Raw genomic sequence first — 70,300 nt, forward strand, 5'->3', positions numbered from 1 at the left:
ACGACTTTGCGTCCTGCTCCGAGGGAATCCGTTGTGAACTCGGCCCGTAGGGAGCCTAGGACTAGTAAGCTAGGCTTTCTGGGCCACCTTCAGATAGAAACCCAGCCCACTCAAATGACGACCTCACGACACTTGTTATTGATCGTGGCCACGTATTTGACAAATTATAATGCCACGAAAATACGCGTTTTGAGGCCGCACAGTGGAATGGGTTCATAGTCTGAACAATTTCTAAATTCGAACATTTAATTATAATTTGAATATTAAAAAAACACCAGAAAACAATAACGATGGTATCCAGCGATCTGAGTCCCAACCGACCGGAGGTCTAGCGACCACGACCCTAATTAGGGCTGGCCTCGGTCCCTTGGCATCGCTTAAAGCGATGTATAGGAGCATCCCGACTTTCCGGTCATTGCAATAACATCCCTGAACCATGCGCTATTAATATGACACAGTCAACTGATATCATGCATGGCTACAGGCTATGTAGCTGTTTTAATAAGTAGTGGTAATACGTACAGTAGTACGCGACGTGGCTCCTCTTCATCTTAGTTATCATCTTATTTGCCACCGTCGACGTCGCATTCGTCTAGGAAGGTCTGAGAAGATCTGAGAAGTTTTAGTCTAGGAAAAATAGTATTCATATGTAATTTTCATTTCTTCATTATTTCATGTTTGTTTGTGATCAATATTATTGTAATAATCTGAAATTGTGTAAAGACAATGTATATTTGTGTGGATTATCGATCAAGTTCAAAGTTTCCCTATGATTATTCAAATTCGGATAATGTTGTATGAATCTTATATGTATTTGAATTATGAAATATGGTTTCGATTATATTATAGTTTCTTATATTCTTTTGTTATTCATAATTCAAATTTGAAATCCAAATTCAAACTCCTCCCAAAACCCTCGATTTAAAAGAGTCCATGTCGAAATTCATAGCACTCTCGTTACTCTAAACCCTAATTGCAACGAGAGAGAAACCTCGATCCCTCTGCAGTGTTATGTAATTAAGCGCGGAAAATTTCCCCGTTTTGCGATGCAATGCTCAACCCTTTGCTAAATCTACGTACCCCGTGTTTGTCCTAAGAAAGAGATCCTTGCGTAGCATATTATAGAGCTGGATACGTATGGTGTACTACATCATACGTATACGGTGCTTCGTGGTATAGTCCACATCGCGCGTTAACCATGCGCTATTAATATGACATAGTGAGCTGATATCCTGCAATAACATGCATGGCTGCGTGGTTGTATCAATAAGTAGTGGTGATACGTACAGTAGTACGCGATGTGGCTCCTCTTCATCTCAGTCGTCGTCTTATTTGCCACCGTCAGCGTCGCCTTCGCCTAGGGAAGGTCTGAGAAGATCTGAGAAGTTTTAGTTTAGGAAAAATAGTATTCATATGTAATTTTTCATTTCTTCATTATATCATGTTTGTTTGTGATCAATATTATTGTAATAATCTGAAACTGTGTAAAGACAATGTATATTTGTGTGAATTATCGATCAAGTTCAAAGTTTCCCTATGATTATCCAAATTTGGATAATGTTGTATGAATCTTATATGTATTTCAATTATGAAATATGGTTTCAATTATATTATATTTTCTTATTCATAATTCAAATTTAAAATCCAAATTCAAACTCCTCCCGAGACCCTGGATTCAAAAGAGGCCATGTCGAAATTCATAGCACTCTTGTTACTCTAAACCCTAATTGCAACGAGAGAGAAACCTCGATCCCTCTTAAGTGTTATGTAATTAAGTGTGAAAATTTCCCCGTTTTGCGATGCAATATAATGCACAATCCTTTGCTAAATCTATCCCGCGTTTATCCTAAATCCTGGATTGTTAATTACGAAAACCCTGTTTTCTACTAGTGGTGTTATATAGCAAGGAAGAGCTCCTTGTGTGGCATATTATAGAGCTGGATACGTATATGGTGTACTACACCATACGTATACGGTGCTCGTGGTATAGTCCACATCGCGCGTGAACCATGCACTATTAATATGACACAGTGAGCTGATATCCTTCAATAGCTTGCATGGCTGCGTGTCTCTGTCTTCCCCGTCTTGTACAGTAGTACGCAATGTGGCTCCTCTTCGTCTCAGCCTTCGTATTATTTGCCACCGTCGGCGTCGCCTTGTCCCGCGACGGCCTGGTAGGCAGCAGCTCGCCGGCGGCGACGGCGGTGAAGGCGGCTCACCTCCTCTTCCTGGCCACCTCCTTGGGCGCCACTATCTGGGCCATCCTCGTCGGCGGCCTCGTCATGTTCTTGTACGTACATAGCAAATAAGGTCATGGCTAAGTATTAAGCATGCATACGTTGGTAGCTTAACCTCTCCATTTTCCCCCTTCCATGAGCTTTCCTCTGTGTGTATGTGTGGTTGAATCATTTTCTTGTGAAAGGCACTTGCCGAGGCACACGATGGGACGACTGCGCGGGAAGGTGTTCCCGGTGTGCTTCGCGCTGAACGCAGCATGCACGGCGGTCTCCGCAGCGGCGTTCGCCTGGCTTCGCCACCCTTGGGAGGAGGCGACGGCCGATGAGCGCCGGCAGCTTGCGCTCCTCATCGCCACCGTCGGGTTCGACCTCGCCAACCTCCTCCTCTTCACACCGAGGACCCTCAAGGTACAATTAATTAATTAAAAGGGAACTTTGTTTTGAATTCTGATCTTGTAGTGGCCGGACAACGTTTTCTAATCCTGGATATTTGAATCATGAAATTAAAGATCGGCAGGTTTCACTTTCATTTAACCTTGTAGCGGATCTCCTTGCATTTCAACGGTGTGAGATCATCCATGAATTGATCCTCTTCCTTAGGTTGCACTTTGGAGGGACTTGCCAAGTTTTTTTTTTTTTGAAATGGAGGTTGTACCATGGCCTCTGCATATTCACAAAAGCCTACAAGATAACACGTTGATCAATCTGAAGCCACTTTCTTTGCGACAAGAGCCACTATGTGTACAAGATTGATGAAAGGATCTGTAACCACGGCGAGTAATGCTACAACTACGGGATCATTTTTACAAAATTGATGTTACGGACTGATGTGGAAAGCAACCAGCGATTTCAGCTCCTAGAATCACGGGAGGGGCAGCGATTTGCACCAACCAATTCAGTCCACGTCCATCCGTAAGGTTTTTCCGTATGAACAACTCCGTAGGTCTGGGATTACCGAACCACGGCTGTATGCCCTGACCGTACAACTAAAACAGGCGCACAGGCCCAGCAGACCCTCGGAGCACACCGCATGTGCACTCTACAGAAGTCACCATCACCATCTTTCGCTAACACATTTTCAGACAAGGATCTGCGCATTGATCTTGTTATGACTTTCATTGATGCCACCACGAACGCCAGGCAGTACCTCCATCAACATTGTTCATAGTCAATGTTGTTTCTCGTGTCAATATGAAGCTCTGTAACCATTTTGGGAAAATTATGACAAACTTTCGGATACATTTGGCTATCAACATGTTCATCTAGATAGAAATCCAAATTAACTCATACATGATAGCAGTTTTTGTCATACTTTTTTTAAAATAACATATATATTGCAAGTTAAGTATTTTAATGGAAACTAGGTCCCATAAATGACTCCATGCAAATTTTCCATTTTTGATTAGTTTTGAATTTCCGTTGGTTGCATTTAAATTTAGCTCAAGAAAAGGTTCGGCATGGGTATTCATAGTAGGGCTTCGAATTTCTGAAATTGCCTTTGGGGTACCGCATAGGAGGTTACCTTAAAACGATTTTTTCCCAAAAAAATTTGAATACCACATGATAGTCGTAGTTCAAATTTGGTGAACTTTTTGAATATCGGCTAAAACTCAAAAATAGAATCAGACTTAGCTACAAAACAAAAACAAAATGGCCATCCCTAGGAATTAGACATCCCATTAGTTCTAAGTTTCTTGAAATTTGTTGAGGTGCAATTTTGGCATGAACTTATTGTACTTCATTCACCTAATAAGACAGTTCACGCTAATAAAACGAAAAATAATATTATTGTGACAAAAAGTTGAAAATTCTAGTTGGCGATGTTGTTTGTCATGTAAATATGAAGCTCTATACCCACATTGACCAAATTATAATAAAGTATGACAAGGAAGGGTCCATTAACTCATACATCATACTCCATCCGTCTCACGAAGGTTGTGTGGAATTTGTCAAAATTTAGATGTATTCAGATGCTATTTAGTGTTTATATACATCTAAACTTTGACATCTAAATTTTGACAAATCTCAAACAACCTTCATGGGATGGAGGGAGTAGCATTGTTTGCGAAGGATTGTTTTCAAATTAGCATATTGCAAGTATAGGTATTTCCTAGGAAATAAGTTACACAAATGGACTTAATGCACAATTTTTCTATTTTGTTCTAATTTACTTTAGTTAAATTCAAAACTTCGGTGAGTGTTTTGTATGAAATACTCGGCAGAGTTTCTGACTTGCCGAGTATTTTTTGTTTTCCACTCGGTGAGGTTTTAACAAGTATAAATTTTTTGCGAGTGTTTTCAATAAAATATTTTGGAAAATCTTTGTTAGCGAGTTCTGAGAAAAATAAACTTGGCAAAAAGCTGAATACTTTGCAAAGTTGAGTTTTCCGGAAGTGGGCACTGCAGGTAATGAAGATAAAGGGCATATTAGAATTTAGAACACAATATCAAAGCTTCAAGCATGGGAAAATGGTTGATGATCACACCGTGACAAGTGGTTAACAATATTTAGAATGTTACAGAGAGCCTAGACACGATAATATCTCAAGTGACATAAATTTGAAAATAATGCTATAATTAAATTGGTTTGACTTATTATTCCATTTGTATCTCGTCGTTGCAGGTGATGCAGGAGAGGCACATAGTTGAGAGGGGCCTCGGCATAGGCAACCAGGGCTCCCTTGATGGTTGGCGGAGCAATGCCCGGGCGTCCATGAGCGACCCTTCCCTTGCGGCCGCCAACAAAAGGTTTCGGGCAGCTCACATCCCATCAGCGGTGGCCCTCCTTGCGTCGATCTCCGGGCTGGCCGCCCACTCGTGGTACCTTGCGGGCAAGCTTGCACTGTGACATTATGCATAGGTACTTACGCCAGACGTGGACTATGTATCCGTTCATGTATGCACAACAAATGAAAACATTTGTACCAAATTCAAATGGCATGCGTAAATGCTCATTGTCATATTGATTATCATTATGATATCAATAAGTTTAAAAAGGGACCGGTATGGCAACTTGAGAAGTTTGGTTTAAGCCCCTAAGCTTGTCATGTATTCATAACAAATGAAAACAGACTATCGAACTTAAATGGTATGCGTAAATGTTCACTATCATTAAGATATTATTAAGTAAAACAAATGGAACCGGTGTGTCAACTTCAGAAGTTTGGTTTAAACTCCTAAGCTTGTCATGTCATATATTTGACTGGTAACATTTTTGGGTGAAATTTTTTGCTAGCTTGTAAGTTGGCCAATGGAGAACAAACTAAAATATAATGAGGTGTCAGCTTGAAAAAGAATTGACACTCGAACAAAGATCAATTTTCTGGCCATATTAATTAAAAATTGATAGTGATGACCGGCTGGGAGAGACGTGGAGTTGTTAACAGGTCACACAGAAAAAATGTTGTGGATTTTGCTCTGGAGTCTGAAATTGACAAGCAAGTTCAAAGTGCATTTTGTAGAGGATGGCTCATAATAGTTAGCTGTCACTGTTGAGACACACCACCTTCATTTGTCTCAATGATGATGGGGTTCACTATTTTTTTGGTGTTGGTGGACAGTCTAAGAATCGTTTACATGATCTTGTGAAAGTGTGTGTCTTTAACAACAACGCTTCAACTCTATACCTAGCATTTTTTCTTTGAGTTTAGTCGCAAAGAATTTGATAAAGTGAAACACCTTTTAACTTGGACCATCTTTGACAAAATGACACACCATTGTATCACCGACATGGGTTATTCTCATACCTGACCTCCAGGGTGAAAACACAACAAGAGAACTACTTTTGCCTGAGTGGTTGTTTGGAAACTAAGAGTTTAGCAAACCAGCTTCCACGAATCCTGTTTAAAAGGTCTAACTAGCTAAAACCATGTTTGGCTTTTTGACAGAGTAACCGCATATTTCATTAACAAAAAGAAGAAGTAGATGAATGAATTAGCATAGAAAATGAAAGACAGACAAGGATGAAACGGTTGGTCTGTTAACATTATAGAGAGAACCCAAGTGATAGAAAATTACACAATGGTCCCTATAGTTTCCACACACACTCGAAGCTGCCACCGTCCTTCCAATAATACCACCAATGAGCATACTAGACGGGATTTCGAGCCTCCACCATTTCCAGATGCAAAGAAGTACCAACATGAGAGAGGATTTTTGAGCTGGTGAACTTGTCGACTGCAACCAATGACGCATGTGTCTCTGTGGCAAATCGACCGGGGAATGTCCCATGCTTCCTTGGATAAATATCTGACACACATCATCGATGATGTCGGAAGAATGACATATCTGCCACATTCGAGCTAACGTCCTCGCTCCAAACCATCCACCTCGCACCGGCTGCCAGCGCCACCACGTGAATCGACAAACGCTAGCGATACATCGAGAAACTAAACTTATGACATCACAAAAATGGCGAAAGGACCAAGCTATATGCTCCACAACACAATAAATTAGAGCAACGTCAATATGGGACGGAGCAGGTGTAGTAGATACGCAAATATATTTGCACAACAAATTTGAACTAAAACCACCACAAGTAGCTGGTAGCAACCCTGAATTTTTAGCTCTCGGAGTACAACTATCTCCGATATTGTTTGCATATGATTTGAATAAACCAGATTGAGCTATGTATCGATCTCTAGTAAGTTGTAACATCCCTGCACTTGAAGGGCTTTTTTTTTGGGGTGTACGTGCTGGTTGGGATTTCAATGAAAGCTTCTTCAATTGGACGTGCATTTACATTACTGTCTGCTTCTATGTGATTAGACTAGCTTCAATGGGAGTATCATAAGTAGTATCATACATGACATGTTGGCAAAAATCTGATGTGTCACATCAATTAATGAGGTGAGAGATGAGAGTAGTATCATAATATGATACCGTATCATGACACATAAACCTAGAAAACTTCATGACAAATACATCATGTACACACATTTGCATTGAGATTCTATAAAACATTAAATATAACATAAGTATGATACCATATTATGATACTATGCATTGTGGAGGTAGTATCATAAACTAGTATCATATACATGATACTAATGTATGATACTTCCCATTGTGACTAGTCTTATAGAGTTGTGTCAGTGTACTAAAGCCTTGCACTCTTGCTTGCTTATTGCGGACAGGTTGGTTGGTTTTGGTATTCAGGGTGTCTGTGATGAACTATGCCTATTTGTGAGCTGATTTGTGTGCAATCTGATGATAAACTATTCATGTAATAATGATAAACTATTTGTGTAATGTAATATTTTGCATTATTTGGTTCTTATTTGTGTTTTCAAATCATTTAGATATAAGTTTTATCCATATGTTTGCAAATATGAAATATACAACACCTGAATATCATAGTTTTAAATAACCAGCTATAGTCCGGCTATAGCCTTTCAGAAGACATGCCGCTGCGGCTATGTCCTTTGTAGGCTAAATGAGAAAAAACGCTAATAGCCGGCTATAACCCAATTTAGCCCCTGTTTAGCCTCTAATTTAGCCGCTAAACCTCTTGCATTTTGAATTTCTCTTCTGTTTTATTTTTTATTTCTTGTTTTTCGAATTTGCGTTCAGTATAATTAGATAAAACTTGTGAGTTGAATATCTGAATACTTGATTGTCTTGAATAGTTGAATAATTTCATCACGAATCGTATTTGAGTCATAGTTTTCCTCTTTTTTTGGTAAGATATGACAAAAATATTCTAAATTTTTGAAAAAAGGCTAAATGGAATAGCCTGCTATAACCTGGCTATATCCTTTTATAGCCTCTAAAAAAACGCGGCTAAATGAGATTTTTTTTTCGAAATGGGGTCACCCCGGCCTCTGCATCGGTTGATGCAAACAATATTTTATTAAAGCCTGAATATTCAAAGTTTACAAATCATGGATCAACGAGGGTCGATACAAAAATCAACCACCGAAAAATAAGAAGTCTGCTAAGCAATCTAGGCATCTTCTAATCTCTTAATAGGCCGCCAAGTAGCCTGGTAGAAAATATCCTGGACAATATTTGTTGGAGCACCAAGTGTTTTATTTTACAACATCTGAATTTGAGAAAAATGTCAAGTGTTATAAAAACCTGAAAAAGAAGCAAAACAGGTGTTGTAAAATATTGTAGATGTTGTATATAATTTACATATTCTAATAGAGATGCTCTTAGATGGCCTAAGTATCCGCAGTAAGGTTCGATGTATTGTACCATACAGAGCATGGAGCTCAGGCTAAATAAACATGTGAATTGTTCGCACTCAACCAATCAGAAACTATGCCCATGTTAATGAAAATTGTAGCTTTGTACAGCCGCTGCAAACCAGCTCCTATGCTCCAAAGCCGCATTCATCGCCTCGCCGAAATAAGGACGGAGCGGGGGGAACATCTCCTCCCCTGGACATCTGCTGCAGAAACTTCAAGCAGGGTGAGGACAGTTAAGTCATAAAAAGGAGAAAACGGTGTTCGTCGTGACAGCTTCATGGATGGATACTTCCACACGAGAGTTTACGTTCTAATTCTGAGACCATGGCAAGGCTACAATTACACTCAAGACACATGAACACAGCACACGGCAGGCAGGCATAGTTGGTGGGTGAGATGGCAAGCATTTCTTCAGATTTTGAGCAGCATGCATGCTCCAGAAGCTCATCTGACGAGCACCGAGTACGGCCTTGCAGGACTTCTTATCCAGCTGTGACCCCCTTTATATATACTTGCTGCTCATGTAACTGAATTTCGATTGAGAAAGCATTTTGCTACAAATTTCCGAGTGGTAAGTAGTTCTCCAACCGAAAAAATAAACACGGGTGTGTGCTTCAAATAACCAAGAGGAGCTGAGGGCATCTCCAGCGGGCTGACTCATCCGGTCCTGCACTGTCCATTTCGGTCCGCGTGGACTGGTGGACTGGCCGCGCACGCTCCAGCGGAACGATGCAAACGAACCGAACAGTGCGCGCCGACGCATCTATTCCCCAAATTTGGAAAACCGATGGGTCGAGGCGGACAATGCGCGGACAGCGCGAGTGTCCTCCCGCGCGTGCCACGGGCCCGCATGTAAGCGACCCGACGCAGAAAGGCTGACCGGCGGCAGCAGCCGCGCCATCAAAGCCACCGCTGACCACTACCGCTGCCTAAGGTTCTGCATTGATGCCGCTGGTGCCGAGCTACGCGTGCATTGATGTTGGACCGATGGCGCCGGCATCGATGCTCGTGGTCAGGGCTACTTAAGTTGGCCCTGGATCGGCAGCTGCACCACTTGTCTCGCCAGATCGCTATCCGCAGCCCGCCCGCCAGAGATGAAGCTGCCGAGCTGGATGAAGAAGGGCACCCACGACCACGAGGCGGGGTCCTCTTCCGGCAACCGCGGCTGCCACCAGGATTCTCCGCCTCGGTGGAATCCTGCGTGGCCTCGTCGTCTTCCTCCACCACCATATGTCTTTTATGTTCATAACTATGGATTTGAATATCAGGCTAAGCGGTTCCGATGAGTAGAAGGCCAAGCACTATTGCTATAAGGTTGCAATTCCTATACGTGAAACACTGGTTTGATCTTTTTGTTAGCACCATTGTCCGCACTAGGTCCATCTAGTACAGATAAAAATCGAGTCACTAGAGCACCACACGATTCATCACTCTTACGAATTGGTAGGAGCAACAAATAATACATGCTTGAAATGAAAATGCAGCTAGACATAATGAAAATACGATCTCTTACCATATTATGAGTTGGTATACATTTTTTTGTGTGGGAGATGAGTTGGTATACCTTTTCAACTGACGAGTGACAACATAAACAAGGTACGTAGGCGGCTGGAAAAACCTATCTAGAATTCCGTCCCCTCGCCGGCGATGCCGTTGGTCCACTCCATCTCCGGTGGCTTTGAAGTGTTGGAGGTGTGGTAGACCACGGCCTCTCCTCAGCGGGAGGTTTTTTGTTCTTTGTTAGGTTATTTTCAGTCTCTTTTTCGGGATGGAGAGGCGACGGTTCCATCTTGATGTTAGAATAAGGTCCTCCTGTCCTATTCTCACTCTGGTGGTGTATCTAGCATCATCGGAGGGCGCGTGGAGTCATGTGCCCGGCGGGTATCGAGGGATCTGATCGGTTTTTGTGTTCGTTGGTGTGGTTTCAGGTCAGTCTCTTCCGATCTATGGTTATCATCTTTGGCGACGGTTGCTGCTCTGGTGCGCTGGTCCTTTGGGGCCTTAGCACGACGACTTCTCGTTTGTCTACTACAACAATCTCTACTACGACAAGCTTTGCTCGGTTCTGGTGATGGAGGGGTCAGGACGGCGACGCGCCTTCGGCTCGCGTCAGTGTTTGTAGTCGTCGCAAGGTGTTTGAAAGACCTACTTGTAATTTTTATTACTTTTGAATCTGTTTTTACTGCTATTGATGATTATTAATAGATCAGCGCAATTTTCGTCAAAAAAATGACAACATGAGCAAGGTGCTTTTCGTTAAAATATCCAAGAGGAGCAAGTGGCCAAATATAACACAAAGCAATTTTAACCAAGCACCCTTAGAATTCAACCTTAATATGGAAATTTTAGAGCTACAGGTAGATTGCTTTTTGGAGATCAACACCGAGTAATAAAACAATTTATAATGGGTCATTGTGATTAAACTTTGTCTTTGGCCATCTTTGAAGTACAGATGCCTTTTTTGGATGCTCCGTGGCTTGGCAGGAGGAAGCCTAAGGATTTTTCTCCTCTCATCTATACTTCCTCTAAAAAGAAAAGGTGAAAAGTGCACCAAGCTAAACGATTTTGTCGGGAAGATAGCTATGGATGAAAACTTCACAATGGCCCACCTTCACCAATTCATCGATCTTTGGGTCAAGGTTCACGAAGTTCACCTCTCCGAGGACACGGATGATGACATCTCTGCAAACCTTACGACTAATGGTCAATACTCCGCGAGGTCGGCCTACAAGGTGCAATTTATTAGCCCCACCTCCTCCTTTTTGCATAAGACGGTTTGGAAGGTTTGGACTCCTCTCAAAGCAAAATTCTTCTCTTGGCTCCTCACTCAAAATCTCATTTGGACCGCCGACCGACTCCAAAACGGGGTTGGCCAAATTGTGGCGTTTGTCCCCCTTTGCAAGCAAACCACGGAATCGGTCTCCCACCGTTTCATCTAGTGTTGGTACTCTCTTCGTCTTTGCGGCCTCATTCAAAAATGATGAACAGTGGTTGCACATCCCCGATGTACAACCCAACCTTTGGGGTGGCCTCTGTATCGACCTTCGGTGGCGTCGCATGACGAATGCCAGCATGCCGAACCGCAAAGCCATCGCCTCTCTCGTCCTTCCTATCACTTGGGAAATTTGGAACGAGCGCAATGCAAGGATCTTCCAAAGCAAGCATATGCTGCTGCGAAGTGGAATATCTTTGGTGACCTGAGAAGGGCGTAGCAAAACTGAGTGCGGCAAAAAGAAGATGAGAAGTATCACTTATTCACCAGCCGGGGTCACAAAGTGTTCAATAAAAAAAATAAGAGCACTTGTTGGCAGGCAGAGTGTTTATGCAGAGAGCATTACACGCTGATGTTGTTACCAAGCAAATCAAGCTCTGTAGTTGATGCCAGACATCCAGTATCCATGCTTCTCTGTTCTGATACCAAGGCAGCCCTGCATTAACTCGATAGAACATATCAGCATTCACAGTCCAAATGGGCACACACCTATCACAACATAAACTCTGCTTTTCTTTACTTGCCAGTTGCCACAGCTTTGCTTGCATTAATTCAGCCATACATATGCAATTGGCAGAATTAGCCACAGCATGGGTGGGTGGGATCGATGACAGCATTTTCTTCAGATAGTGTCCACCATCCCTTCACAGTTGATGGTGAACACGTAGTAAGTTATTGGAGATCAACACAAAGTAATAGGAAGAATATCCTAATGGGTCATTGCCATTAAACTGGTTATTCAATCATCTCATTCGGAAGTACAGATACCATTAATTATTGCTCTTATGGTGTTCAAGCCATGTAATAAGAATATAAAACTGATAAATCAATATCAGCCTTTTCCATCGACAGAATGTGTTACCAAAAGGTTTACTTTTGGTGCCACCTAAATGTACCAGAGCAAACAACATTTGAACTCTAATCCTATTTTATGAGAGTAATAAACTAAATAATGTTAAGTGAAAGGAATGGCCGTTGTAGACTAAACCCTGCATTCTTGGCCAGACTAGCAAAAACCAAAAGATATTGCACCTGTCTCTTGGCAAATTGAAATAGTGATCTCAGTGACTGGCTGACAAAATAATAATAAATTGCATGCAGAGAAATAAACTTTATACTACTACAGGATTTCAGATAACTAACGCAAGGCTCCTTTTCTCATTACAGCAGGTGATAGGTACACAAATATATTAGCTGCCTTCAGGTAGCTTACAATAAGATAGCAAACCAAGAGAGAAACAAACCAGTACCAACTAAGCATAACACATAAAGACTAGTAACATTCATCTGTCTTTTAAGTTCATAACTCTGGGTTTCAATCTCAGGCTTAGGCACCATATGTCCGCAATCATGGCTTCCTCCACAGTGGGTGGTAACAAAGCACTCCATTGCTGAATGAAGCAGATCATTTTACAGAGAATCACAAAGGCTATGTAACACACTTGGAGCATCCATACAAGGATCTATTCAAAAGGATCAGCCATTGACTCATGGGTATACTCATGGTTCACGGGAATGGCATATCTATCACTTATTAGTTCAATTTGTGCATCTCGAGAAGCTCTATTCTCCACCTGAAGCTGCTTACGCTGATCACACATCCATTTGTCGCTTTCCTTGTTAAGATACCCTATTTCTATTTGCTTCAACACTTTCGCATTCAAAACGAAGAACTTGGCATAGTCAACACATGGCCTCCTGTCGCCATCGTAATTCTTAATCACCACTTTTTGTAGATGGAATTCCAAGCATTCAATCGGATGAAGTGGGTCATACTTTAACAATTTTGATTCCCTATTTTGAAAATCGCATATTAATTTCCTTCATAATTAACTTTGTATCGCGTGCATGACTTACCAGAACTATGAAAGTAAGATAAGATAAGCAAGACTAAAAAGGATTCATCAGAAAGCAGAATACAAAATTATGAAATGAAAACAAATGAATAAAGGGGAGCCTAAATCTCACCTCCTTCTGTTATTCATACCTTTTCTTGGCTGCAACTGGAGATAGAAAAAAGTGATATAAAAGTGGTGTTACAATACTTGTTCACCGAATAATAAGTATGACACAATGCTGATTTTGACATTTACAGCAACAAATATGAATACTCACAACGACATAGAGCTTCTCTAAGCAAGGGAAGCACTTGAGGAAGTCAATAACGGCATCCAGATTAGCGCCAGTTGAGTTGAGAGCCAAAATCTTCATTGTGAGCATTTTGGTTGTCAAGCTGACTGCAACCATTTTCTGGAGAAAAACAAAGCAAGTGAAAATGAGAACAATAGCCTGCATATCAGAATGTCGAATGCTCAATTGTTGTTGATGCTACCTGAAAAACGGTGGTGCCAAGGTGGAGTGTGGATATGCCTTCAGACAAAAAACCCAATATTCTCAATTTAGGAGCCTGTATCACCCGGATGGTCGCCGGACCATCATTTGGACAATTTGGTAGCAACCTCTCCAGGCAAGGGGCATCCTCAATGACCAGCTCAGCTCCTTTTGCGCGACATGCATAGAGTTTGATGCTCCTAAGAGTCCGGGAACTGATGCAAAGGCGACCAAATCTGTTGCGCAGCCAAAGGCTTTCCAAAGCAGTGCATCCGGATATCATGCATTGGAGAGAATCCTCCGAGATGATGACATCAAACAGGATGAGCTGCTTGAGATACGAAAAACTTGGCAGCGCGACCAGGTCACGGAATTTGCAGTGGTCGAGCATGAGCACGCGGAGCGTAGGCACGAAGCGGTTCAGAACATGTGGCGGCACCTGGTAGCGGTCGATCCTTTGGCTGGTGACACTGAGCTCCTCGAGGCCATTGAGCGCCTCGGAGCGGAACCAGCGGGCGACCTTCGCCGGAAATCTGTGGACAGAGATGATGCGGAGGGAGAAGTGGCGGGTCGGGCCTGGATGGTCGGAGAGGATCTTGGAGACCACCGCGACGCGCGCGTTGTCCCCGGAGAGGCTACTATCCGCCACAAGGTTGAGCGGAGCACTAGTGGAGCGCCAGAGTGGGCGCCAACGGCGAGAAAGGGCCTGCGTGCGGGCACCTTCCTTGGTGGGGAGGAGGGAGACGACGGTGCCGAGCAGATCGTCGGGGAGACGGCTTATGAGGTCCAGGTCGTCAAGGCTTTCCAGATCCATGCCGCTGCTAGCCCCCAGTGGCACTTGCTTGCCGTCGACTCGAACAGATCTACGCCTCTTTGGAGCGCGCATCGCCGCCTTCTCCTCCTCCTCCTCCTCCTCCTCCTCCTCCTCCTCCTCCTCCTCTAGACCGGCGACCTGCGTACCGGTGGAATTTGGTCTGGCGAGGATGTGGTGAGGGGATTGGATATTGGGGAAGGGGGAAGGGGAACCAGGGTTTTCAAGGTCCCGATTGTGATTTTGCAATGGACAAGTGGTATGGGCGGGGTTGTATCTTGCATTTATTGTGCATAGATCTTTAAGGTAATTACATTATGGTAAATGCCCCGTCTCCAAAGTGAGTTTGGAGTATTTGAATTCTGAACAACAACATAAAAGCCTTTTTCCCAAGCAAGTTGGGGTAGGCAGTATTCGAATTCTGAAGGCAAAAGAAAAAAAAACTTGTTCCGCGATGGCAACAGCAAGTTAAGCGGTTGACACAAATAGAAGGTCTAGCACATATTTCCAGGACATCCTGAATTGTAAACAACACTAACATATTATTTCCGAGACTTCATGGATTTAGTAACATAATCATGCAGCTCATGATTTTTCCTTTTAGGCAGGTCATGATGATTTTTCCTTCCACGACCATAGCATACCTTGTAATGAGGAGGAAGAGTCCGCAACTCCGCATGACCTTCACACCTAAGCAAAGGCCAATGATAGTAGCCATACTGCAATGCTCCACTGTTGGGGTGAAAGTAACCCTGAAACCAAAGCAACAGGGAGCCCTCGCGATTTGACTTCATTCAGGATCCCGAATAGTACATTGGAAGTTCGATTGTAGATATTCAACTTACCTGACATGACTAAGCTCATCACTGATTTCGACTGAGTCTTCAATTGCCACATTAAAGCTCTTCGATGTGTATGGGTGCTCAGGGTCCTTTATATCTCTAATATGTTGTGAGAATATTAAGGAATAAAAAATAATTATGATAGGAGGACCCAGATTAAAAAAAGGCATAGGAGGAAAGCGAGCTACACTACATACACACAGGAAAAACAACAAAGGGGATATCAAATATTTCTAGCTAGTCTATGCGCTCGACTGCATTTTCATCTGTGCTTTCAGGTGCATGTCTGGTGCGCCACTCTTTTTTCTCATGTACCAAAGGGTTAGCATTTATCAACCCCCTGACCATTTTCCCTCAGCAATGCACTAATTTGGCTTAGACAAACAAATTCCTGCAAGTTGAAAGCATGAAAATCATGTCAACAGTATTAAGCCATTCTATTCTCGGAGTTTTGACCATCTAACGGAGCGCCCTCCCTTTCAATCGAAATCTAACACTGGGTACTATTTCTGTAAAATGTTTGCATAATACAAGCAAGATTCAAGTTGGATGGACATCCAGTGACCCTTCCATGACATTTTTAAAAGTATACTTATTTTGAAACTTCAACCAATCTGACACTCCGACAGACATGTGTCAGATGGTTAATGTTGAGACACACGGTTGTTCGCTCCCCTGGACATCTGCTACAGAAACTTCCAGCAGGGTAAAGACAGTTAAACCATACAAGGAAGAACCAGGGTTCGCCATGACAGCTTCAGAGATTCATGGATGGATGGATGGATGGATACTCCCACAAGAGAGTGGACGTTCTAATTCTGAGACCAAGGCAAAGGCTGCAATTACATTCAAGTCACTAGAACATGCCAAGCATGCTTGGTGGGTAGGATGGTAAGCATTTCTTCAGATGGTAATTATGTCAATCCGTAAACACAAGGAGTAACAAAAACATGCCATTAATAACCAAGGGTAAATGTGTCAATCCGTAACACGAGGAGTAACGAAAACATGCCATTTCTAACCGAGGGTAAGAGTAACCAGACATCTTTTCAGTTATGCCAAGGATCAGCACATCATCTCTCGATGTACAATCGGAACATACAAAATCATAGCACTCAGTTTCTGCAAGAAAAATGAAAACAGAAAGAGCTGAGGCGGCAGCAATATGCTTACTGAGAGGTGCAGAGCACCAAAATTGATGCACACGCCCTGCGACACCCAAGGGTATCTTGGATAAAATTAATCTGCAGTAGTCTGGAACAGGCTTCCGATGTAATTCAGGTCTCAACCAAGCATTGGTGACAAGCACTCCTCGAGTGTGTCCAGCAGGTTTGAATTTTCCAACGCAGCTGCGACACGTTCTTTGTCGTTCAGTTGCTTGTTCACTGGAAAAGAAGGGATGAGAGCATACTGAGATGTTGTTCCAGGCAAGGGAATGTGGTCACTGTAAGGTATAAAGCAGTAGTAGCTCATAGAACACATACATGCAGCTTCAGCTGCATGTGATCCAGGCGCCGCCTTATTATGTCCACCTACAAAAATCTGAAATTAATATGCTGTCATTTTTTCTATTAGAAGAACTATGAGCAGTAAGCAGCAGGTAGATATAATTATTTGAATTCTGAAGGCAGAAGGAAGAACTTTTTCCATGACAGCAGCAGCAAGTTGCGTGGTCAACGCAACCAGAACATCTAGCACAGATTTCCAGGACTTCCTAAATTGAGTGTGATGCTCAGTAACATCCAGAAGTATATGATGCTAACATACTATTAAAAATCTCATGGATTCAGTAACATATTCAGGCGGCATATGTTTTTTCTTCTTTTTCCCTTTTAGGCAGTTCATGATTGTGTGTGAACCTAGAATAGCAGGAAATGCTTGCACTCCACACCAACAGAACACCTTGTAATGAGGAGCAAGACTCCGCCTGAGCTTCACACGCAAGCAAAGGCCAATATTAGTTGCAATACTGCAATGCTCCAATGTTGCTAATAAGTTGCCTGCCAAGCATAACACACATATATATATACTAGTAATACCATTCAGGCGCCTTGTACATTCGCGGCTCTACATTTTAATCTTGGCTTTAGGCACCACTCCTGAATCCTTGTTTGCTCCAGAGCGGGTAACAAAAAATTGCCGAATGAAATAGATCATTTTTGGTTGCGTAACATCCCTGAGTTTTTAGCTCTCGTGGTACAACAAACTCTGCTATTGTTTGCATATGATTTGAACAAACTAGATTGAGCTATGTAACATCTCTGCATTTCAGGGGTCATTGTGTATACGTTGTTTGTTGGGAGTTCAATCAAAGTTGTTTGGTTTGGACGTGCATCTAGGTTACTGTCAGGTCTCTGTGATTGTGGAGTAGTGTCAGTGTACTAGGACCTGCTTGCTTGCTGCAAACAGAGTGCTTATGCAAGACATATTGGACAAAGTGTTAATTGGCAGCTCGCGAGAGCAAACAAATTCTCTATCAGTCAGAGCGAAACAGAACACAAGCAAACAGATACACCTACCATATTACCCAAAGTAGCAGCACACCGCTCTTACCAATTGGTAGGAGCAACAAATAATGCATCCTTGAAATGAAAATACAGGTAGACTGACAATGAAAAAAAAACTATTTCTTAGCATATTATGAGTTGGTATACTTTATTTTCGTGCGAAATCAGTTGGTATACTCCTTCAACTGACAAGTGATGACATGAACAAGGTGCTAGTGTTTAAAATACACAAAGCAATTTTAACCAAGCATCCTTATAATCCAACATTAGTATGGGGATTTCGGAGCTACAAATAGATTATTTTGGAGATCAACACAGTAATATATTTTTTTATAATGGGTCATTGCAATTAAACTGGTTCTTTAGACATCTTTGAAGTACGGATATAGTAATTGATCTTTTGATATTCAAGCCATGAATAACAAACTGATAAATCAAGTGTAGCCTTCTCCTTCTTCATAACTTATGACATAATGAGATCATGAAATTATTAAAAACAGTGCTGAAAAGGTAAGTTTTGATCCACCTAAATGAATGAGAAAAATCACCATTTAAACTCTACATACTATTTCATGACAGTAAACTAAGTAATGACAAATGTAAGTCAACAAATTCTAAATGTGCAAAATGAATGGCCGTTGTAAACCAGGCACCGCATTATTGGCCAAATTAGAAAAAACTAAACATTATGCTTCTTCGTTGGAAAATTGAAATTCTAATTTTATTAACTTGCTGACACAGATGTAATGAACTAAATGCGGAGAACTAAACTTTATATTGTATGGTTTTAGATTAAAAAAACACAAGCATGTGTCTTCTCATTAGAGCAGGTGGTAGATACCCAAACATATTAGTTGCCTTCAGGTACTACCAGCTTACAATACGACACCAAGCAGGAGAGAACAATCGGTACCAACTAAGCAGAACACATAACAACTAGTAACATTCACCTGTCTTCTACATTCGCAAGTTTAATTCCAAGGTTGAGTGTGGATATGCCCTCAGACAAGAAAAACCTAATATGTGCAGCTTAGGAGCCCGGATCACTCTGATGGTCGCGAGACCGTCATTTGGAAAATCTGGTAGCAACCTCTCTAGACAAGGGGCGTCCTCAATGAGCAGCTCCAATCCTTTTGAGCGGAGTGCATGGAGGTCAATGCTCCTAAGGGTCTGGGAACTGATGCAAAGGCGGCCAAACCTCACGCTCCGCAGCGAAAGGCTTTCCAGAACCGCGCAGCTGGAGATCATGCGTTGAAGAGAGTCGTCCGAGATGCCGACGTCGTTGAGGATGAGCTGCTTGAGGCGCGGAAAACTCGGCAGCTCGCGTAATCGGCGGCAGCCGCTGAGCTTGAGCAGGCGGAGCGTGGGCGCGAAGCGGGTCAGCGCGTGGCGTGGCAGAGGGTAGCATTTCCTGCGCGGGTTGGTGACCTCGAGCTCCTGGAGGCCGGTGAGCTTCTCGGAGAGGAACCAGGGGGCGACCTTGGCCCGGAAGCCGCGGTGGGGGATGATGTGGATGGAGAGGCGGCGAGCCGGGCCGGGATGGTCGGAGAGGATCTTGGAGACCACCGCCGCGGCGCGCGATGGGTCGCTGCAGAGGTCGCGGTCGACGACGAGGTTGAGCGGCGCCATGTTGGAGCGCCAGAGGGGGAGCCACCGGCGGGAGAGGACCTGCGTGCGGGCGCCGTCCTTGGTGGGGAGGAAGGAGACGACGGTGCCGAGCACCTCGTCGGGGAGGCCGCTGATGAGGTCTAGGGCGCCGAGGCCTCCCTGCTCCTCGCCGCCCCCGGGTGGCACTTGCTGGCCACCGGATCTGCGTCTCTTGGGATCGCGCGCTGCCGCCGCCTCCGCCACCGCCTCCTCCTCTTCCTTCATGGCCGGCGGCCTGCACGCAGCACGAATTTGGTTGAGAGAATAGCCACAATACCATTAGTCAAAACCGAACTTGGCAAAATAGCACCGGAAAAACCCACACTTGCCAAAATACCACACAGTTCCGTTTTCTTGAGCCAAAATACCGTTATGCACTAACTGAGCCAAACACCCACAAAAAAAAGACTTACAAGCCCTTGCCTCTTGAGACATGGTCAGCAACAATTTCAGTAGCACAAGATCGTGTATTCCAGAAGCATTTGGACAAACATCAGTTCAATGACATTGAGCATCGTTTGACATCTATTTCTACAATGAAATCGCCCATCAATTCACGCCGAAACAGACAAACAGCAAAATCTGAATTTTGTGGGTGCAGTCTACGAATAACCGTACTGTGTAACCTAAGAGAAGGCTGAGAAGAAGCAATACCGTGGAGGATGCAGCAAAGGAGCGTCGGGAAGAGCTGGGAGGGGCGGGGAGAGTCGCTGCGTCGGACGAGCGCGGCGGAGGGCGCGCTTCCTCGCGTCGCCTGCAGGTCGCCGCGTCGGGCTTAGCCGCGATGGGATCGTGGGCCAAGTGGGAGAGAAGTGCCGGCGGCGGCGCTGGGCTGCAGCGGTCGGGCAGAGGAGTGGAGCTGAGTGAGGGATTCAGAGGGGAGAGAGCCACGGCCGGCGCTGGGATTGAGCGGCCATGGTCGGCCGTGAGAAGGAGACTGGAGAACTTGGTCTGGTCCCGTCGGCCGTGAGAAGGAACTTGGTAGTTCGTCGAGCGAGCCACGGCCCACGGAAGGATGGAGCCCAGCCCAGACCAGTCGCTCGTAAGGCTGGGGTCGGGTTTGGTCATTCCCATCACCCTTATCACGCACACTTGTGACCTACGACTCTACCCATGGGTAAGAAATAAGACCCATGCCTAAACCCATCGGTCAACCCGATCCTATCGGGCAACCCATCGGGTACAAAAAAAAAATGAAGAGTTTGATGCAACCAAATATTTAGAACACATCGACACATTGTTGGGCTGCCCTGCCAGGACGAAGAGTGGTGTGTTCCCGTTCATGGCTTTGTGACTGTAAGTAGTACTAATATGCACATGTTTGGTGTCTGGATACAAGAGCTTTGTATGTAAACGATGTATACTGTCTACATGTATAATGTATGTGTATCATAGCCCACGTACCATACAAAATAATTCAATTGTTTTAATTAGTAATATTAATCGGGTGACCCATCGGGCAACCCGTGGGCATAGACTGATACCCATATCCGACCCACGACTAATCGGGTTTCCCATGGGTCGTTTCCATGGGCGAACATCGAAACACATACCCTACCCATTCGGGTCGGGTGCCCATGGGCAGACGTACCCATGGGTCGAAATGCCGGCTTGAGTCGCTCGTCACAAAGGGACTTTGCTTGGTTAGAGTACTAGCCCGTGACAAAAAAAAAGACTGCCTAGGTAAGTAAACATGTTGATGAGTATGTCAAAGTTTTCCTAGGCCTAGTTACACTATCAATAAATATTCAATAGTGAAGTGAAATCGGAGCTTCTTAACGTGCATACTAGGCTAGTATATATGTTTGGCTGATGTTTGCATGCTTCATAACCATGGAGTACCTGCGATGGCCATCCGTGGAATCGCAGGCATGGCGGAGGAGTCAGAGCAAAGTAAGGACGTGGTCGCCACTACTCTCCTAGTGCCTGGCGGCCATCTAATCCCCTTCACCGTCTCTCCGGAAACAAATGACAGAGAATCCTGCTCGGTAAACACGAGACATCTTATAAGGAACGCGTGCGATTTATGACTGAGGGTAAGACTAATCATACATCTTTTGAGAGATTGCACCAATCATCACATCATCACCCGATATACAATGAGAACGTACAAAAACAGAACAGCACCCAGTTTCTCCATGAAATAGGAAAACAGTAGCACTCAAGGACATACAGATTACGATATGAGAGCTGAAGCGGCAGCACCAAAACTTCATGCACACGACCTGCACCACCCTAGGTATTTATCTCGGATGAAATTAATCTGCACTAGTCTGAGCATATCAACGCGTTGGCAATTTCAGTTGTAATTCAGGTCTCAACCAAGCGTTGATGACAGGCACTCCTCGACTGTGTCCAGCAGGTTTGAGTTTTCCAATGCAGCCGCAACACGTTCTTTGTCGTTCAGTTGCTTGTTCACTGGAAAAAGAAGGGGATAGAATACTGAGATGTTTTTCCAGGCGGAGAATGTGGTAACTGTGGTATAAAGCTGTAGACTGTAGTAGCTCGTAGAACACATACAGGCAGCTTCAGTTGCATGTGATCCAGGCGCCACCCTTATGTCTACCTACACAGATCAGAAATAGAACAAACTATGAGCAATAAGCAGCAGACAGATATATTTATTTGAATTTTAAATGCAAAAGGGAAAACTTGTTCCATGACAGCAGAAGCAAGCTAAGTGGTCTACACAAAAAGAAAGTCTAGCACAGATTTCCAGGACTTCCTAAATTGCATATGATGAAATTATATCTCATGGATCCAGTAACTTATTCAGGCAGCTCATGATTTTTCCCTTTTTCCCCCTTTTAGGCAATTCATGATTGTGTGTGAATCTAGAATAGCAGGAAATTTTTGTACTCCACACCCAAAGCAGACCTTGTAATGAGGAGGAAGACTCCGCATGAGCTTCACACGTAAGCAAAGGCCAATAAGAGTTGCCATACTGCAATGCTCCACTGTTGGGGTGAAAGTGACCCTGAAACCAAAGCAATAAGGAATCCTCACAATTTAACTTCATTCAGAATCCTGAACAGTAGCATCAGAAGTTCCAACATAGATACCAACTTACCTGACATGACTGAGTTCATTACTGATTTCAACCGAGTCTTCAGTTACCACATTAAGCTCTTCCAATGAGTATGGGTGCTCGGGGTCCTTTATATCTCTAATATGCTGTAAGAATATTAAGGAGTACAAAAATAATTATGATAGCAGAACCCAGTCAAAAAAAAGTATAGCAGGAAATCATGGTACACTCCATACACGCAGGAAAGACGATAAAGAGGATATCAAATATTTCTAGCTGGTCTATGAGCTCCACTGCAGTTTCATCTGTGCTTTCAGGTGCTTGTCTGGTGTGCCTCTCTTTTCTCTCATGTACCACAGGGTTAGCATTTATCAACTCCATGACCATTTATCTCTCTGCAGTGCACTAATTTGGCTTAGACAGAAAATTCCTGAAAGTTGAAAGCATAAAAATTATGTCAAAACACTATTAAGTCCTTCTCTTCTCCATCTTTGGAACATCTAAACGTTGACCAACGGGGGAATGATCCCTCCCTAGGCTATACGTTGTTAGGTAGGATGAGACTCTCCCAGAGGATGGACGCTAGGATGATAACCCGGTTTAAAGTTCGCCCCTCCCTGCGAAATTACCGCGAGATGGGGATTCTAACCCGGGTGGGCTGGCTGCGCACTCGCTTGCCTTGCCAGCTGGAACTCAGTTCTCATCTTTCGAACATCTAACGGAGTGCCTTCTTTTCAAACAAAATCTATCACTGGGTACTATTCTTGTAAAATGTTTACACACTACAACCAAGACTAGAGTAGGACTGAACATTCAATGACCATTTCTACGACATTTTTAAAGTATAATTATTTTAAAACTTTAATCAAATCTGACCTGCCGACAGGTTGGTCTCAGATGGTTGATGTTTCGAAACTACTTCATGTTGAAAAAAAGGTTCAAGCATATTTCAAAAGCCTATTCTTCAAACTATGCATGCAAATTTAATCCCACGACACCCAATGGAAACCTGACTTGTTAAGTAAAATCACAATCTAGTATCGATAGGCAATAAAGACATGGGTTCCTTTGGGCAGCTGAAGAGGAGGTGAAGGGAAGCAAGTGTATGGTCAACTGGAAGAAAGTCTGTGCTCCAAAGAAGCTCCGAGGCCTGGGAATCAAGGACATTCAGTGTTTCGGTAGAGCTCTCCGATTGTGATGGGAATGGTTGAGCTGGGCTGAGATTGACAGGCCATGGAAATGGACCAATACCCCGTGCGATGCAACCGATAGAGATTTATTTTCAGCATGCACAACAATCACTGTTGGTAATGGAAAGAAAGCAAGATTCTGGAAAGACCAATGGCTAAACGGGCAAGCTCCAGGTCAACTGGCTCCTGATGTGTTCGCTTTGGTTCGGCGAAAAGGATTAACTGTCAAGGAGGCGATGACTGTAAGGATCTCTTATACCTAGGCCGGGTTCAGCTTGGTCTTTCTTAAAAGAGGTTTCCTGAGTAGCAAGTGCATAAGAAGAAGGATGATACCTTCTCTCGAAAACCATAGATCTTCTGGTTACCATTGACTATCCGGCACTTTCGTCTGTAGAGCGAAGCAATCACATGAAATTCTAGGGAACTCCACATACGTATTTCATATATGTATTTCATACATATGAATAGAGACCATTTTTACGAAAGTTCGAGTTTGCCAGGGGTACAAATGGCCTAATCTAATTAATGGAATATGAATTGGGTCTTTCCAGCTCAGATACCCGCTTACTTGGTTCGTGTTATAAGTGCACCCAGCAGCAGGTAGCTACGGATCTTTTGTTAGAGTAAGCAGACCAAATGGATATATAATCCAAGCCGAGAGTGGAATTACGTGAACAGCCGTCTGATGGAAAACAACTTTCACGTTCGGTTCAGAGAGCACTTTTTTCGTTGAGAATAAGTCCTTCCCTTTTGTGTGAATTCCCCAGCGGCGAATTAACAACTTGTGAAAGAGGGGAGAAAGTCACGCTCAGCATGGGCAACCTATGATACGTTTTCTCCATGTGAAAGAGCTCAATGAAGAGCATATCTACTGAGGTGCAGCTTGATCAGTTTGTGGCGCTATGGACAAAATTCAGCAGGTCCAGCTGTACCATGCTGAAGATCCAATAAAATGGAAGGCGGATGGTGTTTATTCTGCTGGCTCAGCTTATGAGGCGCAGTTTCATGGGCGTTGTTTGGAACCGGATTTGGATTATGTTTTGAAAATAAGGGCTGAAGGGAAGGTGAAGTTCTACTTATGGCTTATGCTTCACAACAGGAATTGGACTGCAGACAGGCTTAGATCCAGAGGATGGCCTCATGATGATTGCTGCAGCCTTTGTGATCAAGAGCTAGAAAAGACACCACACCTCGCTTTGAGTTTCTCTTACACGAAGGAAGTGTGGAGTAAATTTCAAAATTACACGAAGGTGGCGAGAAACTCATATTCAACCTCAAGATGGTGGACAACGCTGCAAAGAGGGAAGATGCACGAGCAAAGGAAAAAGGAGATCACGTTGGCAGCCTATGTAGGAAAGGCAGAGCTCCTGCCGTTCACCGTCAAAAATAAAATGTAGTCTGAAACATTTGGAAGGAAAGAGGGAGCCGTATTTTTCAGAGCATGTCAATGTCGGCAGCGGTGCTTGCTAATCAGATTATTGCTGAGATCAAGCTGTTTGAGTTAGCACATGTCCGTGAAGAAGAAGTCAGGTGGCTTTGTGTTCTGGAAAGAGGGCTCCTCTTGGTTCTTGAGCTAGTGTTTCTGTGTGTCGCTTGACACAAAGTGTACCTATATTGTAAGGCCTTTCCCTCTATATTACAGTCAAATCAATAGGCAGTAAATGCTAAAGAATATTTATATTTCAGAAAATAGAACAAGCCCATTTGCAAATATCTGGGCAAATATGGTTACTTCCGAAATAGAACTAATTAACTATTCCCCTTGCTTCCTCAACATAGAAAAAAAAAACATGTTCAGATCAAGGAACTTGAAAGAAAGGCAAGTTGATCAACACAAATCGCACAAGCCTAGATTCATAAATAGCTTGCGACTTGTACACTGCTCTGCCAGTGGCGAAGCACACAGATACTGAAATAATGATGAACCAAACAGAGCCTAATCACAAGCTGAAGATCTGCATCATGGTGCTCTTCTTTACTCAATGTCAAATTGCCAAAGTACAGTCAATAGGCTTATATAAGTTTAACGCTACTAGGGGATAGGTAGAGAGTAGCATGAGAAAAGGGCCACAGTTGGAACTTGGAACAAATTTCGGGTGATTGCTATCTAAATTAGCCAATGTGATAAATGAACACTGGAATCTTGGTTACAATAAACTTTCCCGTGTTACCAATTCGTCTTAGAGAGATGATGATAATACTGAACTAATGGCCCTCTTATTTAAACAGCTATGGGCATGCCGCATGCATAAAGTTACAATGGCAACATAACTTCAAAATCAAATTAGTGATGCTGGACAGCTGGATCCGGCGCCTCCCTAAGACCCTAACCCTGCCCAAGACAGAGAGACGAGCGACGAGCGAGGAGGAGCAGGCTAGAGAAGAGAGGGGAGAGGGGAGATTATGGAGATACCTGGACAGAAGCCGCCGCCGCCGTCTGTGGTCGATCCGCCACCGCGCGCGGTCGATTCACGCCGCCGCCTGGTACGGGGAAGCGAGCGAGCGAGCCAGATGGGAAACGAAAAACGTTTCGCGGGTGACGGAAGCAACACGGTTGCCCTGATGCAACCCACAGTGATGAGCAGCATGAGAATTTTGTACACATCGCTGAGCGGAGACAAACAGATTATGTTGTTAAACATAAAAAATTATATGAATTCAAACAGTTTTATTGATTAATTGATAGGATTACGATCACTCATAAAGGCATGCGCAATGGTTGATAAGCTATCTTATCTTAGCGCCGCCACGTAATTCAGATATAACAATAAAATATGATATACAATGGGTTATTTTTAGTCATATTTATAATAATTAGATAGGTATTAAATTTGTGGTGAGACAAATTGTGCTAAGAGATCATCTCTTAATTAAGAGAAGACAAACTCCTTTTTCAACGTTATCTCTCCTCCACCTCAGTATTTATCCTACATAACAGTGCTAAGATATTATCATTGTACATGCCGTAAGAATATTACGAGAAGACCTATATTATAATTGATCCACTGAACAATACTCTCATTTTTCGGAAAAGGCCTAAAACCATATATTACCTAAAACTAGCCCATAAAAGAACATCCTCACAAAAATAAGAAATAACACAAGTTCTTGAAAATGTGAGCACCATTTTCCTTCTGCATTCCTCGATGGTGCGCCATGAGCAAAGCTCGTTGCCGCCTCTAAGCCTCTGATGTAGCTACACTCATATAAGAGAAAGCTTGAAAAGACCCCGACCCCGCAACAACTGGCAAGTCATCGATCTCGACTAGAAGAAGTCGACGACCATGATCTTGAGAGATCGCCGCCAAAGTGGGCTGGGAGATATTCCCAACTCCTCCCAAACATAGATAGGGGACACGAAACTTACAGTTCCTTGATGGAGTCGTACCTGAATGAGCGTCATTAGACAAATAGAAAACTTGCGAGCACCAATACGCCGCGACATCATCCTCTCCGCAAGACACAAATTACGATAGACACAAACTCACAACTGTTCTTGCTGGACATGAGATTCTTCATGAGGTTTCATAGAACTGGCGGATCTGGGATAATTATCAAATGAGGCTTGCCTTCCGTACACCCACTCCAAAAGTGGTACAAAGCTATCCCATCCCTCGATGTGTTTGAGTTTGGGAGGAGGGGTGGGTGTACCAAAGCAGACACCTTCTCAAATTGATTTACCAGAAAGCTTATGAACGTGTTAATCTGGAGGCCTCAAACAGGCGGACCTGCTTTCCCCATTTTTGTCAATCTGGTTACAAATGTATCTTTTTTCCAAAACGTTAACATAAGCGGCTAGACGTAGTTTTTTTTTTACACAAAACAGTAGGGAAGGCCCCTACTATGTCATTTTCTATTTTATAAACATTGTGGTGGACAATGTGAAATTGTGCTATCTAGTACCAATTACAATTCATAAGGTAGCAAGCCATGATTCTATAGACTCGGCCTATCTTTATACATGGACATGGAGAATAAATGTTTGAATCTAATAATCATCTAGGAAAATATAAGGATATATATCTGTGAAAATGGCATCATTCCTTTGCTCCCATAAACTCCAACATCCAGTAATCAATATTTCCATCAGGAAGTCTTGAGAGTATCTATCTTTAGCATCATTGTTCATATTATAAATATCGAGATACGTATTCCATTAAACTCCAAGAGCCCACCAATAACTTTGGCTGAAATCACATTGAAAGAAAAGGTGTAGAAGATTTTCCATACCGCAATTTTCACAGAGAACACAATCAGTATATTCAATGAACAATTTCTTCCATTGCATCTGGTCTTTAGTATTTAGTCTGCCATGAAGGAGAAGCCGTACAAAAAAAAAATTGTCTCGTCATGCAACAGGTTTCCAAATGTTCAAAATGGATTTGGGGTTGCATACTTGCTAGCAAGGACTGTGTATTTTTTTTTGCGGCGAATTTCGTATCACCCCAAAGAAATTTCCAAGAGTCATGGTTGCTTGTGTCAATGTTGTTCAATTCCTCTTGAAGTTTGTGTAATTCCTCATGTGCATCCACTGAAAGAGGGAGCTGGAAAAGTCCATAGATATTTTCATGAGTAGTTGTGAGTGCTTTGTTCATAGTAATAATTTCATCTTTGGCAAAGGACTGCAGATGTGAGTAAAGATTTTCTCTGATAGATCCATTCCATGTATCTTTCCACAGAGAGGATGACTTTCCATTATCGATCATGCAAGATGTAAGACTCCTGTAGATGTCCGACATAGCATAAAAATCATGCCTTTGGGGCCAATCACATGAGGGGTGGATCTGTTATAATAAGCTTGCCAAATCAGGTTAACCCATGGCACATCATGATGATTATCGAACTTGTGTAGGTTTTTAGTAATAGGGCCCGATTTTGCAATCTCAAATCCAATACACCAAGCCCACCTCAGTATTTTGGTCTGCAAACTAGTTGCCAATTTGCAAGGTATTTTCCTTGTTTAAGGATATCCTTTCCTCCACATAAAAACTATCTACCACTTTTGTCGAAGTGAATGAATATAGACACATGTATTTCCATTAAGCAGATAACAAACATAGGCATGACATTAATGACACAGTTAATCTTCTCTGGTATAAGATATCAGAGAGGATATACCATATAGTTTCTTATCTAATCTGGACAACATGTGCATGAGATCACCGACTGGCGGTCTCGTGGTTTCAAGGGGAAGTCCTAGATATGCAAAAGGTAAATTCTCAAGTTCGCATCGAATTGGAAGAGCTAGGTTTTGCGTTGTATTGTCATCCACATTGATATGAACGATTGCTGTTTTATTGAAATTTAGACTCACTGAATTGCAATAAAATAATTTTAAGATGATCTAACTGATAGGATCTGCATGTATAATAAGGAGGGTGTCATCATCATATTGAATGATGGGATTTTTTGTCCCAAAATCATTATCAATGGGTAGTTGAATGTCACCTCTTTGTCAAGCACAAATCAGCAGCAATGACAAAAATAAGTAGGGATAATGGATCCCCTTGTCTAACACAAATCATTTGGCTTCGAGCATTTCAATTAGTGTAGAGTATTCCACTTTGTCGGAGGCATTTCCAAAATCGATCTTGAGAATGACAATAGGCTTATTTGATTGACGAATAATGTGTAGGTATTCAAAAGCTCATCCAATGCATTCATGTATGGTTTTTCCCATAATAGAACCATATTGATTTTTGTGTATAATAGGTATAATTTCCTTTTGTAGTTTATTGGCGAGCAGTTTGGTGAGAAATTTTTGTGGCAGGCTCATCAATGAAATAAGCCAAAAATCATTCAGTCTCTGGATCATTTACTTTTGGATAAGGGTAATAAAAGCATAATTGATACTATCTAAATTTAGCTCACCGGAGTAGAAATCATTGACAAGCTTGATGAAATCATTATTGATGGTGGGCCAACATGTTTTCAGGAATTTTCTAGTGAATCCATCAGAGCTAGGAGCTTTGTCACAATGCATTTCATTAACCACGGCTTTGATTTCCTCCATAGTGAAAGCCTGGTCGATGTGAAGAAGATCAGGCGACTAAATAATTTTGTGTAATTGGAAATTCACAGTAGGGTTTATAGAAATACCCAACCTCTCCGTGTATGGGTTCCAAATTATTGCACCTTGTGATCATGGTTTTAAGCATGGCTACCATCATCTGTCTTGAGACAATTAAGGTTGGTTTGTTGTCTGATATTTTTGAAGGTGGAATTGTTAGTTTACATCATGCCGACGATGCCATAATTTTTTCCTTTGAGCACATGCACTTTACCTAACTTGTGATGGTCCCGTAAGTGAGTTGATAAAATTTCATAATTTAAATTGGAATAATTCTAAGAGAGATATCAATCAACACCTTTCTATCCACTGCCGACACTTCCTGCCAATTCTCGATTTTATTGGACACTTTAGGCACCATGATATCGAATGGAGGCAATGAGCTTTTTTCAAGATGTTGGCACCCCCAAATATGTCAATCCTAAAGAATCTACTTCAGGATCGAAAATATTTGCCACCATGTATTCTTGCTCCATGTCAACACCTAAGACAATTAAATTACTCTACTTAAAATTTATCTTTAGCGTCTGCATCGCTTCCTAGCAATACATGAACAAATTCAGATTTTTCTCATAAATAAATTCATAAAAAAGGTAATGCAAATCTTTATCGTCTGCATCGTCGGCATATTGCAAATTGGTAATGCCACGACCAAATGTGGAACTAACACTTGCAAGTGGCCATTCGTTTTAGCTGCTGATATCATATCACGCAAGGAATCCGCCACAATGTTAAACAGAAGAACTGAAACAATGGGTCCGCCTCGACTATTTCTGAAATACTCATCCGTGCATAACCTCGACTATTTACGCCTTGACACCACTTGGTCCGCCGCTGTCTCCGTACCTCAAGACAACGACCGCATCTCCGCCGTCACCACAGCCGGCACCGTCATCACCGTCGCAGTCTCCATCTTGGCAAGCCGCCCTCGTTGCCGTCGTCATAGCAGGCGACGCGGTCCCTGCGCGTGCGCAGGCGCAGCTGCTTCTTGGTACAGACCCGCCTGACGAGGCAGGAGATCACCAGCAGCGCCGCGATCACGCCTAGCACCATGAACGCCGCCGTGTACGACCCCCCACCGCCGGCCGACGACAAGGCGCCCCGCAGCCGGCGCGCGCGGATGATGATGCCCGTCTCCGCCATGGCCGCAGACACGATCGACATTGCTGCTCGCTTGATTTGTGAATCGTGATTGAGGCAAGACGAGACGATTGGGGGCGTACTTATGTTTGCTGCGCCTAGCCAGCGGCCATGGGTTTTATGCTTTGAGTGAGTTCAAAGGCTGGGTAGAGGTTAGTGTGCGCAAGGCGAGGTTTGGATGGAGCTTGCCAACTCTGCAATTTTAGGTTGTTCCTTCCGAGCATGGCAAGCAAAGATAAGAATCCAACGTTCTGTTTCACTGTGCTCCTTCTCAGGTTGCCCCTCGCAAACAAAATGAATCGATTCTTGACGAGAGGAGAGTTCAACAAACTAAGAGCGGTGGCTGTAGTCGCGACTTTTTCTTTCCGTTGTGATCCATCACTGATCCGACGGCCAGCAACGCGCCACCGTCGTGGCTAACGCACGTCACATTCGTTTCCTAACCCGTCTTATCTTATCCTCCTCGCTCGCGCCTCTTTCTTCGCCTGTGTCATTGCCAGCTCCAAAGCCAGAGAGCAGAGCATCCAAGAACCACACTCGGCACCGCGGCCATGGCTTCCACCGCACTCTCCTCGGCCTTCTCCCTCCTGCACACCAAACCAGCCACCTCCTCCCTCCCCCGGTCACACCCTTTCGTCCACATGAGCCACGGCCGGCGCCCCTCCGTCGCCGTTGCGTGCACCACCACTACCGCCTCCCCGAAGGTGCTCGAGCTGGGGGACGCCATCGCGGGGCTCACCCTAGAGGAGGCCCGCTTGCTGGTGGACCACCTGCAGGAGCGTCTCGGCGTGTCGGCGGCGTCGTTCGCCCCGGCCGCAGCCGTGGCCGCCGCGCCTGCCGCCGCGGAGGCGGAGGCGCCGGCGGAGAAGACGGAGTTCGACGTGGTGATCGACGAGGTGCCCAGCAGCGCCCGCATCGCGACCATCAAGGTGGTGCGCGCGCTCACCAGCCTGGCGCTCAAGGAGGCCAAGGACCTCATCGAGGGCCTCCCCAAGAAGCTCAAGGAGGCCGTCGGCAAGGACGAGGCCGAGGACGCCAAGAAGCAGCTCGAGGCCGTCGGCGCCAAGGTCACCATCGCCTGATCTTGGCATTGCTGAGCTACTACTAGGACTTCCCCATAATTTTCCACCAAATTTTACCTTCTGCAGAAGGCGTTTTGTGTAATTGTATCCGGTTGCAAGATTCTGCGTCTTTCTACTCTGTTTATTTTCTTCAGTTCGATGATGATGGCCAGCTGAGTGTAGATGGATTGGCACGCACAACCACATTGTGGTGTTTGTTTCATTCTGGATTTCGTGATCCCTGTTGGTTGGCCTGGGGATCGATGTGAAATTCGTCTGCAGACACGGGAAATCGATATGCCTGACAGAGTAGCTGCAGTAGAGGTCATGTTACGGTAAGCACAGTTGCAGGAACTCGAGTCTACTTCCGTGAGCTTTGTCCTCCATACACGAGTGCTAAGACAAAGCCTGAAGACTTTGAAAATGCAAATTTCACTTTCGACAGTTCGCTAATGGTATGTATGGTACTGGCACTAGACCGGCATTTTGCCAAATTCATCTGAAGATTCAGCCCTAATATTCAAAAAATTCCAACGAAATTAATCATGGCTATTCGTCTTTCAAGAATTTGTCAGAGGAAATTACGTTTAAATGGTCACCGTGAGAGTTCAGTTGAAATTTCAGTGAAGCTGACACGCTGTTTTTGCAAACCAATCCAACTCACTCGCACGTGCCATACGGCACTTTCTTTTATAAAAAAGAATATAATATTAATATCATGAAGATATCAACCAACAAGATATCCAAAAACATCAAGGATGCACACAATAATAATAAAAAACAAAGACCCGCCGCAGTTATGAAACACTTGCAAAAACACTCTAACCACCAACAAAGACAACACTAGGACCGCAAAAAGTTTTTTCAAAAGCGTCGCCTAAAAAAACAATGCATGAGCGTTGTCGTCGCCTGATCGGAGATATTGAATTTTCACCGTGAAGAAGGACTGAGCTCCCAAAGGGCTCTGTTGATGTCCTTATCGTCTTGGTGATGGGAAATGTAGTGCGTCATGGAATCGGTCTAGATCCGATGGGATCTGGAGCTTGTGGGGAAGATTGGAGTGTTGCGTCAAGCTCCTCAACAGAAAACTTGCACACGGCAACGAGGCTACTGGGGTGCATCCTCGGTGGCGATGGCCAGATCAAGGTCCTCATCAACCTCCAACTCTAGAGACCCTTCAGCCCCGCCATGATTGGCATCCGCTATGGCGAGTTGGTGACCCAAGTGGTCTTGTCCCTGGGGTCGCCATGGTTGGATGCGTCACGAGCGTGTCAAGGATGGAGCTGGACCCGATCGTGTTTTCTTCTTTAGATCTAAGGTCCTTGATGCAAAATTATAGAATTTAATTGTAATTTTAAATATTTTTAGGGTCCTTCTTGTATACTGTAACTCCATCGCTTTGACTTAATGAAAGTTTATCGGGACTGATTTCCGTTATAAAAACAGAACTTTGAGAATTTGAACCTGTTTCAACCTGAGGATACCCGGAGTGACTAAATCAAAAGGGAACGACAAACCAAGAGATGAAAACCACAACTTTCGGACCTTCACCACAAACCACGAAAAAATCGGTTCGAATTCATATGAAACTCAGCCAGTTTTTTAATAATAATATTCCGGCATACTTAAGGCATATTTTTCCTGTTGTTGATGATTATTATTAACAGATGGGTGGAATATTTTTTTAAAAAAATCATGTCTCAGGCTGACAAGAATTGAAGCGAAATGGGTAACATGTTTTCGCGTACACAAAATAATTCGTCACCGTAAGAGTTCAGTTGAAATTTTGCTGAAGCCGTACACACACCGATAGGACGATCTATACACGCGGCGGTATATATCACAGTCAGCAATCGCTGTGCAGCGACGGCACCGTGGGCCAGTACTCCTCGAGGCCCCAGAAGCTGTCGCCCGCGGCCAACACCGCCGCCTGCAAAAACTCCGGCAGCACGCCGCCGGTACACGCGCCACCACCTGCGGATCCTCCACCATGGCCCACGTAGCCAGCTGATGATGATGGTCATCACCCCAGGCGCGCGGCTGCCCGCCGACGTCGTTGTCCGGCGCCCGGCCCACGGAGTTGCTGCTGCTGCTCTGGGACTCGGTCACCGCCAACGCCGTGCCCGCCGGCTGATACCCGGCGCTCTCGCTGGCGCCCTCGCCGCGCTTCTTCTGGACCTTGGTCCTCCAGAAGTTCTTGATCTCGTTGTCGGTGCGGCCGGGGAGGTGCCTGGCGATCTTGGACCAGCGGTTGCCCCACCTTCCCTGGAGCTCCACGATCAGCTCGTGCTCCTCCGGCGTGATGTTGCCGCGCCGCACGTCCGGGCGCAGGTAGTTCAGCCACCGCAGCCGGCAGCTCTTCCCCGTGCGGTTCAGACCTGCGTGCACCCATCCATCAATTAATCGAGCCATGCATATAGAATTGCGCCCACACACACCGCCATGCATACCGGCGGCGCCCACACACACCGCCCACACACACCGCCATGCAACAGAAATTACACGAGGGAGAGATCGATCAACCAATTCACAGACGTACCGGCGGCGCGGGCGAGGCTGTTCCAGTCGCCCTCGCCGTTGACGGCGACGTAGTTGGCGAGGATGAGGTCCTCCTCCATCGTCCAGGGGCCTTTCCTCACGGCCGTCTCCTCGCCGCCGCCGCCGCCGTCCTGCATTGCAAACTGACCAAGCCCGGTCCAACAAGGCCGGCGGCGTGACGCGGTATCCAACTCGCCGCGTTGTATGCAGATATAGTCGGAGCTGGGCCGGACGGCGACGTGAGCGGGCACTTTCGGCACGCCTAACTCGGAAAGGCGCTCGCGAGGAGGTCCCGAAACGGCCATGGCCACGACGTGTCAAGCTTCTTCCTCTTGCCATCCGTGGTTTGGCTTTGATTCGCACGTGTGTATTCGAGCTATCGCGCAGCTGCACATGCTTAAGCCGATTGCAAGACGTGCGATTACGTACGCGTTCGCCAGCTGTGTTACACTTTGATTTTTTAGTGAAAGAGTCGTATCGTTTTCTATTGGCTAGAAATCATGAGCCTAATTTTTACTACAGTATGTTTCAGTCATCTCCCACGGTCATTAGATTTGACTCGTAATTCATGTTGACATGATAGTTGTAAGTAGGTTGCAACTAAGATTTTTCTAATTACAAGTCGATTGCAACTGAGATTTTTGCTAATTGCAAGTCCATTGCAGCTGAGGTTATTCTAGTTGCAAGTGGGTTGTAAGTGTGAAAAAATATCCAAGCTATTAAATTTGCTTCAAGATTCATACTGTACTATGAGGTGTAACTAGTTACTTGTAATTCCTCTATTTTTATTTACTTCACGCTTTACCTTTAATTAAAATCAAAGCTTGCAAAGTTTGATCAATATGAAAGTATACATTGTGATGATTCTAATACGGAGTACAATATATTTTACTTTATAGATGTTAATATTTTTTTGTAAATATTTGATTAAAAGTTTATAGAGTTCGACTTTAACTAAACCGAGAACGCGATGTATTTGCGAACGGAGGGAGTAAGAGACTATAGGCATGCGGAAGAGAAATACTTAAAATGGCATGATGGTATTGTCCTTGTCAGGAAGGGAACTTTTGACTTATTCCTTTTTGAATCATTCCATTTATCATATGTCCATACATAAACTGTTGGGAAAATCTACAAGGCGACGCCGCACTGCTGGCTCTCCCGTGCGGCGGGGCCATCATTAGAAAAATGCATCCTGGCCCCTAAATGACCGATTACATCTCATCCAAAGGGTATCGCACTCATTCCCGCATCTTATCTCCTCAAGCCTATCCTCGATCACACAAATCTCTCTCTCTGCGAAACCGTGACGGAAAGTCATCGTTGGGAAACTGGCAAGGAAGATCAAGGAGCTTGCTGCGGCGCGAGCATGCAACAGCCGGAGAGGCCACCACGGACAGGGAGGCCGCCGGAAAGTACGGAACAGCGGGGGAGGCCGTCGTCGCCGGCGAGCATGGAGCAGTGCGGGAGGCCGCTGCCGCCGGCGAGCACGGAGCAGCACAGGAGGCCGCCGCCGGCGAGCATGGAGCAGCGCGGGAGGCCGCCGTCGCAGCCGAGCACGGGCAGCCGTGGAGGCGCCCGCCGATATCAAGCCAGGGCCGGGAGGAGTCCTCTACCTTGCGGGGCAACGAGGAAGAACTCAGCGGCCAGAGTGAGCGTGATGACGGCGTTGTGTTGAGGCTGACGGCAAATGAGATTCACGGGCCACGGCGACGCTGAGACGGGACGATGGGGGAGGAGCTCCATGGCGGCTTAATTAATCCGGTAATTAGGATTTATTAACCTGGCAATTAGGAATCTGGCAAACATATAACCTAATTAATATGTCAATTACTAAAATTTAGGGCACACCTGGAGCTCAGGCGACTTAGATTTAATTAAATCTAAGTCACCTGACGTCAGCAGTTCACTAACGTACGTACTCCGACTGCGATACTGGTTCGCTCTTTATGGGCTGCGTTGGCCATTTGAATTTTCTGTTGTTTGGATGGTGGCTCTTGGAATTGCATTACATAGGCCTACATATAAAAACACCAGAAGGCCACCGAAGCAACAACAAAAAATGCCCATTTTTTACTAAATTATTACGTGAGGTTGGCCATTTTCTCCTTAGCTCAAAAATAAGAGTATATGAGAAAAATGCATGCTCTTCTTTTTCACTAGAAAAATAATTATAACTCACGTGCACTTAATTTTTTTCCAGTTGTTATCAAAGTGCAATTGCAAAAGGGTCATTCGCAACCAACATGCAACTAGAAAAATCTCAATTGCAACACATGTGCAAATGGAAAAAAATATCAGCTGCAACTCACATGCAACTAAAGAAAATCCTAGTTGCAACCGATGTGGAACTAGAAAATCTCGGTAGCAACCTGCGTGCAACTAAAGAAAAACTATGCAACTAGAAAAAAAACTCAGTTGCAACCAACATGGAAGTGGAAATATCTTAGTTTTAACCCATGTGCAGCCAAAAAATTCAGTTGCAATACACATGCAACTCAGAAAATCTCAGTTGCAATCCACATGCAACTGGAAAAATCTCAGTTACAACTCACGTGCGAATGGAAATGATCTCAGTTACAACCAATGTGTAACTAGAAAATGTCAATTGCAGCCCATATGTAACTGGAAAATCTCAGTTACAACCATTGTGTAACTGGAGAAATCTCAATAGCAACCAATGTGTCCTTAAGCTAGCACAAAGCACGACGTAATCCAATGTTCAAAGAATCATCATACACTTGCACGCCAAGGGAAAGCGGGCGCGAGCCAAAATGGTAGTAGTCTGCACAAATCTTAACGGTTGCATTTGAGTTGTAACTAGCAAATTTTTTTCCTGTTGCACCATGGTTGTAACTAAGGAGAAACTAAGATACGACTAATTGCACATGTATTGAAGCTGAGTTTTTTTTTCCAGTTACACCATGGTTGTAACTGTGAAAAAAAAAAATCAGTTACACATGAGTTGTAACTTGTATTTTCCCGCTTGCAGATGGGTTGCAACTAAGTTTTTTTTGGTTACACATAGCTTGGAACTGAGATTTAGTTACAGACGTATTGCAACTGATATTTTTCCAATTTGATATAATTTGTAGCCGAGATTTTTTCAGTATGACAATGCCTCAATGCATGCACGTAAAACCTCAGTTTAAACACATCGTATACTGAGACTCAACCTCAGTTTGGACACATCGTAGACTCGGCTCCACACCCTTTTTGTAGAAGATCAAAAGTAAACGCTGGGTGAAAGAAAAAAAAACGCCACAGACCAGACAAAAGGCCAGGTACCACAAAGCCCATGCTTACAATACAAGCAACACCAGACAGCACCGCACCACATGAAGCAGCGCAGCCCACTAAAAGAAGCAACGAGCGCCTTGTACCACCAGCGGCACAGCTAAACGGCAAAGGACTGCACGCATCTTAGCACAACAAATTCAACGGCAGATGAGTCGACTGAGATTTAATAAATCTCAGGCGCCTGAGAATTAGCAATTCCGTAAAATTTAACCTGGCTACCAGGACTAATTAATCAGGTAACCAGAAATTAATTACTAGGCCTAACTAATTTTGCAATTGGTAATCCGGCAACCATGACCAATTTATCTGGCAGCTACTCCGTAATGGATATGCAAAAAGTCAAAGATGACATTGCGTACATTATTAAGCAACTGAGAGCGCATGGGGAAGAGAAAGTTCTGGCCAAGCTACCGTTGCTGGGACAGTCTCGCTGTTGCATGCAACCGGTCGCGGGACGTGATTAGGTTGGTTGCAACGGGTTTTGCAGCCTTTTCGTGCGCGCTCGCATAACAACGGTACAGTGGCTTGCAGCCGCCGCACGGAGACACAAATATGCGGCGCCGCTGTGTAGTATACAAGAAAGTGGGGTTTTCTCTCGTTTGGCGTAGTATTTGCTTAGAGCACACACCGGATGGCATCTTTGAGTAAGCCGTAACGAACAGACTTGTGCCTGATCATCCGGAGTTTGGATTTAGATGCAGTACCTTCATTTTCGCGAACCACCTCCACGCCGTTGAGCACGGTAGCAACGTCAAAGGTTTTGGCGATGCAAAACCTACCCGTCCCCATGTACGCCATGCTGACATTCTGCAGCCGCCAGCCCCTGGGTTCGTCCATGTCTGGCCAGTGGTGCCGCAGCCTCGGAGTTGGAGCCCCACCACCGCCGTCAATGGAGGAGGAGAGGTCCAGCGCGCACAGGTGGTGGGGCTTGATGTCTTGGATGCCGAAGCAGAGGTTGTCGAGCTCGGGGACGGCGTAGGCTCTCCCGTAGAAGGGCAGGATCCAGCTGCCGGCCTTGGTCCACTGCTCTGTGGCTGTGTTGAAGAAGTAGGTGCCGAACCTGTCCTCGGCGCCGGAGGAGACGCAGATGGTGTTGCCGTCCAGCAGCGCGTAAGACCGGACGGTGCCAGGGCCATTGGCGTACGGCGGCGGAGGGAGCCGGAGCCAGTGCCACACGAACATGTCGGGGCAACGCGCCAGACGGTACTGGTACGGGGACGGCGGGGTGGGGTCGCCGTAGACGAGGGCCTCGAAGCTGCCGCGGATCCTGTCCAGGACGTAGAGCGCGTCGGGCCGCGCGGGGTCGTGGGCGCCGCCGGGGCGCGCGACGGATAGGGCCACGGGGCCGCTCGCCTTGGGCATGTGGAGGCAGGGCAGTGTCTCCACGGTGGCGGCGGAGCCGGCGTCGTAGAGGACGGCCCGCCCGGCGGCGTCGACGCAGATGATCTTGTTGCTGTCGTCGTTGCCGCCGTAGAAAGGCAGGAAGTCCATGCTGCCGTCGCCCGGACGGGAAGTGTTGAACTGGATTCGTGGCTTCGGTAGAGAAGACAGGGTCATCTTCTTCGTGCGCCGATCCGTCGCCATGCGATTCTTGGCTTCCTGCTCTGCTTCTTGCGTGGATCCGTAGAAGATGTCGCTGGCCTTGATACGGCACAGCGAACACAAACCGTCCATGTAATGCTCCGTGACCACATTCACGAACTTCCGCATCTTCATTCCCACGTTGGACATTGATGTGATTCCTTTGGATCTGTCTCCAAGGTCAGTAGCGGCTGGGCGAGACGGATCAGTTGGAGAAGGATGGGGAGAGACTAGAGAGGCGGCGCCGAGGGGCCATGTACGTATAGTTTTTCTAGAAAATTATTATGGAGTATATCGCTACCATGTGTTTGGAGTTTGGACCTTGGGTTGGGCCAGAAATGCAGTCCATCTACTGCATAGGTTTTTTTTCCGGTTTAGGGCCTTTTTCATTTTAATTTTCTAAATGGATTTTTGGAAACACAATACAACACATACACTCACCCCTATAAACACGAACACACGCATATCCTATCCTTAGGGCATCTCCACCGGAGCAACCTAGTCAATCCTGGCCTGTCTGAAACGGTCAGCACGGATAGGCAGACCGGTCACCAACACTCCAACGGGACGACCCAAACGAACCGACCCATCCGGCTCGACTCATCAGCCCAGCAAATTTTGGGAGCCGATGCATCTGCATGAACGCTGCACGGACAACATGCGTGTCCGCCCGCGCGTGCCGCGAGCCTGCATGGAAGCGACCCGACAGGAGAAGGGTCACCGGCGGCGGCAGCCATGACCATCAAAGCCATCGCTGACCACTACCACCGTTGCCTCAGCTCCAGCACTAGCATTGACGTTGATGGTGCTGGAAGCTGCGCGAGCATTGAAGGCCAACACTACTTAAACGACCAGACGCGCGGCTGTCACCCCCAAAACCATCGCCACTGCGTGCAAACTAGTGTTGCCACTCTCGCCGGCGATGAAGATGCCCATATGGCTCAATCATACCGCCAACAATCACCGGGCGAGGTCATCATCCCGCCGCCTCGGCGCAACCCAGCGCGCGCCCGACATCTACAGCTGCACCCACGACGGCATATTTCGTCGGGCCTCAAGCCGCAACGTCACCAACACTCAAGCAGCCAACACAACAATTGGGCCGCAAAAGGCGCTACGTGCCCTTGCATGAGTCCCTCCCCGTTGTGCGCGTTGGCCTAGAAGGCGGACCACGATCCAAATATTATCCGCGGGCAGATCCAAATGGACATAATCAGACCATTTGGGTCGCTGATTTGGGTCGGCTCGCTAGAGATGCCATTATGAGCACCTCCGTGAGACTGAGCCAGCGGATCTTAAGGTTGATAAAGTCACCACATGCGCCACCTCGTTGTAGACTGGCACGTCACCTACAACTAAAAATATAGCACCGGTTAAATTCTTAAATAAATCTAGGTAGCACAAACACCCATGCAAAGTCTACAACTTGAACCTGAGTGGGATGGTTCCACCACAACCTAACCACCAGAGCCAGTTTGCTTTTTAATGGAGTTTTGTTGAGGTTTTTTCTTATTATTAATCTAACTCACTGGTACTCGGTTGTCAAAATTTTAACAAATTTCAGACAATTTACGTGGAACTGAGAAGTACAAAACTATAGAGCTCGAGATAAGAATGCTTCCTCGTGTGAAAGCTATTCCAACAATATAGTGCTAGCTAGCGGCTAGTGCCGAGGTTTACATAATGTAAATGCCCCACATCCATAAATTATCTATTTTGTCGACGTATTTGCGTCAAATCATCGTTCATGACAAGGAATATGTCCATGAGTTGTAGTGTCATCAACAGAAATACGATGAACACTCCAACCACCTCAACCTACTACCCATTGACCGTTGTCTTGTTGGACTGGAGTGTGGTATATCATCACCGCGCAAGAGCAAGGGAATAAGCCACCAGCTGAGAGCTTCAGACCATGGCCGTTGCTCGCGGCGTCTTCCTTGTTCTCTCCTCCGCTCTACTGATCTGCGGTGCTGCATCCGCCGCCGATGTAGAGGTCACCCATCTCCGATTTTACGTTCACGAGGTCGAGGTCGGCACCAACGCCACCGTCGTCAACGTCGCCAGCCTGCACAGGTAAACACCAGCAACACATATACCCAGTAGCATGCTCTGCTCCTCTGCTCACATGGATCACTGGATGGGCACACGCAGGAACTCATCAAAGTTCGGTGACGTGAACGTGTTCGACAACATGGTGCGGGAGGGGCCGGACCCGGCGTCGCGGCTCATCGGCAGGGCGCAGGGCTTGGCGGTGCACGCGTCGCTCGACGGCCGGAGCGGCCTCGTCGCCATCAACTTCGTCTTCTCCGATTACGGCGGGTACAGCGGTAGTGGGCTCACGACGCAGGGACCCATGGGGGAGTCGGGCGCCTGGGAGCAGAGCATCGTGGGCGGCACGGGCAAGCTCCGCTATGCACGAGGGTACATGGTCAGCGAGCTCGTTGCCTCCACAAACACCTCCATCGCCGTCGTCTTCGACTCCTACTTCACCCTTGCCGCATAGAAGACTACATCCAGCTCGTTGATCCTTTATCAACATTTCCCGTAGCTTGGAGTCTTCTTGTCCTTGTCAGTTGCCACAGTTAAAAGTGCATCGTTCTAGCACGTACGGTGTGATTTCTGTTTCCCATCACTGTTCAAAATGCCCCCAAAGTTCATACTCCCTCTATCCCACCAAAAATATTTCAATTTTGTCGAAATTTAAATATAGTACATCCAATTTTTGATAGAGTTGAGACACTTTTGGTAGGATGGATAGAGTATAAAGATCCTAACTTGGCAGAAATATTATCGCAACAATAAAACTATTCTACCTGGTTGTTGTTATAAATTCCATTAGAAGCTCACTTTAGTCAAAAATAATTTTCAATCCTATCTTAATTTCTATTATATATAGCAAATTCTTGACATCCCTAGCACTTTCTGAATTATCCTGAAAAAGCAAAGTGATACTTCGATTAAGTGTCTTTCCAAGAATTTTTTTTTGTGAAAAGTAGCGCGATATCCACCATCTAGCACTTTGAGATCCGTGGTAGCTTCCCCAATTAGTCTCTTACAAGTAATCATGCATATTTTTTTTTTCAAAACCTAAGATTCGCCATAATTTGGTTCAAAAATAACTAAAATGATCTAAATGTGTGTATAACAACAAGATTTCGCTAATGTTTCATTTTAGTATCGAAGACATGCCATATCATTGATACGTAACTACCAAGAAGACCTAGCAAAAATCATGAAGCGTTAAGTGACATTGAACTATGGATCTGGCGATGGTAAGTAACAACGTCGTGAGAATTGTATCTTCCATTTTCGCCTAAACTGCTCTAAGACAATGATTGAAGGCACCCCGCCGAAATAATGCTTTCTCGGTCAAGTGTCTAAATAAGCGACCAACATTGAACATGCCCTAAGACAACGACTGCAGGCACCCCGCCGAAATGATGCTTTCCCGACCAACATCCCAAGCATTGTAGGCCCACCAAACAGGGTGAGTTTCTCTTTTTTTTTCACGTCTAACTTTCTTTTATTTCCTTTCTTTTATTTTATTTTTTGTTTTCTATTTTCTTATATTTTTAGTACTTTAAGTTTTCTCCTTGGATTTTTATTTTATCCCTTTTCCCCAACTTGTTAATGCTATTATGTTCCTGGTTTTAATTAATTGGTATTTTTACTGCTATTCTATTATGTACACACTTTATACATAAACGTTTACCGTAACACTCATAAACAGTTCATGTTTACAACAGAAAGGTATTTTCTCTATATTAATATACAGATTAGTACTCCCTCCAACCATAGTACTAAACATCTCAGTAAGACAGTAACACTTAATATTGATATTTTGGGGTGACTTGATCTTGATTTGAGAAAATAATAATATGTATCTGATTTATATGGGCCGTGCTAAATGCAGCCCATGCATAAATGTTTGATGCAGGGGGCCTAATTTGACGGTGAAGCCTTCGAAGAGGAGCTCCCGCGAGGCAGCTAGACATAGATCTCACCACATCTGCCGCCGCCGTCTCTCCTGACTCTTGTGCCACTTCTTCAACAATGAACGTGGGAATGAAGGCGCGGCAGTTCGTCAATGTGGTTACGGAGAAGTGCAGCGGCGATTACTCGCGCCGCCGTGTCCTTGGTTCGTATTCGCTGCGCCGTGTCAAGGCCAGTGACCTCTTCTACGGATCCACGGAAGAAGCGGTTCTAAAGGAAGCGGAGCAAGAAGCCATGGCGGCCACGGATCCGTCCACCAAGGTGCTGGCCCGGTCCCGTCTGCCGAAGCCGCGGATCAAATTCAACCAGTCCCGTCCGGTCGACGGCAGGATGGACTTCTGGCCGTTCTACGGCGCGGCGAACGAGAGCAGCAACATCGTCTGCGTCGACGTCGCGGGCCAGGCCGTCCTCTACGACGCCGGCGCCGTAACCCTGGAGACGCTGCCCCGCCTCCGCGAGCCCATGGGAAGCGTTTCATATCTCCCGCCAGTAGCCCTCTCCGTCGCGCTTCCCGCGCGGCCCGACGCGCTCTACGTCATGGACCAGAAAAGCGGCAGCTTCGAGGCCCTCGTCTACGGCAGCCCCTCTCCGTGTCGTATAGGGCGGAATTGCCCCGGCGCGTTCGTGTGGCGGTGGCGCCAGCTCCCAATGCCACCGTTTGTCAGAGAACCTTCCCATAGCTGCATCGCGTCTTACGCGCTGCTGCCGGACGGCACCATCTGCGTCTCGTCCATGGCGGACAAGGTCGGTACCTACTGCTTCGACACGGTGGGCGAACGGTGGACCAAGGCTGGCCGCTGGAAGCTACCCTTCTGCGGCAGAGCCCACGTCGTCCCTGAGCTCGAGGGCCTCTGCTTCGGCGTCACGGGCCGCTCGCCCAGCCACCTGTGCGCCGTTGACTTCTCCTCGATCTCCATGGACGACGCCGACAGCGGTCGTCAGCCCAAGCTTCGGCATCAATGGCTGGTGTGGGACAAGCCCGACTGGCACTGGATGCTGACGAGTATCAGCGTGGCCTACATGGGGGCGGGCAAGTTTTGCGTCGCCCAAACCTTTTGCGTCGACGATAAGGACATCGGCCGTTTCGTATACGATCAGACTGTGCTAACTGGCGTCGAGGTGGTTCGCCAAGATAATGGAGGAAGTAGACCAAAATCAAAACTCCATGTGATGAACGGCGCTCGCCAGAATGGACGAAGGAGTAGAAAATGGAAATCCAATCTCCAGATGATCAGGCACAAGTCTGTTGGTTACGGATTGCTCAACCATCGCATCCATGTGCTCTAAATAAGAATGGACGTATCAGAAGGTGTAGAGGGTAGTTATCGATTTCTTGCGGGTTAGAGCATCTCCAACAGACGCGCTATATAGGCCGCGCGGCATAAAAACGTCCGATATAGCGCGCGCGGGACAGAATCAGGCGCTCCAGCAGGCGCGGTAAACGGCGCGGCGCTGTAAATTTTTTAGGGCGCGCGGCTTTTTGCACAATCCGGAGCGGCATATCCGGCGCGTTGGCTACAGCGCGCGGCATCGCTCGTCCAAGCGCGAAAAAGCCAACGGCTGGAAATTTCCTCCCCCGCGCCCGCGCCCTCATTTCCCCACCTACCGCCGGCGCGAAATCCAGCCGCCGCCGGTCGACTCCGCCGCCGCCCCCGCTCGCGCGCCGCCGCGTCGTAGATCCGCGTCGCCCGCACCTCCTCCTCGGCAGCGGCGGACGCTCCGCCGCGGCTGTGTCGCTCGCGCGGCCGTCGCCGACGAGTTGCGGCCGGCGGTCCTTCTCCGCCGCCCCCTTCGCGCCGCCGTCGCGTTCTCCTCCACGCGAGCGTCGACATGTCGTCCTCGTCGTCCTCGAGCAGCTTGCTTGCAACTTGGCGCGCCCATGGTGCTCGCCCATTTGCTCGCAAGGTATGAACCTCCGCCGGCCGGCCTCTACTCGTCAAGTAGCTACAATAGTTTATAGTGAATTAATATGATACATATGTTTGTAGAGTTCCTCATATGATTCATCGGATGACGAGTTCGACCAAGAAGAAGAGGAGAACATATCGATACTATTAGCATACCGCGCCGTTAAGAGGCCAAAATTTGGTGGATCGGTGTTTGGTAGACGAAGTTGTGGAGAGAAAGGATTGAAGGGCATGAGAAATTGATGCGGTCGTATTTCAATGAGAATCCGATATTCCCCGAAAGCTATTTTCGGCGGCGTTTCCGGATGAGTCTCAACTTGTTCAAGCACATTGCAGCGGAGGTCACCAAATATGATCGCTTCTTTGAGCAAAGGAGGAATGCCGCCGGAGAACTTGGCCATAGCACATATCAAAAGGTGACCGCCGCCTTGCGTATGTTGGCATATGGTATACCGGCAGATCTTATTGATGATCATTTGGCCATGGGAGAGAGCACTTCTATCTTGTGTGTGAAGCGCTTTGTCGTTGCAATTGTCAATGTCTTTGGCTCCACATACTTGAGAGCCCCCAATGCTCAAGACACGGCAAGGCTTTTGGAGATCAACGCCAACCGGGATTTCCCGGTATGCTTGGTTCCATTGATTGTATGCATTGGAGTTGGAAGAATTGTCCAGCGGCATGGCATGGACAATTCAAAGGCTACAAGAAGGATGCCACCATAGTACTTGAAGCGGTGGCCGACCAAGAGACTTGGATATGGCATGCTTTCTTTGGAATGCCCGGATCTTGCAATGACATCAATGTTCTTCAACGGTCACCACTAATGACAAGACTTGCAATGCGGGAAGGTCCATTGGTGGAGTTTGAAGCAAATGGCCGCAAGTACAACTATGGCTACTTCCTCGCCGACGGCATATACCCAAGGTGGCAAACATTTGTGAAGCCAATTATTCAACCAAGAGGTAAAAAGCAAACTCAATTCCACAATGCACAAGCGGCGGCTAGGAAAGATGTAGAGAGAGCATTTGGGATTTTGCAAGCCCAATTTGCCATAGTTAGAGGACCGGCTAGATTTTGGGATCAAGAATGCCTTTGGTATATCATGACCGCGTGTGTAATCATGCACAACATGATTATAGAGGATGATCGCGGAAAAGATGTGGATCATACCCACTACGACTTGATGGGGGTTCCCGTGCAAGTGACGAGGTCCGCACATAGGATTGCCCAATTCATTGCCTCATACCATGCCATTCGGTGCAACGACACACATGATGATCTTCAAAAAGATCTCATGGAAGAATGGTGGAATTGGAATGGACAACAATAGTTCCATATTTGTTGTATTTGTTTGAAAATTATGTGTTGTATTGTCTCAAAACCATGTTGTATTGTTGTATGTGTTGTATTTGGTGTGAAGTATTGTTGTGAACAATGTATTGTATTTGGATGGTACAATATATTTATGAATTTTTATATATTGTTTGATCTTCTTGGATGCATATTTGTGTGTGTTTGTCTGTTTGCGCCGCGTCCGCGCGCTGCAAAATGGCGCGTCCGGCGGAGGTGCTATTTTACCGCGCCAACGCGCGCTGCAAAATGGCGCGTCCGGCGGAGGAAAAAACGTCACAGCGCGCGATATCTGTTTACCGCGCGCGGATTCTTGGTTTTAGCGCGCCGCGATATAGCGCGTCTGCTGGAGATGCTCTTAGTACGTACGTACGTAATGTGGTTGGAGTGAGCTTAGAGGCCGGGTTTAGTCGGAGGCTCTGCAAGTTTGCTCCTGGGCCGGAGAGCAGAGGATGGGGCTGCCGCGCGGCGCGTGCCTGCCTACTCTGTTTTTCTGTCGCTCCAGCTGGCGGGCGTGTGTGCGGGCCTTTTAAATCCGACGCAAGTTTGCTACATCGCTCCACCAACGCGCGGTGGGACCAACAGTACGCGGGCGGTGGGAAGAGACATTTGGATGGTTCGATCGCTCGCTCGCTTCGCATCCAGGCGGGGCTTTTGTTCCGCTCGCTCATTAATTTGCTCCCAGTGCAAACGTCTGATTCGGTTTCAGGGTGGACCAGCTGCTGGGCCTTCCTCCTGCGCATCGCCCTTCATTCCATTTGCTCCCATGATGCCCGCCCGCTGCGCTAATTGCACATTTGGAGTCCAGCGATCCATCATTACGCTTCCAAATTCCATCGCCACGCATTCGGGATTTTGGCCGTCGTCGAGGACTTGGCCTTGCGTGTAGGCATCGAGGTCAATGCCGCCACGGCCTTCATCTTCTTCTTGTCTGCTACCGACTTTGAGTTGGATTGCATCACCCCCGTCGGCCTCCGCGACCTTGGGCCGGTCAACACCTACGCAAGGGGCGGCTTGCCCACGGTCGAGGACTTGCCGAAACATCCAAACTAGGGAATCCATTCCAGAGGCCGAAACTAAAGCATTCACGAGTACTAGTTGAATGCCCGTGCTTCGCTACGGCTTTTAAGTTTATCTTTTTTCCTCCATTTCCAAATTTAATGCAACTACGAATTCACTCACGTAGAAAGAAAGCCACACAAATATTCTAAAAAGCTCCCCCGGAAATAAATACATTAAGGATTTCAATGTGACATCATATTCTCAAGGGTCCAACTAAATATTAGTTTTTAAGTCATATTCTCAAAAACTATTTGTCCCATAACCCCCACCTTCTAGGCGTAATTTTATTTAATGTGGGAGAGAAAGGGTTTGCATGCACCAATGAGGGAGAGAAAGAGAATGCATGCACCAATGAAGAAGAGAAAGGGGTTGCATACACCAATAAGAAAGAGAAAATGAGACCCAATCAGCGAGTACCTTGGGCCAAGATATTCAAAAATTGTGACTTACAAACTAGGACGGAGGGAGTATTAACAAAGATAAACTCCCTAGCCAACTTAAAATTTAAAATTAGTCAGTTTCAACATGCATTGAAACAAAACAATAAAGGAACTATGTTTACACCTCATTTGCTTGTGCTGGACACGGTAAGAGTAACTCAACATATTCCTTGTATATCCAGCCTCTAAAACACATATAAGGGGTGTTGAAAAAGTCTTTTACAATATTATTATGGGAGTTTTGGCAGAATAGAACCCGTAAAATAGTAGTGCAACTGTGAATGTCACTAAGGGCCTACATGTCGGCGTTTCTTTTTCTATCATTTTTTTCCTTTTTCTAATTTCCGCTTCTAGTATTGTTTCCTTGGGAAAGTTCTACCGGCGAGGTCCTGATGACCGTCGTGGGGAACATGCTCGATAGGTGGCGACAATGTTGCCGGAGGAGGAGCTGCCCCCGGATCTCCTGCAGAAGGTGCTGACGTGGGTCAATAACAACGAGGAATCAGAGCCACAGTGGTCGCTCTGCCGGAACGTGGGGCTGCAAGATCGAGTCCCCGGCCGGTGAGAGCGACAAAATTTGGCCAGATTACGGCGGAAGGGTGTCGGCGTGTCCAAAAAATTTCCTCACGGCAAACGTTTTCTTGCATATGGGGCGTTGTAAAATCCCCCCCTCCCCCTAAAACCGGCAATCTGAAGTTCATGATCTTGGATTCTCAGTTCCTTTTTTTAAAGAAAAGTGTCAGACGAGTTTTACAAGATCTAAAATAAACTTTTTTCGACAAAATCTTAAAAAGCGGTTAATTTAAGGTTGAGGGGGAAACTCCAGACGGCTGTGACTGCATAGAAAAACAAGTACAGCACTACATCAGAACCCTCTTCTACAATATTGGTAGATGAGTAGAATAACGGTGTGAGTAGACAGCAAATTAATTTATAGTCGAGACTAATAAAATTACTTTGACTAGTGTGGGCACATTTTCCAATTAACAAAGTAACTCAAAAGTCTACTGTTGCCATTACAAAGATAATAAAAAACAATGAACCAAACCAAGTACCACCATGACTGGTCTAGATTCACAAACACATCATTCATGAATTTTATTAGACATCACAAATCAGATTGGCTATTAGGCTAATTACAACACATAGGAAGGAACGCTCACCAGCCAGTGCCAGCCTTCTAGACCAATAGCCTTCTTGTCAACACCCTGCAGACCGACTTTGACCAGACCATGGTGTGCCAGGAAGCACAGCACCGCTATGCCACCACCGATGCTTCTTTGCTGGATCAAAAAACAATGAGAGAAGGCCACCCAATGTCATCCAAAACTTGGATACAAACGCCCGAATTGATGGACATACCAATGATAGCAGTCAGGACCCCTGTCACCCAAGGAAGCTAAAGGCAAGCCAAAGCTTGTCCAAATAATTGTGGTTGTTTCTGATGAAGAAGCCAGGGTGAAGACGAAGGGCCCAATGAGTGCGGCACTGCGCCTCGGCAGCGGTGCTGAAGCCCACCTCGAGCCGGAAGGAACTCATCACAGGAATTCATGTTTGGACTTCCCTGCATCTCAAAACAGCAAGTACACATTAACCGATTTGCCATGTTTCAGAAATCTAGAGTGCACTCGTATGTAAAGAAATCTTCTAGGCAAGTAAAGTCGGGAAGCTTGACATAGCAACACAAACGAGAGAATTAAAAATATTAAACAACATAAATCCTCAAACCAAGAAACAAAGTGGAGCAAGAATAAATGCATCAAGATTATATTATGTCAAATCACAAGCACGGAGATTCAATGAATCGCAATCATTTTCCAACTGGTTAGGTTTTGAGAAAATCTTAGGACTTTAGTGGACATATATACACTTCACAATATTAATCTGCAATTAGTAACTTTGCTAATTATAATGACCATCAAATCAAACACATGAAATGAAATCTGCAGAACTCAACTCAGATTATGCATCTTGAAATATACCAACAGAGCAAACGGATCAGGGAAGCACCACAAGAGTAAAATTCACCTGATTCCTACCATCATACAACTAGGAAAAAGCAACCTCATTCAAATCAGCAACTGTCATGTTTTCCAGAGTTTCTGGCCCTTCACCAACAAGATCCAAACTTTCACCCTGCCCAGCGTTACCAAACAGAGGTCTAGTTAGACAAAAATTTCATATCCAGTAGAAGCCCATTCTGCCCACTCAAACATACACGTGCATTTTGATCCTACATAATTGTGCTAGTTCAGCTAAATCAAATCAAAGGCAAGAATAACAGGAAAGAGCTTATTTTTATGAAATCAAAGGAAGAGAGGAAAAAAGCTTTACTAATTAGCCAGCAATCACCATAAGCACAAAGCTCAAATTATCATAAGATAAAATTACTCACCACAAGAAAACCTAACCAATCTGGTTGAAGAAAACAACACACAATCATGGATTTCGAGTCGACGAGTAGACGGGTCGTTCTGGGGTAGCGACTCAGAGACTAGTCAAGACTAGTCTCGACTCAGCAAGACTCATGTTTAATACTAAATTACTAATATGTATAATGTAGGATATAATATAAGGCTGGGGACAGGGGAGTTGGGGAAAACCTGGGCAATTCATGCATCTTTTTTTGAATTTCAGGGGTTGTTTTGGTGCACATATCAACCACTGTAAACCCCCCAGCAAGATGCTTCTTCATCCTTTAAGGCCCATAACCAACTTTTTTGCCACAGAGATTACATTGCAATTTCAATCTATCATCAAGATTTGGCCCAGAATGCATATTCTCTATTGATTCAGTAGTTACAAAATGGAAAGGGGAGGAAAGAATGGGAAAAAAATGACATGTGGGGTCATTTTTTAAGTCGACCGACTCACAAACTTGGACTAGTCGAGACTAGTCAAGACTAGTCGATCGACTTGATAGACTCATCAAATGAGTCGAGTCGACTGGCCGAGTCGACCTTGCAAATGGGACTCATAGACTAGTCGTCGACTAGTCGTTGGACTCGAAATCCATGCACACAATTCAAAAGAAAAAGCAATTAACTCAAAAGGAGAAGATCATGTACTGCAAGAAAGGTAAAAAGAGGACCATGTTATCTCCCGAGCTTTCAATTCCCCAAAAAAATAATACACCAGCACAAGCACGTTCAATATTCTCACCCAACAAAAATCTCCAAACAACCAAAAAAGAGCTGCAAATTAGGAGGTGATAGCAGCACCCATGAAGGAAATTCAAGCAACTCTTATTCTTGGTTGTAGCACGATGAGGGTGTCGTAATAGTAGAACAGCGGGTTTAGTCCGGCAAAGTGAATCATGGTCTCGAACCTGCACAACAATAACAAAACACCTAATGAGCATTCAAAACAAACAAGCTCATGAAGATTAGCATATTAATGTCAAGATTTATAGCACAGTGCAGTACAAGTAATCCGTAGGACATGCACAATAATACCAACCAAGCTAGAATGCATTAGCAACAAACAAACATTCAGTTTGAAATTTCCTAATGCATTTTATGGACAGATCAGAGTTTGATATGTTAAATAATAATGGAACTTTGTATTCCTTTCCAAGACTGGGATTGGCGGTCTTGATAAATACATAGAGACCAGGCATAACATGGATCAGCAACCAATATAATCTAAGCTCAACCATTTATGATGAAAAAAACTAGCATAATGGCATTTGACGATTTATAGCAGAGGGATCCTGCTAGTGCATGTTGGAATGTTTCAGCGATTCTCGATGCGAAACCAAATTTGAACAGAAAATGCTATTCTGCACCGAAGGAACAGAGAAAAAACGTGAACAGCAGTACAACACGGGAATCTAGTAGTTAATCACACCTGAGTCCTGACCAGGAACACTCACACAGGAAGATCAGCTTGCACTACCCATGTATACAAATAAGTTTGTCATTCGTCAGGGACTAGTATTGGACCAATAGGAACTCTAATCAATGAAAAGTAACCACTAGCAAATATTGCGTGGACACTCATGGGCAGATCCTCAACTGCGTACACTTGAACTGAATATTTGCAACGCGTGTAAACAGAGAGAAAGGTGCAGGCCTGTTAGTGAGCGACCTCGATCCAGTGTCGCCAAGATCCGAGTCCCTGTGCACCGGGAAACCCTAGCAGAGAGGAGCGGGTCAAGGCTGTAAGCTATCGTGGGAGGGGCGCCGGATACATAGCAAGGAGGACGTGGTACCTGCGCGCGTCGGGGTCGCCGTGGGCATGTTCCCGGCGAGCACGCCGGAGGAGACGCCCAGGACGGAGCCCTCTCCGCTGCTGGCCGCCCCTGCTTCGGCTCGCGAACGGGTGAGATGGCGGACGACGGCCCGCCGCCGCTGCATCCTGGTGGCCGGCAACCCGCCGCCGTCGTGGAGGACCGCACCGCAGACCCCCGGCCACGCGCACGACGCGGCCGGGCGAGCTCGACGGAGCCGCGCGCACCGAGCTTCCGATGCACGCCGGCGCCGGCGAGCACGCCAGCCGCGCCGCCGCTTCTCTGTGGGTAGGTGGTGACTGGTGAGTGGTGGGTTCTCTAGTTTTGATGTTTCCCTGATATCCATCAATACCAATGGCACTGTAATTGCCAAGGTTAACGCTCCCTAATTTCTGGCGCACAGTTATACTCCTTCCTTTATGTGGGCGCCTGAATTTTCTCAACTTCCATCAATGACAAGAAAGCATTATACTACTAGTAGCACATACTCCATTCAGCAATTTCAAATGAGAAAATTCTGAGATGAAATTGATTTCACATGCGCTACCACCATATCCAAATCACAAAATGCAATCAATTTATATCAAGCATATTACACACCAAAATTAGATAGAAATCAAATATCTCTGCCAAACTGTTTTTCCTTTTTTTCCTCTTTCTGAAGAGCTGAGTTTAGTTCAAAAACAAGGGACGAGGACGGCGGCGCGCCTTCAGCTCGCTCCAGTGTTTGTAGTCTGCGCTACGTGGTTCAAATACCTTTTTTTATAACTTTTATTTCTTTTGGTGTTCTTTCTACTGCTGTTGATGGTGATTAATATCGGTGGTCCTTTTCAAAACAAAAACTTTTGCGAGCCTATCAACGTGCACTTTCCTTTTTTGCTTTGTTGAAACGAGTAGTACACGCACACCAATCACCCAAACTGAGTTAGCTAGCTTCTCCGCTTTAGGATTTGATGCCTATAACACGTGTACACTTGTATTTCATGTTGTATCTACACAGAACTCACCTAGAAGGCCCTGCGCTCCACATGTCAACACTCAAAATTTGCTACTACTATTACACATACGATACAGTTAGCATGGGTGCATCCACACCCTCGTATCTTGTTAGCCGGCTAATTTGTGGCGAGGAACAACCTAGCATGCGCGACAGACCTAACGTCTTTTTGTCCACGAGTCAACATAGAGTCTTGTTGTTGTCGACCCAGGCACCCCTTGGCTTGATATCAAGGGAATAACAACGGTAGCTATCACGGTAGACAAAGATATAGCACCATATATACTAGTTGAGCGGCTCCTTCTTCTCGCGTTGTTGCTGACCTTCATGCACAAGCTAATGGGTGTCATGTCCCTATGACCGACCCCTATCAGAAAGTAAGAGAAAAGTTAGATAAAATAACTTCTTTCAAAGATAAGGCAGGGGTTGACAAGGTAGACGTCCTAAAATTGCTTTACGAAAAGTCAAACACCTTCCCCTTCTTGCATGGGCTCCTATCATTGTTTATATAGTGATGATATAAATAAGAAAACTTATCTAGGAAGGTTCTATAATTATATTGCGAAACTTCCATTTCGAGCTCACCAACCCAACCCTTGCAATATCTACATATATTTTATGTTTTCCATGTCCCTATGACCTATCATAACACAAATAAAGATAAAAGACATAAGGAGTTACCACTTTTGAAGATAAGCTAGCCTTGAGGCAGAAGTAAGTGCTTTGATGGAGGGTCTGGTACTAGCTCATGAATGGTCTAAGCTTCCCGATGTCTTTCAGGGTGATTGTGCCACGATTAATTATGTAAGCCGTCAAAGGGAATATTTGTAGCATATGTGTATATGGGCATCTATATGAAGGGAAGCATCTCATCAACCTTTGAGAAGTTATCCTCATGAAGATTATTCGCGGATAGAATTGGGTAGCAGATAGTCTAGCATATGTTGGTAGAACTGGATAGAGAGTACCGCTAGTTTGGTACGCCATACTCACGGAGAATATTAAAAATCTAGTGCTAGCTTATTCTAAACCTATTATTAAATATTAAGGAATAAAAATCAAAGGTTCCCCACTAAAAAGCTAAGGGTAGATGGTGTAGATGGTGCGGGGCCCACTAAACATCGTTCTTCTTGAAATACGGAACGCAAAAGTGACACTTGCTTCCCAAACAAGACTACCCTGCAGGAAGATCCTCAACTTATAGGGCTAAACTACAACTTCGAGGCCCCGACCCAACTCTTGTAAGAATTTGACATATTTTTTACGTGGTTCATGTTCCTATGACTTATCCCAATTGAAACAAAGAGAAAAGTCACATGAAATATAACCACTTTTGACGAAAAAATAATGGGGTAGATGACACGAGACCCACTAATGGGGGCTTCATCTCAAAGCGTGGGGAAGGTGTAGGATAACGTTGCATAGAAAACAAAAATTTTACTACCGCGAACACGCAATCCAAACCAAGATGCAATCTAGAAGACGGTAGCAACGAGGGGGTATCGAGTCTCACCCTTGAAGAGATTCCAAAGCCTACAAGATGAGGCTCTTGTTGCTGCGGTAGACGATCACTTCCATCCTTCTGGGACTCCACCTTCCATCCTTATTTCTTCCGGACTTTTCTAGAACCTTCTAGAACCTTCCGTAGAACCTTCCGGATCATTTTAATTCACATAAAATGACATCCTATATATGAATCTTATTCTCCGGACCATTCCGGAACTCCTCGTGATGTCCGGGATCTCATCCGGGACTCCGAACAAATATTCGAACTCCATTCCATATTCAAGTACTACCATTTCAACATCCAACTTTAAGTGTGTCACCCTACGGTTCGTGAACTATGCGGACATGGTTGAGTACTTACTCCGACCAATAACCAATAGCGGGATCCGGAGATCCATAATGGCTCCCACATATTCAACGATGACTTTAGTGATCGAATGAACCATTCACATACGATACCAATTCCTTTTGTCACGCGATATTTTACTTGTCCGAGGTTTGATCTTCGGTATCACTCTATACCTTGTTCAACCTCGTCTCCCGACAAGTACTCTTTACTCGTACCGTGGTATGTGGTCTCTTATGAACTTATTCATATGCTTGCAAGACATTAGACGACATTCCACCGAGAGGGCCCGAGTATATCTATCCGTCATCGGGATGGACAAATCCCACCGTTGATCCATATGCCTCAACTCATACTTTCCGGATACTTAATCCCACCTTTATAGCCACCCATTTACGCAGTGGTGTTTGGTGTAATCAAAGTACCTTTCCGGTATAAATGATTTACATGATCTCATGGTCATAAGGACTAGGTAACTATGTATCGAAAGCTTATAGCAAATAACTTAATGACGAGATCTTATGCTACGCTTAATTGGGTGTGTCCATTATATCATTCATACAATGACATAACCTTGTTATTAATAACATCCAATGTTCATGATTATGAAACTAATCATCCATTAATCAACAAGCTAGTTTAAGAGGCATACTAGGGACTTTTTTGTTTGTCTACATATCACACATGTACTAATGTTTCGGTTAATACAATTATAGCATGATATATAAACATTTATCATAAACATAGAGATATAAATAATAACCACTTTATTATTGCCTCTAGGGCATATCTCCTTCAGAAGGGTCATTAACACTCCTCTCTCGCATGTAGTCCCAATCTTAGTATATAATGACGGTATGCATGAAGATGAATAACCGATCGACAACTATAGAGTGGTGTGTGCTTCACAAATATGATTCTTCCGCCAAAGATTTTAGATTTATAATGTCAAGCCCCCATTTTCAAGATCAACGACCCAAGTATCGCGGAAGTTTCACTCATGAGGCCACATTGCATGTGCATCGGGTCAAGGACAAGCACAATGAATTTTCCAAATCTTGGATTGAAATAATCTTCCTTGCTTTTATTGTTTGTATATATAAATTGACATATTTTTATGTGGTTCATGTTCCTATGACTTATCCCAATTGAAGGAAAGAGAAAATTCACATGAAATATAACCACTTTTGAAGGAAAATAATGGGGTAGATGAGGCGAGGCCCACTAATGGGGGCTTCGTCTCAAAGCATGGGGAAGGGTCAGTAACACTCCCCTCTTGCATTGAGTCCCAATGTTAGTATATAATGACGGTATATGCATGAAGATAAATAACCGATCGACAACTACAGAGTGGTGCCTACTTCACAAATATGATTCTCCCGCCAAAGATTTTAGACTTATAATGTCAAGCCCCCATTTTCAAGATCAACGACCCAAGTCTGACGGAAGTTTCACTCATGAGGCCACACTGCATGTGCATTGGGTCAAGGACAAGCACAATGATTTTTTTCAAATCTTGGATTTAAATAATCTTCCTTTCTTTTATTGTTTGTATATATAAATTGACATATTTTCACGTAGTTCATGTTCGTATGACTTATCCCAATTGAAACAAAGAGAAAAGTCACATGAAATGTAACCACTTTTAACGGAAAATAATGGGGTAGATTACACAAGGCCCACTAGTGGGGTTTCGTCTCAAAGCGTGAGGGAGGGTCAGTAGCACTCCCCTCTTGCATGGAGTCCCCTATGTTGGTATATACTGACGGTATACATGAAGATGAAGAACATATCGACAACTATAGAGTGGTGCCTGCTTCACAAATATGAATCTCCCGCCACAAATTTTAGGCTTATAATGTCAAGCGTCCATTTTCAAGATCAACGGTCCAAGTCTCACGGAAGTTTCACTCATGAGGCCACATTGCATGTGCATTGGGTCAAGGACAAGCACAATGAATTTTTCGAATCTTGGACTGAAACAATCTTCTTTTCTTTTATTGTTTGTATATATAAATTGACATCTTTTTACGTAGTTCATGTTCCTATGACTTATACCAATTGAAACAAAGAGAAACCTCACATGAAATATAGCAACTTTTGACGGAAAATAATGGGGTAGATTACACGAGGCCCACTAGTGGGGGTTTCGTCTCAAAGCGTGAGGGAGGGTCAGTAGCACTCCTCTCTTGCATGGAGTCCCAATGTTAGTATATAATAATGGTATGCATGAAGATGAATAACCAATCGACAACTATAGAGTGGCACTTGCTTCAAAAATATGATTCTCTCGCCGAAGATTTCAGACTTATAATGTCAAACCCCATTTTCCTGGTGAGTGGCCTAAGTCTCGTGGTCACTCTTGAGGTCACATTGCATGTGCATTGGGTCAATGACAAGGACTCAGAAATTTTGAAATCTTGGATTGAAATAATGTTCTTTCTTTTATTGTTTGTATATATAATTGACATATTTTTACATGGTTCATATCCCTATGACTTATCCAAACTGAAACAAAGAGAAAATTCACATGAAGTATAACCACTTTTGATGGAAAATAATTGGGTAGATGACACGAGGCCCACTAGTGGGGGTTTCGTCTCAAAGAGTGAGGGAGGGTCAGTAGCACCCCCCTCTTGCATGGAGTCCCAATGTTGGTATATAATGACGGTATGCATGAAGATGAATAACCGATCGACAACTATAGAGTCGCACCTACTTCAAAAATATGATTCTCTCGCCGAAGATTTTAGACTTATAATGTCCAGCCTCCATTTTTTAGGTTAGTGGCCCAAGTATCGCGGTCACTCATGAGGCCACATTGCATGTGCATTTGGTCAAGGACAAGGACTCAAAAAATTTCAAATCTTAGATTGAAATAATCTTCCTTTATTTTATTGTTTGTATATATAATTTGACATATTTTTACATGGTTCATGTTAAAGCGTGAGGGAGGGTCAGTCGCACCACTCCTCTTGCATGGAGTCCCAATGTTGGTATATAATGACGGCATGCATGAAGATGACTAACCGATCGACAACTATAGAGTGACACCTACTTCAAAAATATGATTCACTCGCCGAAGATTTTAGACTTATAATGCCAAGCCTCCATTTTCCAGGTTAGTGGCCCAAGTCTCGCGGTCACTCACGAGGCCACATTGCATGTGCATTTGGTCAAGAACAAGGACTCGGAAATTTTCAATTCTTGGATTGAAATAATCTTCCTTTATTTTATTGTTTGTATATATAAATTGACATATTTGGACATGGTTCATGTTCATATGACTTATCCAAACAAAGAGAAAAGTCGCATGAAATATAACCACTTTTGACAGAAATAATGGGGTAGATGACAAAAGGCCCACTAATGGGAACGAGGCCCACTAATGGGGGTTTGGTCTCAAAAAGTAGGGAGGATCAGTAACACTACCCTCTTGTATGGATTCACAATGTTGGTATATATTATATAATGATAGTATGCATGAAGATGAATAACTGATCAACAACTATAGAGTGGCACGTGCTTCAAAAATATGATTCTCTCGCCGAAGATTTTATACTTATAATGTCAAGCCCCAATTTTCAAGGTCACTGGCCCAAGTCTCCCGGAAGTTTCACTCATGAGGCCACATTGCATATGCATTGGGTCATGGACAAGCACACCGGAAGTTTCAAATCTTGGATTGAAATAATCATCTTTTCTTTTATTGTTTGTGTATATCTTTGAACTTTTGAAAAGGGCGGAATTCTAATAAAATGTTGTGGGGGTTTCGAACCATAGTCCATTGGTCAAAAAAATTCGCCTCATTGTGGGCTCTCCATGTACATATGACCTATCATAACAGAATCAAAGGACAAGCAAGTGTCACATGGAATAATCACTTTTGTTGGAAAACTAGGGGCATACATTGTGGGGGGCACATAACAGGTTTTCGCCTGAAATCACGTGAGGGCGGGTCAGAACTGTTTCCATATTATCATCGCGCAACCCCGACGGTCTTCTTCTCTCTCACCCATATGTGTCGGATCAGCTCCGTCGGCCGCGGTTCCCATCTCCTCCGCCACTGAGGTGTTTTACGGAATAACCAGATGAGTTTATTTTTATTCTGCTTGTCTTTAAATTTCTTTGCGACCGACTGCTTGAACGATGAATTTTGTTTTTGGCAACTCTTTTTCTTCTTCGGAGGGGGGTGGATGGTTGGGGAGGGGGAGGAGGAGGAAGACGACGATGATTTTGACATGCATATGTTAATGGTTATGAACGAGAATATATATGTATCACTGGTGTCTCCATGCAAAATCATAGTCGTGCTTTTATTGATGAAGTTGAATTTTGATGCTTCAGTTTCCACCATCCTGGAAAACCGGGAGCAGTTAAAGCTGTGGATGGCCTCCTTCCTTGGTATTTCCAGTCAAATTCCCAAAATATCGGAAGCTGTGGACTCGTGATTGGCCTGGTGAATTAATGAATGACTTTATGTGGCTTTTGATGAGGAGAGATTTTACGGAGAGATTTTTGAGGAGCAAGAATGGAAAGTAATTTTGAGGAGCAAATCCACGGTGCATGCCAAAGATGAGCCAAAAATTTAGGAAACAGGTATTGATCATGCAATGCAAGTGTATTCGGTGAGGGAAGGTTAGTTATTGCGTTGCATGGAGGAGAGCAAATAAATAAAATAAAATAAATTAAGGAACAACAAATCACACGGCTTGATTGGAAATATTTGCCTCCTCCTGTCTCTACATTTTCTCTCCTAGCCCCGTGCCTACCCAACACCGCGCCGCTCGTCGCCGACCACCCATGTCTGCGCCGCTCGCCGCCGTCCCCAGCCTATCCCCCCTCCGACCAAGTCCCTCACGCATTCAATCGGCTCCGGCGACCATCCTCCCGCAGCGGCTGGAGCTGAGGCGCCGCAGATGTACCTGCCCCCATCCGCCGCATCCCCGGCGACCGCTGCAGATGGAGCGAGAACCTTCTCCACGGCGACCTCACCCGCCACGGTAAGCTCCGGATCCCGGCCCCTCTCCGCGTCCACACCTCGATAAATTTCGCCATGCCCATGCCCCTGCCCCGTGCAGGTAAGCGGAAGAAGATCAGGGACGGCCTACCCCAGCTCCTCCCGCTGCAAGGCCAAGGAGTGGCCGGCCGGCCGGCCGGCGTCCGGAGCTGGCCGACCACCTCGCGAAAAGGGCTCCACCAGGAGGAGCTCTTCCGCCCACAAAATATTTGCAGGAACCTTATGGTGACTATCCTTCCACACACCAATCCCAGGCACTGAATCTTGTTCATACCACATTTTCCAGCAGTCAAGTTCGTCTTGCAGCTCATCTTACGTAAATGTTCATGCTGCAGCTCACTAGAATTACCCTATAATGATCATCTTCCAATGTGTGATAGGAGCCTACCAAAGCCAAGAAGAAAGAGATGGTGCCACGGTGGGTGGCTCTCGGTGACTTCTCGTGACCTTGGCCGGCGGGAGCGGCGCAAAAGCTTACAACGGTTGCAGGGATGCCGGCTTAGAGGCACGATGGGAGACCTTTAGTTCTAGCTGCTAAGTCCCAAGTTTCATCAATAAAGGTAGATTTTTGTTGTGAGCAATAGACCTCCCGTACATTGCTCGGCCAATTGTGGATGCACACAAATATTTATCTCCCAAAAAGATGCATGCCTGCTTCAAGTTTGTATCGAATCCTAGAGTGATATTTATGGAGATATCCAGTTCTAGCTATATGAGCATTTGTTAGTGCTACTGCCGCTATCCTTTTGTTGTAACATGGTGTTGATGTCAATTCCAAGTTTAAAATTGTAAGCTTTATATTAATTTCAAGTGACCATGATATTACAGTAGCTTGACCATGCATATCTTTTCCTGACACTTGTTTTTTTTCTTCTGAAGATCGATGGGTTCAAGCAGGATAGATGGTGGTGGTTATTGTTGCAACAAATAGAAAAGAAGACCTTATCAGGTGTAGTTTTGATGTATCCCCTTCTCTCGTAGTTAGTTTAAACAGACAAGTACTGAGCTAATTTTGACACAGTCTAGTTGGTTACTGAAGTTCACATATCACAATAAATTGTATCACCTCGACCTGATACAAGTGCACCCCATGCCCACGATGATTCATTGCTGCTGCTGCACCACACACCCAAGAGGAGCAGGTCGTGGGTCAAAGAAAGGAACGGAAAATAGAAACAAGAAAGACAAAAGAGAAGAGATGGGGATTGTACAAAACTTCCTCGAGCTCTCCATCAATTTATGTCTCGTGCAGCCATGGTAACCCTATAGTTAGTCCCTAGATTACAATTGATGGATGTGATTGTAGAATTTACCCAGCTAGTTTAGCTTTCCAACCGTATATTGTTTGCCCGATTCCGACGAATCGTTTGGAAAGGGGAGCAAAAACGGTGTAGTTTTTCTGTATAGTGAGTTATCATCATTTTTGAAATTAAACCAAATATGGTTTCGACATAACAATTGAAGAAGTTGTTCTATAGGTACTAAAACTTATATTGGTTTACAGATTTGGTGTTCTCTATTAATCTGTACTAAAAGACTAAATGGTCTGCCCAGTGTGGATATATTTGCCATTAAAGCTTTAATGCTTATGTTAGCTTTTCGAAACATGTGCTGGTGAAGTTCTAGGCCTCCAGCAACAACTTTCAGAGTACATTTTGGTAAATCATTAATGACACATCACTCATTTTGCATAAGCTTTCACAGAGAATAAACTTATTTGGATTCTTAGAAACACATGATACTGTTTTGTGAAGTTTGAGACCCTGTGGCTTTACATTATTCATTTTGCATTCATCTTTCACGTAAACTAAGTACTCAAGTTCAGTTTGCAGCTCAAGTTCAGTTTCTATGACATGTTTCCGCACTCAAGTTCAATTTGCAGCTCATGTTATTTGAATGTTTATACTTCACCTCTCTAGAAGTACCCTAGACTGATCTTCATCTGTGTGATAGGAGTCTGCAGAAGCTGAGAAGCAAGAGACAAATGGCGGTAGAAGACCATGTTGCTGCTACCATGTCTGTTGAAACACGCGACCAGCTCGGCAACCTACAACGGCATCGGCGCAAAGAGGACATCGAGAATTTGGAAGCGCAATGCCCAGCACTAGGTTTCTCCATGTCTCGCTTCAGAGTTCGGGCTTGAAGGTTTAGCAAGTGACTACAATCTGGTAATATACTCTTTTGTGACAAGTTAGTATCAGCTTTAGAAGGTCAAACCGTGTTGATCCGCAGCTTTCTAGATGTATATACATATTAGCTTGAGCACAGATTTTGAGGAGTAGCTTACTAATGCTATGTTTGTAGTCTTCTAGTGATCTCTTGAGGGATCTTCTCTATTGTGCTTTTTTTGTTTTGTTTAAGAGGGCTATTGTGTACATCCAGAATTATCATTGATATATAGTTTCTTTGCAGATAACTTGGTACCCGCATAACTTCCGTGTTGGATTTCTCTTGAGGGATCTTCTCCTAGGATATTTTTAAATTATTTGTTGTTCATTGATATGGGATTTATTTTAGGGATTGATGAGGGTGGGTGGGATCATAGAACATTATTTTCCATTGGTTTTTTCCTTTTCTCATTGATGAAAAGGTTTATTACACAAATGCATGATCTTGTTGCTGTCGTTTTAGAGCTTCTACTCATGTTCCTGATTCTTGTATATAACAAATTTGGGTCTTCCGTTGTTACTTATATATGATAGTATTGGTTTGGCATTTTTAGTTGATTAACATTTAATTTCCACTACTTAAGCTTATTAGGACAGCGGATAGATTTAGTGGTTGGGTAAATATTTACTTGCTCTACTTTAGCAGTTATGGTTAAATATTGACTTGCTCTGGTTTGAGTGACGAAAAAGTTCAGACCAACTCCGTTTTGTTTTTATAATGTGCTTGGTGCTACTTGGCAGGGAACCTGGAGGAAGCCGTTGAGCAACTGACCAAGGGGTGATCCTAGTGAACCTGAAAAACCATATATGGTAAAAAGAGGTATGATACGAAGGCAATTTACACAACGTTTCTTAATCCCGCTGTACATAGGGAGCATCCTTGTGTTGGCTTTGAATCCACTCCAAAGGCCAAAGCACGTTCATGTTGTATGAATTGACACGTCATCATGGTTATTAGAAGTCCTGCCCTGTTATGTGGGTGTGAATAACACTGGGCTCTGTTTGGATGTTTGTATTGGCAGGCTTGGCATTGCATTCAATGGAATATCAATATCCTGGGATATTCACATTGAGATCAATGCCAATATTTTTGTTTGGATGTTTAGATATTTTCTACCTAGAATTGATATTCTAGTGGAATGTCAAATCCTGTTTGGATGGTCAAAGCAATGTATTGCATTTGTATGATCTCAACGTGAAGCACGTCTTCTTTCCACTTTTGGCTCCAGTCTGCGTGTGCTGCAACAAAGAGATTGATGATGAACGAAAATGCAGAGATATGGGGGACAGGGAGAGGGAGAGGGAGGACGGACGGACGCTGCTGGTCATCGGTGAGTAGGGCTAGAGCTCGGCAGCTCGCCCCGGTCCTTCTCGGAGGTGGAGTTCACCCGAACCGCGAGATGAGGCAGCAGGAAAGGAGGGACGGAAGGGAGGGCGAGGTGGAGGGCGACGGCGGATCCGTAGGGAGACGTTGGATTTAGCTCGCCGCCGATCGATTTACTTGGTCTGGCGCTCAAGGTGGGGAAGAGAAGCTCGTCTCGCGTCAGTACCCAGCAATGTCTGGGGCTGGACATTCGGGAAGAGCTCGCCATAGTTGAATCGGCCCAAGCGAATACTCAGCCCGAATACCAGGCCTGGATACCTAGCACAATCAAACGCCTCAATTCGAGGTATTTGGGCTGTGAATGCCCAATACTCAATACCAAGCTTCAATACAAACATCCAAACGGTGCCTGGTTGGTGTTGTGTGGCCATCTTCTTTGATTCATAACTATATATCTTCATCCTAGCACTCCATGGTTTTATTGTTTTCCTTGTCTACTCATCTAGAGAAGTATCATGCCTAGAGGAAGTTGAGATTTTTTTTCTCTATTTAGAAAATGAACCATTTGGGTCATTGTTTACAATTTCGAGTCCATAGTTAAGATCGTGGTTCAGGAAGAAAAGGACACATGTTTATCATCATCAGAGCAAATTATTTTACCCTGTTATACATTACCTTGTGGCTTGTTCCAACTCACTTAAAGTTCTTGTAACCCCGCTTCGTAGGTCGGTCACAATAGCAGCAATGCTTGGAGAGCTTCCCGAGTTCAAAATGTCGCGACTCTTTGTATTTGGAGCTGTCCTCCCGAGGAGCTCGGATGCGGAATGAATGAACTTCTCGATCTCGACATGTAGAAGAAGGTGATTATGTTTTTCCTGTAGTTTGTTTTAGTTGCACATCGCCTTGGTCCGTGTGTGCTAGTAAAAAAATTCCTTTCAGTGTCGTTGCAACCGTGAATACATGGTCTTAAATACCTTTAAGGTTGTTGCCTTTAACCAGGAATGTATCAACAGTAAGCGTTGAATTGCTTTGGATGCGCTATTATGTTGAATTGCATCTAACTCACATTTGCATTTTACATATATACCCATGATTAGTCAAAGCACACCAACAGGTTTGCTTTTTAAGTCTATACAAGTTTATTGCCCAAGTTCACAATGTGAGTGACAAGGATGCATCACATCTAGTTTATTAATGGTTTCCTTAATGAGCTATTTCATAAGAACTTACGGTTAGATTAATAAGGCCTTCTCTAAAATGTAAACACCATGTATATTTTCTTAGTGAGTCTCCGTGCCTTATGTGATATATTTGATGGTCCCGATATTGTTGAAGCTCAAAATAGAGGAGGTCGTAACCGAGTGAACAATACTTGTATTTGCTCATATCTTCTATAATACTTGGAATTATGGTTAACTATAAAGAAAGAAACGGGTTTCCCTTGTTGTTTACTATTTGTGAACTGATACTTAGATTGTGGTCAGTTTGTATGCTTTGTGTTCTTTGGTACCACCAATTGGCTTAATCAAATACATGCTCTTTATTCCTCTCGGTCTCGTGATCCCGTAACTTAGATTGTTAGACCTAGAGCTTCTTAATCAAATACATGATGTATGTTCATGTGTTCTCTCGATCTAGTAACTTGGGTTGATTGGTCTTATTCCTATGTTCTCCGATCCTGTAACTTAGATTGTTGGACCTGGAGCTTCTTAAACTAAAATTTTATATAGTTGTTATCTGAATCAAGTATATGCTATTTTCTTATTTTATGTCACGACTTACTGCACATTTTCATTTTTTGTCATATAGAAAATGGTAAATGGTGGTAGAGTTAGGAGCTGGATGTGTGTGAATTTCTCTCGAAACGTGCAAGACAGTGTTGCTACCAAATTCTGTCGCGAACTCGTTTTTATGTGCCAATCCTCAGGATCCCTGACATGCTTCTGAAGCCTGTTCTTCCAGCTATATACGTGCATCCGGATCATGTGCAACGCAAGGATCAGTTGACTAGGTAGATCCTGCAATAACGTTGATCCAGGGCTGTGAAAGTACCCAGTCCAATGATGTCAATTCCACCTGTGGAGATTGAAACTGGTTTACCTCTATGTTGTCTGTGATGGCGTAGAATAAAAGAAATCTATTTGAGCTCTTCAGTGTGAATGTCGTGCTAGCAACATGTGTGATTAACAAGCTATCTTATCAGCTTTGTTTACCTGTTGTAGTGGTTTACTTAATAATTAGTAATGCAAGCAACGAGCACTCAACCAAATGGCTTGATTTTTCTCTTAATTGTCCGGATTTCTCTTATGTAGGTGTCTTCTCTATGCAACACTCAAATCGAGTTAAGTTTTTTGGGCCTCGACAATGTTCTCTGCATTTCAGGGCACTACCTGAGCGGCACCACCAAGATGTCGGCGAGCACACGCCATGACACCCTTTACGCCAAGATGTCATCGTTGTCAACACATTTTATTACTGCCAGAAGACGACGGACGTAGGATGAATATCGACCACGTTGAGGTGCTCACAACCGTTTGGGCTTCTTACTACACAATCCACAAGGTATACAAGTTGTTTCAGTCCACTCTCTGCTTCCCCTTGATCAAGATATCAATTGTTGTGTTGAGTTGTGATCTGAATCCGTGTCCGGAATTCATTTCTTTTAATTTTATTCCATTGTCAATGCGATTTCCTAACGAAGTGTCTTCCTGCTTCAGTGTGGTTTGTAGATTATGCAAGGGCTTCTTGATCGGTATACTGTGGCTGGATACTCAAGGCCCTCATGATGTTTGTTGGGATGGCTTATTACTTCAGTGGTTGTGTGAAGAATGTCATACAGACATACAACATTGAGAGGCACTCGGGTGTCCCTCAATGATGAAAACAGGGCCAATGGTGATTCCGCGATTATATGTAGTTTGTCTTCTGTTTTAGAAACATGTTTTAAGCTGAGTTCAGAGTTGATCATTCCCCTAACTTGGGCGCAGGGCAATTTGAAACAATTGACACTGGCTCACCTCTTTGGCACGTCATCCTGTATGGGGTTGCTTGCGGTTCAGGTCTGCTTATTTGCTCCGGAGCAGCTCGATGTCACAGTGCGAAAGCCTAGCCTGCTTCTTCCTCCTGACACCACCACGGCGAGAAAAGGAAAACAAAGAAAGCTCCGCCCGACAACAACACCGAACCACCAAAAGCCTCCAGCACAAGGACTTGACTCCAGATCAAGAGGCTACCGTGCTTATTGAAGGAGCCCGCCTTGAGTATCTTCTCTTCTGCCTTCCACCTTGGAAGCTGGTCGGAGAAGCTCAAGGACGACCGTCCGGTGCTGCACCAGGCCACCCAAACGGAAAAACTCCAGATCTCAGCCTTATTTTCGGAGATCCCTGAGATCTGCAGCCCCACATACAACAGCTCTTGCCACCAGAGCAGTGCAGTGAAGAATAAGAATCCCAGGACACGCCAGATCCGGCCGACAAGATCCAACGAACTACTCCATGGCGCCATATAGGACAAGACAACACTCTAAACCTAAAATACATAAAACTACGACCGGCACCTCGCCTCAGCTCCTTCCGAGCGGCATCGCCGCCGAGGGAAACCTCGGTTCGGCCTGGAACTCGGGAAAGTCTCACTCGAGAACCGTAGCAGCAGAAGGAAAGGGGAGAGGGAGGAGCTACAAGGCAGTAAAAAACTTTTTCTTATTTGCTTTTCTAGCTGTGTCCATTTCAATAATTAAATGTGTGCGTTAGTTCATCAAGGATTATTCAAATGGAACCAAGTCTAAGATTGAAAATGGTGGCAGTCTGATCGTGAACTTGGTATTGAAAATTGACTCGTTTATCTAGTTCTCATTCTTTATAAATGTATAGTGACTCGTTGAAGTCGACGTGTTAGATCAAAAACTATTGATATCTGACTACTTGTAACCTTGTCTTGTCGGCAGCAGTTGATAGAGGATATGTACAATGTCACTCATGATCCGCACGGACGAACCATCCATGGTGGCATGATCGTGTATCCCTTGGCTGATCAACATCTTCAGTTTGTCTCTCTTTATGGCACAATTCATACATACATTTTGTGGCACGCATTTGCAGGTAGCTAAAAGATCAACTGACGAAAAGCCTCAACGCATATATTGTTCTATAGGTATGCGTGCTACCATGCCGAATTTTACACTCATGCTTTGACAAGTGAGAGAATATCTTGTCATATACTTGAGCTTTTGAACTGTCTGTTTTCGCAGGGATGGTGTGAGTGAAGCTGTGAAGGCCACGTCCGTGGCGTATGTGCTATTTTTACCATCACGATCCCTTGTGACTTCCATTTTTGTAATTGCTCCATACAGACCTGGAGTTGTAATAGTTCCACGTTTGTCTTTGTTACTTATTTGTGTTTGGACTTGAGCTGAGGTGGATGGTGTACGTGGGGATTTGGATGTCAGTCTGAGCTGCTGTGATATATATGAACTTTTTAGTGTTGATTATTTCACATGTGACCTGAATATGTTCGAAAAAGCGAGATGGTAATGGCAAAATTTTGACTTTTTTTTTTGTAGTTTGTTGTTGCAAACTAAAAGGATTGAGGAATGATGGTTTGGAGCTGAGGTAGTCTTGCCTGTTCGATGTACTATCAGCAATTTCAACATCAATGTCACCCGATCGTTTTGTGTTCTTAATGAGAATTACGCAACTTGAATTTATTATCTTGAGGTCATTGTTAACGGTTCCAGTAAGAAATATGGCTAATGTAAGCTAGTTTGGTAACTCATAAACCTGCACATGCATGGCACGTTTTGAAAAATGAAGCTAAGGATCGGCTTGAGCTAGCTTCCAACCGAATCAGCCTACTACCTCCTATATACAGATTAACCGACGTGCCATCTAAATCATGCAGTTTTATTTCCGCCCGCTCGTTGCGGCACGATAGCTAGCATTGACTGTCCGTTTAATTAGTGATGGGATTCACACCTATGCATGCCGCTTTCCTCCGTTAATATTGCTGGGAAAGATTGCTTGCACTGCTGGAACATGGGTTTCTCTACCATCATTGGCCTACCGCTGTTTATTCCCATTGTTATCTATGTTAAAAATGCTTGTTCTCTCGTATTTCTCAACCAATTAAGGATCGCCTTGTTTCGGGATTTTTTTTCTCTAGTGGGCTGGTTAATCCACACCAGAGCTTGTTTGTATTTGGCAAACCTTGTTTGCTACCTCTAAATGTTTATCTCAACTAATTGTAAATTACTGCATGCAAGCGAATAACAATGGCTCAAAAGAAGAGAAATGTTCAAATAGGTAATTATAGGAGCGAATAACAATTCTGGAATAATTATCCTGTAAAAACGACCAAGAAATTATAGGGGCTCGTCACTAAGAAACAGGTCTATCTATATACTACGGAGTATATACTAAACCGAGAAACAAGCGAGGAAATATGGTACGAACTAGTTCCCTTCCTCTCATATAGTTTCCTTGAAAAGTAGGCCTACCTAAAAACGTCAAACATCATAACTGACGCCCGCTTAGAAAGGCAAGCAGCCAGACATTTATGCTGATTGATTACCATGCCATGCACATACTCCAAGCGATTATTAACATACCCTGAAAATTTTGCTTTCGCGCCGATCGGAGGTAACGGAGGGAGTACATCACCAGGCTATAATTAACCCCCCCCCCCCCCCCCCCCACACACACACACACAGAAGTTCCCAGAAATTAGCGCACTGACCGCTCGGATGCCTTCCGATAAATTAACCGGGATCTCATCACAATATTAGATGGGCCATTAATCTCCTCACCCCAGTACGAGACATTTTTGTTTGAATTGCAATATATGTGTCAAACTTGAGGGCAACGAGTCTAGTATGATGGTCCAGGGGTAAAAAAAACATGATTCTAAAATCATGGAAGGGTTAGAATCAACATGCGAGACATCTTTTGGCAAGGAACAATTAAAACACCTACTCCACGTACATATGACCCGGTATGCATACACGACAGCTCTAATTGAGCAGTATCTCCAAAAAGGTTATTTTCCTAGAGAGAGGACCCGGATTGATCCTGCGTATCCTGAGGGGCAATTCATTTCCGGTCTACAAAGAAAGGAAAGCCTAGGAAGTAAATTCATTTCCGGTCTACAAGGAAGGGTTGTTTGGCAATCCATAACTATACCGTCCCATAATTACGGGGGCTCCAAAATAAGCGCCACGCCACCAACTGATCCGTGGCATAGTCTAATCCCAGCCATACATCTCTTAGCGCCCAGCATTTCTCCCCAAAATTTCGAACCTATATGTTTTCATCATTTTCCCTCCAGAACTGAAACCCACGCATGCAGCCCGAATCTTTTCCTTCTTCCCGCCATGCTAATTCCCTCCCTTCAAATTTGAATCTCTCCAAAAGCTCTATATATACTAAGGGAGGTTCAGCCAACGCGTGCGTCGTGTGTGACGACTTAGACTTTGACTCTTTACTCGTCGAGGAGA

At 44.7% G+C, this 70,300-nt stretch overlaps 5 protein-coding genes, 4 long non-coding RNA genes and 1 pseudogene across 13 annotated transcripts; 5 read left to right on the plus strand and 5 right to left on the minus strand.

The window, feature by feature from the left end:
* Positions 1-12,555: 12,555 nt before the first annotated feature.
* On the minus strand, positions 12,556-18,972 carry LOC124707077 (F-box/FBD/LRR-repeat protein At3g26920-like). Of its 4 annotated transcripts, none has more exons than XM_047238736.1 (7): positions 18,862-18,972; positions 16,889-16,936; positions 15,408-16,789; positions 13,753-15,314; positions 13,536-13,670; positions 13,389-13,423; positions 12,556-13,214 (listed from the first exon to the last, which is right to left on the minus strand). In XM_047238736.1, exons 4-7 carry the CDS (start codon positions 14,635-14,637, stop codon positions 12,884-12,886), a joined length of 1,386 nt encoding a protein of 461 aa, XP_047094692.1. In that variant the 5' UTR covers positions 14,638-15,314; positions 15,408-16,789; positions 16,889-16,936; positions 18,862-18,972; the 3' UTR covers positions 12,556-12,883. The 4 variants fall into 4 exon arrangements, with proteins under 4 accessions (XP_047094692.1, XP_047094691.1, XP_047094690.1 ...); XM_047238735.1 differs by lacking the exon at positions 18,862-18,972 and having other exon boundaries at positions 15,408-15,503; positions 16,578-16,789; positions 16,889-18,558; XM_047238734.1 differs by lacking the exon at positions 18,862-18,972 and having other exon boundaries at positions 15,408-15,795; positions 16,578-16,789; positions 16,889-18,558.
* Positions 18,668-20,632, minus strand: LOC124648286 (FBD-associated F-box protein At4g10400-like). The gene is made up of 2 exons (XM_047188076.1): positions 20,172-20,632; positions 18,668-19,793 (listed from the first exon to the last, which is right to left on the minus strand). Exons 1-2 carry the CDS (start codon positions 20,630-20,632, stop codon positions 18,869-18,871), a joined length of 1,386 nt encoding a protein of 461 aa, XP_047044032.1. The 3' UTR covers positions 18,668-18,868.
* Positions 20,633-21,596: 964 nt separating this feature from the next.
* Positions 21,597-23,058, minus strand: LOC124707078 (protein AE7-like). Its single transcript, XM_047238737.1, has 5 exons — positions 22,850-23,058; positions 22,629-22,734; positions 22,436-22,535; positions 22,079-22,124; positions 21,597-21,976 (listed from the first exon to the last, which is right to left on the minus strand). Exons 1-5 carry the CDS (start codon positions 22,971-22,973, stop codon positions 21,876-21,878), a joined length of 477 nt encoding a protein of 158 aa, XP_047094693.1. The 5' UTR covers positions 22,974-23,058; the 3' UTR covers positions 21,597-21,875.
* An 8,399-nt stretch (positions 23,059-31,457) lies between these two features.
* Positions 31,458-32,270, plus strand: LOC124707079 (50S ribosomal protein L12, chloroplastic-like). Its single transcript, XM_047238738.1, has one exon. The coding sequence runs from the start codon at positions 31,538-31,540 to the stop codon at positions 32,066-32,068; it is 531 nt and encodes a 176-aa protein (XP_047094694.1). The 5' UTR covers positions 31,458-31,537; the 3' UTR covers positions 32,069-32,270.
* Positions 32,271-33,893: 1,623 nt separating this feature from the next.
* On the minus strand, positions 33,894-34,890 carry LOC124648287 (annotated as a pseudogene).
* Positions 34,891-41,381: 6,491 nt separating this feature from the next.
* LOC124648288 (dirigent protein 1-like) lies at positions 41,382-41,972 on the plus strand. The gene is made up of 2 exons (XM_047188077.1): positions 41,382-41,542; positions 41,621-41,972. The coding sequence occupies exons 1-2, from the start codon at positions 41,382-41,384 to the stop codon at positions 41,970-41,972; spliced, it is 513 nt and encodes a 170-aa protein (XP_047044033.1).
* A 9,477-nt stretch (positions 41,973-51,449) lies between these two features.
* LOC124707781 lies at positions 51,450-52,492 on the minus strand. The gene is made up of 3 exons (XR_007004987.1): positions 52,435-52,492; positions 52,311-52,357; positions 51,450-51,549 (listed from the first exon to the last, which is right to left on the minus strand). It is a non-coding gene; the product is annotated as an uncharacterized LOC124707781 (long non-coding RNA).
* Positions 52,493-60,743: 8,251 nt separating this feature from the next.
* Positions 60,744-63,749, plus strand: LOC124649509. The gene is made up of 5 exons (XR_006986665.1): positions 60,744-60,881; positions 61,201-61,270; positions 61,404-61,578; positions 62,275-62,489; positions 63,231-63,749. It is a non-coding gene; the product is annotated as an uncharacterized LOC124649509 (long non-coding RNA).
* Positions 63,750-64,634: 885 nt separating this feature from the next.
* LOC124649511 lies at positions 64,635-66,672 on the plus strand. 2 transcript variants are annotated; one of them, XR_006986666.1, is made up of 4 exons: positions 64,636-64,673; positions 65,623-65,824; positions 66,196-66,375; positions 66,543-66,672. It is a non-coding gene; the product is annotated as an uncharacterized LOC124649511 (long non-coding RNA). The 2 variants fall into 2 exon arrangements; XR_006986667.1 differs by lacking the exon at positions 65,623-65,824 and having other exon boundaries at positions 64,635-64,673.
* A 1,167-nt stretch (positions 66,673-67,839) lies between these two features.
* Positions 67,840-68,365, plus strand: LOC124649512. The gene is made up of 2 exons (XR_006986668.1): positions 67,840-67,962; positions 68,060-68,365. It is a non-coding gene; the product is annotated as an uncharacterized LOC124649512 (long non-coding RNA).
* The last annotated feature ends 1,935 nt before the right edge of the window (positions 68,366-70,300 follow it).

This window comes from Lolium rigidum, chromosome 4 (assembly GCF_022539505.1).
Source record: "Lolium rigidum isolate FL_2022 chromosome 4, APGP_CSIRO_Lrig_0.1, whole genome shotgun sequence".
Taxonomy (NCBI): Eukaryota; Viridiplantae; Streptophyta; class Magnoliopsida; order Poales; family Poaceae; genus Lolium; species Lolium rigidum.

Bases quoted from the DNA above. Each gene is read 5' to 3' on its own strand.
- LOC124648286 (XM_047188076.1), bottom strand. From the start codon at position 20,632: ATGGGAATGACCAAACCCGACCCCAGCCTTACGAGCGACTGGTCTGGG. The intron at 19,794-20,171 runs GTTATTCGTAGA...TGCTGCGTGCAG, and splicing joins CTCTTAGGTTACACAGTACG to GCCGCCGGCCATGAAGGAAG.
- LOC124648288 (XM_047188077.1), top strand. From the start codon at position 41,382: ATGGCCGTTGCTCGCGGCGTCTTCCTTGTTCTCTCCTCCGCTCTACTG. The intron at 41,543-41,620 runs GTAAACACCAGC...GGGCACACGCAG, and splicing joins AACGTCGCCAGCCTGCACAG to GAACTCATCAAAGTTCGGTG.
- LOC124707077 (XM_047238736.1), bottom strand. From the start codon at position 14,637: ATGCGCGCTCCAAAGAGGCGTAGATCTGTTCGAGTCGACGGCAAGCAA. The intron at 13,671-13,752 runs GTAGCATCAACA...GTTTTTCTCCAG, and splicing joins TTGGCACCACCGTTTTTCAG to AAAATGGTTGCAGTCAGCTT. The intron at 13,215-13,388 runs GTGAGATTTAGG...TTTTCAAAATAG, and splicing joins GGTATGAATAACAGAAGGAG to GGAATCAAAATTGTTAAAGT.
- LOC124707078 (XM_047238737.1), bottom strand. From the start codon at position 22,973: ATGGTCATGGAGTTGATAAATGCTAACCCTGTGGTACATGAGAGAAAA. The intron at 22,735-22,849 runs ATATCCTCTTTA...TAATATTCTTAC, and splicing joins AGACCAGCTAGAAATATTTG to AGCATATTAGAGATATAAAG. The intron at 22,125-22,435 runs GTCTGCTTTGGG...TGATCTGTGTAG, and splicing joins GTCTTCCTCCTCATTACAAG to GTAGACATAAGGGTGGCGCC.
- LOC124707079 (XM_047238738.1), top strand. From the start codon at position 31,538: ATGGCTTCCACCGCACTCTCCTCGGCCTTCTCCCTCCTGCACACCAAA.